This window comes from Nelumbo lutea, chromosome 6 (assembly GCF_056320005.1).
Source record: "Nelumbo lutea isolate HS-2025 chromosome 6, American lotus-T2T, whole genome shotgun sequence".
NCBI lineage: Eukaryota > Viridiplantae > Streptophyta > Magnoliopsida > Proteales > Nelumbonaceae > Nelumbo > Nelumbo lutea.
The window spans coordinates 30516506-30586917 of record NC_142689.1 but is presented as its reverse complement, the minus strand read 5'-3'; the positions used below and the strand labels follow the sequence as shown (position 1 = coordinate 30586917).

At 40.5% G+C, this 70412-nt stretch overlaps 5 protein-coding genes across 18 annotated transcripts; 3 read left to right on the top strand and 2 right to left on the bottom strand.

The window, feature by feature from the left end:
• Window positions 1-13817: 13817 nt before the first annotated feature.
• LOC148848311 (transcription factor MYBS3-like) lies at window positions 13818-17652 on the top strand. 4 transcript variants are annotated; one of them, XM_088949550.1, is made up of 5 exons: window positions 13836-14389; window positions 15642-15850; window positions 16646-16793; window positions 16899-17163; window positions 17354-17652. In XM_088949550.1, the coding sequence occupies exons 1-4, from the start codon at window positions 14104-14106 to the stop codon at window positions 17144-17146; spliced, it is 891 nt and encodes a 296-aa protein (XP_088805676.1). In that variant the 5' UTR covers window positions 13836-14103; the 3' UTR covers window positions 17147-17163; window positions 17354-17652. The 4 variants fall into 4 exon arrangements, with proteins under 4 accessions (XP_088805672.1, XP_088805676.1, XP_088805674.1 ...); XM_088949548.1 differs by having other exon boundaries at window positions 16899-17652; XM_088949547.1 differs by having other exon boundaries at window positions 16646-17163.
• A 6930-nt stretch (window positions 17653-24582) lies between these two features.
• Window positions 24583-26940, top strand: LOC148848310 (O-fucosyltransferase family protein). Of its 2 annotated transcripts, XM_088952168.1 has the most exons (3): window positions 24583-24876; window positions 25027-25269; window positions 25468-26940. In XM_088952168.1, exons 1-3 carry the CDS (start codon window positions 24848-24850, stop codon window positions 26489-26491), a joined length of 1296 nt encoding a protein of 431 aa, XP_088808294.1. In that variant the 5' UTR covers window positions 24583-24847; the 3' UTR covers window positions 26492-26940. The 2 variants fall into 2 exon arrangements, with proteins under 2 accessions (XP_088808294.1, XP_088808293.1); XM_088952167.1 differs by having other exon boundaries at window positions 24595-25269.
• On the top strand, window positions 26674-56881 carry LOC148848308 (protein FAR1-RELATED SEQUENCE 5-like). Of its 10 annotated transcripts, none has more exons than XM_088952164.1 (6): window positions 50520-51676; window positions 53250-53305; window positions 53721-55793; window positions 55956-56057; window positions 56142-56208; window positions 56325-56881. In XM_088952164.1, exons 3-5 carry the CDS (start codon window positions 53724-53726, stop codon window positions 56175-56177), a joined length of 2208 nt encoding a protein of 735 aa, XP_088808290.1. In that variant the 5' UTR covers window positions 50520-51676; window positions 53250-53305; window positions 53721-53723; the 3' UTR covers window positions 56178-56208; window positions 56325-56881. The 10 variants fall into 10 exon arrangements, with proteins under 10 accessions (XP_088808282.1, XP_088808283.1, XP_088808290.1 ...); XM_088952163.1 differs by having other exon boundaries at window positions 53250-53415; XM_088952160.1 differs by having other exon boundaries at window positions 53250-53614.
• On the bottom strand, window positions 46356-49154 carry LOC148848309 (putative disease resistance protein At1g50180). The gene has a single exon (XM_088948959.1). The coding sequence runs from the start codon at window positions 49148-49150 to the stop codon at window positions 46598-46600; it is 2553 nt and encodes an 850-aa protein (XP_088805085.1). The 5' UTR covers window positions 49151-49154; the 3' UTR covers window positions 46356-46597.
• A 2995-nt stretch (window positions 56882-59876) lies between the features above and the next one.
• Window positions 59877-63783, bottom strand: LOC148848307 (uncharacterized). Its single transcript, XM_088948023.1, has 4 exons — window positions 63282-63783; window positions 61151-61309; window positions 60898-61006; window positions 59877-60712 (listed from the first exon to the last, which is right to left on the bottom strand). Exons 1-4 carry the CDS (start codon window positions 63702-63704, stop codon window positions 60507-60509), a joined length of 897 nt encoding a protein of 298 aa, XP_088804149.1. The 5' UTR covers window positions 63705-63783; the 3' UTR covers window positions 59877-60506.
• Between the last annotated feature and the right edge of the window lie 6629 nt (window positions 63784-70412).

Below are 70412 nucleotides of genomic sequence, written 5' to 3'. Positions count from 1 at the left end.
CGGTGAAGGCAAGTCGCCGGGTATGGGCAAAGAGAAACCACGATTTGGGACTCAAAGTCATTCCTTAGGTGGTGTCTATGTGTCAACTAGCTGTTCCAAGATGTCATGTGTCATGATGTCATTAGAGGGCCAAATCTGCCCTCATCAAACAGAAATGAGGTATTTACACTTTTTTTTTTTCAAAATTGTATGGGAGGTTTTTGTTAGGATCAACACGCAAAGGTGGTTTATAGAATTGTTATAAGAGGATTTTTTTTTATAATTTTACCTAAAAATAATAACAAATAGATAAAATTTAAAAATTAATAGAAGCAGTATATTAAGATAAAAAAATAATATAAATTTATTTAGAGTATAGGAAATTGGCCACTCTCACATAACTTGGATTGTGATTGGATAAATAAGGAATAACCTAAAATAATGTTTAAATTGGACTTAGATGATCAATGCTTAATTGGAAACGTCATAAATCTCCTTCCTCAAAATTTCTAAATAAATCCCGTGTATCATATTGGTCCCGATTAGTATGTTTATTTGAGCGAGAAGGTTGAGTGAAAGGAAAAAAATGTTTTAAGGAGTTAGAATCTTGCACATGTAAGTGCATCTTCTTTTTTAGACAGGTGGCACCTCAAAAAATTGTTGGAACACTTGTTGGGAAGGCACATTAGCCCATGTGAACTCTGTTGCGGCTCAGATTGGCCGAGGGCAATGAGGTAAATTCACTTCCAAGTTTCAAAGGCTAGTCGAAGACTTTGAGGACTCTGAAGGGAGGTAAGCCGGGGCCGAGGACTGTAGATCAAGGTGAGTTGCTCCCTTCTGAGTACGATAGGAGCCGACAACTACAGGTCATCGTCTAGGTAACAAGGTTCCTGCAGATCTGAAGTTCTGCAAAACAAGAGGTGTCAGAGGCCTCGGGTGGAGACCTGAGACGGAAGCTCTGACGCTTAAGTTAGTACGAGGTGTGAGGTATGAGGTGCAGACGAGGCCTCAACGGTAGTCATCGGATGCACTGGGTCCCCAAGAGTAAATGCTAAGGAAGCGAGATAGGTGTTGGGAGTAAATGAGAGAGTTGTATCAGAATTATAGGATCTGGATCCCTTGCCAAGGGAGAGTTACCTCATATTTATACTTGAGCGAACTAGAGGCAGGTGGAGATGAATGCATCAAATGAGGAACGTACGAAGTTAGGCGACAGGTCCTTGCAAGTATGCCTAACTACTCTGTGGTTGGCTCCGTACGAAGGCAACAGGGCTTCCCCTTGTTGTGGCTAGCGCTATTAGGCGTTAGTGAGCTAGGCCTCCCAGTCCGTAATGGGTTGGGCTTGGCTAGCCCACATCACTTGCCCCCACTCCCAGGCCGAGGCGAGGTCTTGGCTTCGGCTAATAATGGAGATGATAGTCGGGGTAGGGTCTCGGCTTCGGTCATCGGGAGTAGCAGTCGCTTTGCTTTTGGATTCATCACCCGAGGGGTATCCTGCGATTTCATCGCTTTCACTTCATGTGCGTCTTTCCTCCTCTTCGGTTTGGGGATGCATGTGGCATGGATGCCACTGGTTAGTGGGGATGGTCTATATCACATATGGTCAGGCCACGTCAGCAGTCTACCGTATGGAGGACGATCACCCAAATAGGCATGTTTTGCCAAGTTGAGCAGTCTGCTCGATGGGTAGTGATGGGCAGGCCTTGCGGTTCGCCCTGTGGGTTGTAGCGGGTGAGTCTCACGGTTCACCCAGCATCGTTTTGTCTTTCGAGGGCACACACTGAGAGGTGCAGTATAGCTGGTTCATAGAAGCAGAGGGTTCTCATGACCGTTGGATTCGTAGTGATCCGATCTGTTGCTTAGGCGTTGTTTCATCTTCTAAGGACGAGCACCGGGTGGCGCATCATGGTTGGATGGTGGAAGCAGAGGTGCCTCAGCCGTCGAATCCAGCGAGATCTAGGCCGTCCATTTTCCTTTAAATAGGGGCCTTGGTGGTGACTTTCCCTGTCATTTGAATTTAGACACACTTGTTATCGAGTGAACTCGACTCCCAAGCTCTCGATCCTTCAGTACTTTCCCAGGTTTTCCATCCTTTAGGACCTTCACCTTCTTCACTGTCTAGGTAATTCACTATGTCATTCTCGGACTCCATCCCTTGAATGCCATGAACTTCTGAACACCTCAGGAGGGAGCTCTCCTAAAACCCCTTCCCCCCTCTCCTCCTTAGGATCTTTGGCCATAGCCCCTCTTGAGGTAGCCATGTTGAGAAAGAGGGTAGCCTCAGGGGTGCCGAGGGCTGCCGTCAAGGCAATAACTCTCCCCATGAAAGCACTACTTCGACATCGTTGAGGAAGCCCAAAGGGTCTCCACTCTCCGAGGAGGAAGACGTTGTACAAATCGCCACTAGACCGGTGAGAGTGAGTGCTACCCGAAGGGTAGCTGACGCTGGTGTCCCACGCTCAGAGTTTGACAACTCCTTGGATGTGGGCCAAGTAAAATCTCTGGTCAGGAGATTCCACATGCCCCAATCTTATGATCTTAGGGTCCCCGATATAGGTGATCAGCGGCGGACCCCTGAGGAGGGGGAAATCGGTGTCTACTAGCATTTTTTAGAGTCTGGCCTTAGGTTTCCCCTTCCTTCCTTAATCTCTGAGTTACTGGAGTGGTATGGCATCACTATCAGTCAACTCGTCCCATTGCCCTTAGGACCATTGTAGACATGATAGTGTGGGCTCGACTTCGGGGTATGGAGCTGATGTTGAAGATGTTTTGCACCATGTTCGCGCCGAGGAAGCACTTTTCCACATAAAACATGTATTACTTCCACCCTCAGAGAGGGGAGCTGGTGCACAACCCCTTGTCCATCCATTGGTGGAAGGACAAGTTCTTTTACGTCTCCTACCCCGAAGGTTGGAGTTTCATGTCCAACTTGGGGGAGGCCAGCATAGTCGTCAAGAGATGTCCCCCTCCGCTCCAAGACGAAGAGGTTGTATCCGTAGCTCATCTTCTTGTGATGGGAACATTCCAGGTGAAGCCGTTGGTGGAGGAGGAGGTCTCTCTAGTGTTCGTTGGGATTAGCCCTGCCCCCCTTGGTAGGAGAGGTTTGTAGTTACTTAGCACGCCTTCCACATCTTTGCCTTGTTATACTGACAGATTTCTTTTGTTGTTCGCAGAAGTGACCATGGATGCAAAGCAACGACTTCTCGAGAAGGCTTGGGCGAAGAAAGCTAGGAAGAAGGTCGGAGGACAGACGCCAAAATGGCCTAACGAAGAGGTTGCCTCCTTGTCTCGGTGAAGGGGGGAAACCAGTAGGTCCCCTCCAAGGGGAAGCAACCAATGGTGGCTCCCCAAGAGCTTGCTGGTGGTGTGAAGAGGCCCTCAGAGGGGGCCAAGAAGACATCAGAAGCGCCAAAGAAGCCGACCGAGGTGCCGAAGAGGCCCGTCGAAGATATGCCGAGGGAGGAGCCACCGTGGAAGGTGACCAATGTGGAGCACTAGGCAGAGGAGGTCCATGCCCAGGCAGAGCCCATCCGGGCTTTCTTCAACTCCACCATGAGTGTAGGTGCTCCCCGAGAGAGCCAAGGGGGCCAATAAGATCTTTTGTCCACAATAGCAACTCTGAGAAGGGACTCCATCCAGAACGAGGGGGTCAGTCGAGCCCTGGTGAGTGGGGTGATCTTTTTGAGGGACCACTACCATTTGCTATAGAGTGACCCCAAGGCCATCTACGACGAGGGCCTATGCCACCTGGCCGAGGTAAGACACATACATTTTTGTTTTATGCATTTCCTTCTCTTCCTACTCATTCATTCACTAACCGCTTTTGTTGCAGGCCTGCCTGCACTTCATCGGTTTGGGGGACTGGACAAGGTTTTTGAAGTCCCACATCGATAAGGTGGAGACGAAGGAGAAGCCCACCAAAGTGAAGCTCCAGAAGGAACGAGAAAAGTTCCAGAAGACAGTTTCCACCACCGAGGAAAAATACCAAAAAAGTTTAGGAAGGCATTCTTGGTGAGCAGTCAGTTAGGGAGCACCTCAAAATTCAGCAGAAGGAGGTGTGGCAAGGTCTTTCCAAGGAAAAGGTGGAAAGAGTCCATCTAGAGAGCATTGTCTACAAGGCGGAGAGGCGGGCAGCCGAGGCTGAAGGACAGGTTGCCGAGGCAGAGAAGAAGGCTGTCGAGACCATGGCGTCAGTGGAGCAGTCCAAGAAGGCAGCGGCCAAAGCGGTGGAGGTGCACAAGAAGTCCTCTGACTATCAAGATGTGATGGAGCACGCATTGGCCTCCTACCTCGACGGGATCGAAGACACAAAGAAGGCACTCTTGAAGGTTATGCCAGATTTTGACGTTGAGGGGCTGCAAGTAATCCCAGACACAAAGAAGGTACTCTTGAAGGCCTAGGCTTGGATCCCCCCTTTTTTGTTTAGTTATTGTTCTTGTTTTTTGTTTTTTGTTTTTTGTTTTTTTTGTTTTTTGTGAATGTACAGATACTTGGCCTACGAGGCCTTCAAAAAACTTTTTGTAAAGGCAACACAGGAAATTAATGATGAATGAAGTCATATTTTGCATGCGTTGTGCCTTGTGTATGTTGTGTCTTTCTCCTTCTTTCTCTTTTTTTTTTTTGTTTTCGTCTTCTTTGAGAGGTCCTTTACTCTCCAAACAACGGGACCACAACACACAAAACACGCATGGTTCGCTCATAGTATATGTGGTTTGCTTGCACACTCGCTTTAAGTAATTAGGGCACGCCCGACTCTAGAATTCCTTAAGTGTCAACTTAGGCAAAGTCGAGGTGACCTGGCACCATAGCCAAGGTCATTGGCCGAGGTATATCGCCGAGGTACGTGGAAGGACGAGTCGAGGTGGAGCAGCACTATCAAGGTGCAGTTCACCTGGCTTATTTCTTGCCAAGTGTTTCCTTAGGGGAGGTCGAGGCGTTCCACCGACAAAGTCGGGGGCTTGAGCTGAAGTGAACTGTCGAGGTAGTCAGTGTAGCTATTTTTATTGCGCTAAGTATATGTAGTTGAGGGTGTCACCATACTCTATAGAGGTGACATGGCGTGCAAGGCCTCTTTCGCCCTGGTGTGTCGAGGGGGCCACCGTCCATCAAGGAGATGATGAGGCATAAAAGGCATCGTTCACCCTAACATGTATGCTTTCAACAAGGTGCTCGTCCTAGGGTCGTCACTGTCTTCCGCATCGGTCCGTACCAATGGCTCATCCCTTGGAGGAGGGTTTCACGCATCAACAGGTCGTGAAGCCGTGGGTTTTTAGGACTTAGGACCCACATTCATTTAACATCTAAGGCGAAGAGGAAATTTTTGCTTCATTCATTCATCACTTAGCCATATGCAACTACATTCATTGAAGGTACATTCGGAGGTTCTCTGAGTTCCATGCCCGGGGGATGGGTCTTCATCCAATTGTTCCAAGTAAAATGTTCCGGGGCCAAGGACTCGCTTGACTTTGTAGGGGTCTTCCCAATTGGGGCCTAGCTTTCCTACTTTGGGTTCGGGGACCATGACCTTTCTAAGGATGAGGTCCCCTTCTTGGAAGTGTCTTTCCTTTACTTTCGAGTTGTAGTAGTGGGCCGCGCATTGCTGGTAGGAAGCTACCCTAATCTGCACATGCTCCCAGGCTTCTTCTAACAGATCCAGGTTGGCTTTGAGGGCTTCATTGTTCTCTGCTTCGTTGTAGGGTTTGACTCAGAGTGTCGGTTGGCCGATTTCTGCTGTGATTATCGCTTCTGTATCGTAGGTCAGGCCGAAGGGAGTTTCTCCTGTGGCCATTTGAGGTGTGGTTCGGTATGCCCAAAATATGTTGTTCAATTCATCGGCCCATACGCCTTTACCTCAGTCTAGCCTTGTTTTCAGTCCATCTAGGATGGTTATGTTGGTGACCTCGGATAGGCCATTTGTCTGGGGGTAGCCCACTGAGGTGTACTGCTATTTGATGCCGAGGGAGACACACCATTCTCGAAATATGGTGTCACCAAACTGTTTCCCATTGTTTGTGACTAGAATGTCAGGGAGGCCAAAGTGTCAGATGATGTTTTTCCAGAAGAAATTCTGGATTATCTGAGTTGTGATAGTGGCTAAGGATCAACTTCTACCCACTTTGTTATGTAGTCCACAACAGCGATGAGGTACTTCCTGCTCCCCGTTGCTTGTGGAAAAGGACCGTGGAGGTCCATTCCCCATTTAGCGAAGGGCCAGGGGCTGCCGGGGGCTAAGAGGGTTGTCGTAGGCTGATGACATATGTTGCAGTGCCTCTGAAATTGGTCACATCTTCGCACAAGTTTGGTTGTGTCTTTGTGAAGTGTTGGCCAGAAATACCACTGCTTCAATGTCTTTTGGGCGAGGGCCCTACCATCGAGGTGGTTTCCGTAGATATCTTTGTGAATTTCTCTAAGCACATACTCCCCCTCCTTGGGGTGGACGCATTGAAGGTAAGACAGTGTGAATGACCTTCTATATAATTTTCCTTCAAGCAAGGTATAGTGGGATGCCTGACGTTGGAGTCGTGTAGCCTCATTCCTGTCATTGGGCAGCTATTTCGTAAGAAGGATGTTGATGATAGGGTCCATCCATGATGTCTCAGCCTCTATTGGTAGTACTTGAGCTTCTTCAATGGTCGGCCGAGGTAGCTTCTCCACGTGAACGATGCGGCTGAGGACTATGCCTTAGGTGCTTACTAGCTTGGATAGGGCATCAACCCTTGCATTTTCAGATCGCGGGACTTGTTGCAGGGTAAAGCGCTAGAAATGGCAGGCTAGCTCTTAGACTTTGGTGAGATAGTTGGACATTCTTTGCTCTTTGGCTTCGTATTCGTCATTCACCTGGTTGACCACCAACTGAGAGTCACTAAAGGCTTTGATATGTGAGGAGCCGAAGTCCTTTGCCAGTTGCAATCCGACAATGAGGGTCTCGGACTCGACTTCATTGTTGGATGTTAGGCGATTGTTAAGTTGTCCAGGGTGAGAAGGATAAGGCCAACGCCGCTTGGTTTGGCATTGGACGACCCATCTACAAAAAGCTTCCAAGTAAGGGGGAGCATCTCCAGTTGGGGCGCCCTTCTCCCAATTCATTTTTCGGGGCCCGGGGGAGAGCTCGGTTGAAGATGCACTTGTCATAAAATCTACGAGGGCTTGTGCTTTGATGGCGGGCCTCAGTTGGTACCGTATGTTGAATTCAGAAAGCTCAATGACCCATTTGATCAGATGCCACAAGGTCTCAGGCTTGGGAAGGACAGCTCTGAGGGGCTGATTTGTCAACACCGTGATGGCGTGAGCTTGGAAGTATGGCCTAAGCTTTCTGGCTGAAATCATGAGAGCAAAGGCCAGTTTATCTACTTTGGGGTATCTAGTTTTGGCGCCTTACAGTACCTTGCTAACATTGTATTTTAGTTTCTGTACTCTGTCTTCTTTGATCATGACTAATTTGACTGCTTCGTCCCTGGCTGATAGGTACTGGTATAGGGTCTCTACTAGGATCGGGCAGGCCAGGAGGGGAGGTGAGACGAGATACTCCTTGAGTTCGTCAAAAGCTCGCTAACATTCCTCCGTCCACTGGAAGTCTTGTAGTTTCTTGATAGCTCGAAAGAACGGAAGACATTGGTCAATAGACTTCAACATAAAGCGGTTGAGCACCGCCACTCAGCCAGTAAGCTTCTGGATTTCCTTCACCAACCGAGGAGGTGCCATGTCTAATATGGCCTATATCTTCTTAGGGTTGGCCTCAATGCCCTGCTGAGTGATAATGAAACCTAGAAACTTGCCCGAAGTGACGCCGAAGGCACACTTATTGGAGTTTAACTTCATATCAAATTTTCGCAAAGTGTCGAGGGTCTCGACCAGGTCCAAGGTGTGGGTTTCGGCTTTTAAGCTCTTCACCACCATATCATCTATATAGGCTTCAACATTCCTCCCCATCTGATCCTTGAACACTTAATTAACAAGACGTTGGTAGGTAAATCCTGCGTTTTTAAGCCCAAAGGGAATCACCTTGTAGCAGTATGTACAATCTTCGATGATGAACGAGGTCTTGCATTCGTCTTCGGGGTGCATCTTTATCTGATTGTATCTGGAGAAGGCATCCATAAAGCTAAGTAATTCATATCCTAGAGTGGCATCGACAAGATGGTTTATTATTGGCAAAGGAAAACTGTCATTAGGGTAGGCTCAATTAAGTAAAGTCAATACAGATTCGCCATTTTCCATTAGCTTTCTTAACCAAAACCACATTCGATAGATTAGGATAGTACACCTCTCGAATGAACCCGGCATCGGGTAGCTTGTCAACTTCCTCTCCTATGGCCTTTCATTGTACCGATGCAAAGTTCCTCTTCTTTTGCCGAACCGGCCTATAGCTCGGGTCCATGCTCAGCCAGTGAGTAATGATCGAAGGGTCAATTCCTAGCATGTTAGCGACGAACCAAGTGAAGACGTTGGCGTTAATTTTGAGGAAACTTACTAGTTCAGATATGCTCTTTGGGGGAAGGTTGGACCCGACACGGACTATCTTCTCGGGTTCATCCTCGTCCAAGGGAACCGAGACGAAGTCCTCGACTCGCCAACTCCTCCCTGAGGTCGAGGCCCTCAAGCTGCAATGCTTCTTTATTCTTGCCCTTCAATGCCGCCACATAGCACTGACAGGCGATATGTTGGTCCCCTTGAATGACTCTGACGCCACGCTCGGTTGGGAATTTGAGGGCAAGGTGGTAGGAGGACATGGTGGCTCGTAGCGTGTGAAGGGTCAGTCTCCCCATGATTGCATTGTAGGGGGAGCCAATTCTCACGACAAGGAACTTCGTCATCCTCATCACCAGCCGAGGCTCGATTCCTACCGTGATTGGTAGGGTGATCTTTCCTTCCGACCTAATGAAATTTCCGGAGAAGCCGACCAGTGGGATGTTGATAGGCTGAAGACACTCTGGCACTATCTTCATCTTTTCAAAGGCTTCGTAGAAGAGGATGTCTATCGAGGAGCCACTGTTGACGAGAATCCACTTGACCGGGAAGTTAGTTACTATGGCCGAAATCACCAGCACGTCATCATGGGGGATTGTAATCCCATTAAGGTCCTCGTTCGTAAAGGAGGGGTCCTCATGCTGCTTTGGCTTCTTGGGGGCTGACCCTTTGCTCCACCCAAGGCTGAGCCCCTGACGATGACGTCGATGACTTCGGTGACCTGTTGCTATTGCTATTGTTGTTGTTGCTGGGAGGATGAAGCGTCGACTTTGCCTCCAACGAATTGCTTCAAGTGTCTGTAGTGGATGAGGGACTCTATTTCATTCTTCAACTCATAGTAGTCCTCAGTGTCGTGGCTGACGCCGTGGTGAAACTTGTAGTACTTTTTGGGGTTCCCCCTCTTGGTGTTCCTCTTCATCTTTTCTGGCCACTTCACGAACTTCTCCTCGCCTATTTGCATCAAGATCTGGGTCCAGGTGGAGCTGAGTGGTGTACACTGGCTGTAAGCCGTGGTCGGGGCCGACGACTTCCTGTTATCTTTGCCGCCATCACTGCGGTGATCTTCATTCTTTCTTTTCTTTCCCGAGGGCCCACCGTTGCGTTCGGTCTCCTTCTTCTAGTGCTCCCCAACTGAAGCTTCTTTGGCTACAATGTACTCCTGTGCCTTTTTGAGGAATTCTAGCTTCGTCTTTGGCAGGGCCTCTAAAGTAGGAGCCTTGAAGTGTGGGGGGGAGACTCCAAAATGATTTTCGGGGTGAATGCGTCCATGCGGTCGACGGAGTTGCCGTGACTAGTTAAGGGATCAACCCAGCTCTCCTTGACTTTGCGGAGCTCGTCTTTGACAGCTCCGAGCTTGACTCGCAACTCGGCAAGTCCTAGATCGGTGGGGGCGTGGGCCTCGCTTCTATCTTCACGAACTCGGTGGGTATCAACTTGGATTCCTGAGTACTCCAAAGTCGGGTCGTGCGCTCCTCTGCGAGCGCAATGATCATTCAGAATGTCTCAGAGATTCGAGACAAAAGGTGGAGTGGCGCGATGTCAGATCTCGTCCTGGGAGCAAACTCTAGGGCGGTCGAGGTGCCCGCCATCGTCCCTAGGAACCTCCCTCCAGCAGTAGTGGTGCTGCTCTGAAGGCTGGTGACTGTCTTTGGATCAAGCGGACACTTCTTCTCTTCAAATGGGAGGTCGGACATTCCTTCGAGGTGAACTCGGGGGTCGATTATTGCCCGACTCCGATTGCTCGGCCAACAAGTTGTTGCCCTAGTCAAGGGCTGGGGGCTCAACGTGCTCGTGTTAGCCCTAATCCTTTGACACCCTAGCGGGGTGGTCACCTCGAGAGGGACCTCCTGCTTAGGGGAAGACTTCTTCCACGCGTTGAGTGAGGCGGTCCAAACGATCAAGGATAGCTTGAAATTGCTCGTAGGTGACTAGGTTTTGGTTATTCCTAGTTCTTCGCACCATGGCTTTCGAACTTAGGAGGGCTTAGAAGTTATATATATTTTTTGTTTTTTAAAGAATCATCTTAGCGACTTTCCCATAGATGGTGCCAATTGTTGCAGCTCGGATTGGCCAAGGGCAACGAGGTAAATTGACTCCCAAGTTTCGAAGGCTTTGAGGACTCTGAAGGGAGGTAAGCCGAGGCCGAGGTGAGGTGCTCCCTTTTGAGTACGGTAGGAGCCGAAGACTACAGCTCATCATCTCGATAACGAGGTTCCTGGAGATCCGAAGTTCTGCAAAACAATAGGTGTCAAAGGCCTCGAGTGGAGACCCGAGGCGGAAGTTCCGATGCTTAAGTTAGTACGAGGTGTGAGGTATGAGGAGGTGCAAACAAGGCCTCGATGGTAGTCCTCGGATGCACTAGGTCCCTAGGAGTAAATGCTAAGGAAGTGAGGTAGGTGATGAGAGTAAATGAGAGAGTCATATCAAAATTATGGGATTTGGATCCCTTGTTAATTGGTCTGGTCTCTTATAGCTCGACACTAGTATTTTATTTAGAGGATAGGAGCAGTATATATCCTGTAAGGGGGCCATGTTGGCATATCTGTCGGTAAAAAATTAGGTTGTTGTGGACTTACGCGTTGTTTATGCCTAGATGGTGCAAAAAGGTTGATGACAGGATGACACCTTTTATAAATTATAAAAAAAATTAATAAAGGATAATGCATACATAAATCGGGTGGGTGAAGACCATCGTGATCATGCTTCAAGTCCTCAAAATTGTGAGAGGTGGCAAGCTACGACCCACCAGATTATAGACACGTGTCCTTCTCTCTACCAGAACCTAGCCACTGATTCTCATGAGTCATGAACCACGTTGCCACACTTTTCTTTTTATTTTGTTAATAAAATTATAATTAGATTTTGGGTGAATACAAAAATGGTGACTGCAGTGGAATGACTTGAGCGAGAGCACAACCTACGACCCAAATCATCACTTGAGTAGGTACATGTTTGGAGACACAGGAAAGATAGCGAATTTGCTCCTCACACCTGGCGCCTCACAGACGTTTCACACGCATATCCTACCATAGATTGATTATTCACAGATGTTTTTAATGCACGGTGAATGCGCCTGTGAGGCGCCCATTTGTAAGAGATCCGGCTCCACAGGAACACGCGACACTCATTTTGGTGGGCCAAATCCGATATTAGGTGGGCCCAGATTTTGGATCCACCAGTATAATTGGACGGTGGAGATCAACGAATTGTTAACTTGGTGGTCAATGACGAGGACAAACGAAGGAGACAAGCAAAGTGCTTAATCCGGACTCCACGAGGAGCGGGGCCTCTAGTGAGATCAGACCGAATCAATCCCCTACAAAACTGCCCCCTACAACGCCGTGCCGTGTGCATTAGAAACATTTTCCGATGATAACATCATCAATCCGCATATTATTATGAAAGATGTTTCTAATGGATGGTGGAGATGTGTTGTGAGACGTTGTTAGGACAGTGGGAGCTGATTTGAACTCGAGTGAGATAGACAGCATTTCGGTTTTCCTTATTAGATCAGCCATCCACGTGGCATCCCCTTTGACTTTTATTACTCGGGGCATTTGCCGAGGTGAAACTGTTGCTTTAACTTTTGTCGGTCACGCGGCTTGGGCTGGATAAGATAAGTTGTCTCCTTATGATATCCTGTATTTTTTTCTACCATGGAATATACATCGAGATCCATCCTTACGTTCCACGTGGACTGTCTCGTAAAACTCCCATTCACTACCGTTCATTCCACCCCTAGGGTGGAGTCAAGATTTTTAGGGGTGGACGGTGGACTGAACAGTTAAAACCCCTATCATTAATTGTTAAAAATAAATTTAATTAAATATAATGATGATTATCAAAACAAATATGGCCCACCGTAATTAATCAAATCCGACAATCCGTTTAACTTACCGAACGTCGCTAAATGTTGGTTAAGTTGGAATTTCAGTCGCACGGTCGCACCTTTCGTTAGTCAAACTGATTTTCGATTTTCCATGAAATTAACGGTCCATATTAGAAACTATTTGGATGGGAAAATCACTTAATTTTTGGGTAAATTACAAAATGCCCACATAGATTATCAAAATGGCCACACAAACTTCATTTGCAACAAAGACCTTTTTTAACTTTTAACTTTATGACAAGTAACCTGGTAAATGAATGCATTAAATTATAAATGCCTACATAAACTTTCTTTATTTATTTCTCGCCACCCAAAATACCTTTATTTTTTCCAAACAAAACCAGCTAAACAACAATAATCATTTCATTGACATGGAAAAACAAGTTTGTTTAAATTATTATTTCAATTTTTGGGAAATAGAGAGGGGGGGTAGGTTCTACAAAAAAATAAATAAAACTCGTTTGTTTTTTGATATTAGTGGGTCTCTTGAAAATGACTGATTCCAAAGCAACTCATTTATTTGGAGAAGTAATACTTTCCTCAAACTTTGGTAAATTATTTACTTATGTATATAAAAAATTGCTAATATATGATGAAACAATATTGTCCTTTCAATAACATAAAATTTTTGGATAAATTTGTCATTATACACTTTTACACGAATAAAAGAATGCTGGTTAGTGCTTTTATCCAATTAAGTGTCTCCCTTGCTCGAATAAGTGCATTTATCCAAATAAATCGTTACCAAGACACAAAAGAAACCTCACTAACATTAACATGAATGTCTCTCTTCATTTTAAAATATAAAAATTACCCACTCTTTTTTTAGTAAACAAAGAAAACCCAAACAAAACCTTAAAATTTTATCTAATGTTGTAAGACTCGAACTAGATACAAAACTAGAATGCTTGTTGGTTGGGGTCAAATGATTCGATCGTGATCATATATGTATTTGAGCATGTTAGCTAGATGGTTAGCTTATCAATTTTGGTCCTTCAAATCTCATTTTAAGTTTGCGCAAATGTGCATGTATTAATATTAAATTTTAGTTGAAAAAAATACTTTTTTAGATTGATGTTGGATAATCTTTACATTTTATATCCATTAGAAAGAAACCTTTACCATTGAATATTAAAATAAGTAAAAAATCTATAAGTAACTATTATATCAATTGAGAGAGGACTTTATATTATGTTTAAAAAAATAATGCAATCATAAATTATTCAAATAAATAAGAAAAAGATAATTTAGGGATTTAAAACATTTTAAATGGTTGAATGTGCATCTTTTTTCAAAGTTAATTGACGGAACCATAACGGAAGGGATATTTAAGAGGTCCTTTCTCGGAAACAAAAATTCAGGGGTACTTTCTATCAAAAAAATTCAGGGCTAATTGCCGGTGAACCCATAAGGGGTCTTTGTAATTTATCATATTCTTTTTTTTTCATTAAATATAATAATAATTATAAACTATAAAAAGGCCAAATTTCACGGCTAGTGTTTGCTCCTCTTCTTTTTTGCTCCAATTATTGCTTCATCTTCGATTTCTTTCCTTCTCTGCAAACGCCAATGGAAAGAGATTTCCAGGAGGTCGAAGGAGAAACCCTAATTGTTGAATTTTAAGCAATATCCGATTTATTCGAAGCCCAAACCCTAACCCTAAGTTGTCTGGTGATGTAGTTTCTCTATGTTCTACAAATTCGGATATCGTGTTTCGCGTTAAGAAGAATCGATCTGTCGGAGGGAGGGAAGCAGGAGAGGAGGACGAGATGACGAGGAGGTGTTCGCATTGCAGTCACAATGGGCATAATTCCAGGACTTGCCCCAATAAAGGAGTCAAGATTTTTGGGGTCCGATTAACGGATGGATCGATCCGAAAGAGTGCTAGTATGGGGAATCTAACGCACTACACTGGATCAAGCAACAATAACCATCAGCACAACAATACTCTTGGTTCGCCCGGTGAGACGCCGGAACACGGTGCGTCCGCCGACGGTTATGCTTCTGAGGACTTCGTTCAGGGCTCTTCTTCTAGCTGCCGTGAACGCAAGAAAGGTCGGTTTTTTTTTTTTGCTTCGTATATCTGAAGCTATGATCTGAAACTGTTTAACCGACTTTTAATTTTATTGTTTCTATCGGTTCTTGTGTGAAGTGTGAACTGTGAAGACTAGGCATGCAACCTAAATGATTTCTACCTTAAAAAACGAATAGTGTTTTGTTGTGTATATGAGGAACTGTTGGAATTGATGCTAGTCGCTGTTTGTTCTTTTGCTTCTCCTTAAGTGATAGAAAAGAAAATCATTAATAGTCTTTTTGGAATATAGAAATATTATCTGGTTTGGGTAGTTATTGCTCATTTGGGTGATTGATGCAGATCAACTGTTTTGTTTAGTTGGTTATTAGACTAAAGGAGACAGAAGTAGGAACTTTAGGGAAGCCCTTTTCGTGCCATGAAGGGCGTAGATCGGTCTCATTCATTTCTACTTATGTTGGTTCTTATAGGGTGACACGGTGGTCACAGACGTTGTGAGTTAAAATGAAAATTCTCCAAGGATCAAGCGCCTTATTAGGGGTCCAAATAGTGTCTTGTACTTGAAGAATATTTCTCTACCGAACACATGCCTGTGAAGCCTGGACATACTTGCTTGTCTGATCCGGCAAGGGCTTGTATTTGTAAGTTGCTGGTATTGGGTTCAGGTTAAGTTAGTGTTGGCAATACTAAAAGTTTTGCACATGCGGGCTTGCGGAGTTGTTCGAAATTGTTATTATTGATACCTTCTGTTGTTAGAACTTGTCATGATCCATTAACAGTGAACCTCTATCTTGTTTACTACTTTACTTTTGAAGCATGCAAAATAAAGAAAGTAGAAATGAAAAGCCCAAAAGAGAAATGGAAATTTCTGGACCTTATAATTAGGTTGCATTCTTGCTTTATGTCATTGATTACAAGAGGAGCCAAAAGCACCTTGTACTAATTGGCTATTTTCACATACTGCTTGGGGGCATTGGCACTTGGAAGCTGCCATCCCGGGCATACTGACCAGATAGGATTGCTGATAGACTTCACTTTTCAAGTGATACTTTGAATTCCTGTTGTTCTTCTTCTCCAGACATACGATGTTTCTTGTTTACCTTTTTCAACCTTCCCATACTTCCGGAGAGTACCGAACTTGGGCACTCTATTTCAGTTGTGTGGATGCACATTTATTTAGCATCTGTTGCATGCAAGATGCAATTAGCTTAGGTGTTTATTATCTTCAGAGTATTCCATATTATTAAAAAATAAATGCCATGTGTTTTTTTGTAGGGGTGCCATGGACTGAAGAGGAGCATAGAATGTTCCTTCTTGGTCTGCAGAAGCTTGGTAAAGGTGACTGGCGTGGAATTGCAAGAAATTATGTTATATCGAGGACACCAACTCAGGTGGCAAGCCATGCACAGAAATATTTCATTCGGCAAAGCAATGTTTCCAGAAGAAAGAGACGGTCTAGCCTGTTTGATATCGTCGCTGATGAAGTTAGTATCCCTCTTCCCAACTTCCCTATCATGCATATGGACTCTTACTGGTTTACATTCACGTATATACATCCACTCCATTTTTCTGACATTTGCATGTAAGAATTCATATGCATTACCTATGTTGTAACAAGGGAATTATTTTCTGAAAATTGACTGCTGTATACTATTTTATATTTGCATTCGAGGCATGTTATATGTTCCAAATTGTGATACATGTTCTAGGTTTTCTAATGAGTCTCTATTGGACATCTGTTATCTGTGTTGGCACTGAGCTGCATCTAAGTATTCCTAACAGACATGCAGGGCACATGGGACATTATGTTGGCAAAAATAACCTTATGATGATTCTAATGGTTTCATCTTTTATTAACTATGTAATTATTCATTTATTTGGTTAGCATATCTTTCCTCCTGGGCTGTCTAAATAGGGAAAGATAGGTTCGTTTATTAGGATCACCTTTTCAGGTTAAGTTTTGGTTTAGGAGATCTTTAGGCAGGTTTCCTTTATTCCATGTTTGATGTGTGCATGTTCATGCTTCTTTTGGGTAACATATATAGTCTATGATATGAATTTTATTTCATTTTTTGTTCACTTCCTTTATTGTTCTTTATTATGAAGGAAAATCAAATTCATTTGTTACAGGAATCTATGTCAAAATGCTTTTGTACTGAAAATGTAAGATGCTTTTATATGTTGGTCCAATTGTTATCCAGGGAAAGCTATGGGTTACTTGTATATTTTTTGCTTTCTACTATTACTAAATAAGATCCTTACTTGTCTTATTTATGCAGTCAGTTGACATTCCACCAGTTGTATCACAAGAACTATTCCCCATCAATCATCCACAAGCTGAAACACAGAGAAATACCCCATTGCCGGTTCCTCCAGCTTTGGATGAAGAATGTGAATCAATGGATTCTGCAACAAACTCTAATGATGGTGAAGCTGTCCTTCCAAAGCCAGAGTCTACACAGTCTAGTTATCCAGTTGTATTCCCTGCTTATTTCTCACCATTCTTCCCCTTTTGGCTGGGCTACAATACAGAGGCAATGACAAAAGAGACGTATGAAATTGTCAAGCCAACGGCAATACATTCAAAAAGCCCGATCAATGTTGATGAGCTGGTGGGAATGTCCAAGCTGAGTCTGGGAGAATCCCTTGCTAACTCGGTCCCCTCATCCCTCTCACTTCAATTGGTTGAAGGTTCCACCAGGCAATCTGCATTTCATGCTAGCTCAGCCACAGGTCCCTCAAGCATGGACACAAACAGCAATCCAATTCATGCAGTTTGATAAGCGTGAAACTTGAGGTTAACTCAGCGCTGAAAGATCCTGCAGATTCCTGTTAATACAAGAAAAATAATGTGCATTTCTAGTTTGTATGTCGCAGTAATATATATTTTTTGCTATGAACTTTGCTTAATAAACCCGGTTCATGCAAGTGACCAACTAAACCCTTGTTCTTTTGGGAAGTCTAAGTTTGAATCATTGACCTTGTAGGAGGTGAAGACTGAGAAGTGGGCAGTTCCAATTGTACCAGTATTTTGTCACAAAAAAGGTAGGGTTTCTGAAACAGCACAAAAAAGGTAGAGTTAAATCCCAAGTTGGAGGTAGGGTTTCTGATTTCTGAATTCTTGTCAGCAGTTGACACTGGAGAAACTAATCTGGTTCCAATATGTAATGTGGGAGACCATAATCAACTTTTCTATGTTTGGTAGAACAGTTATCGTCTCCTGCCTTTGTGAATATATACTAATTTGGATGGTAATTCGAATTGCTCATTTAATCAAAGTCAAAAACGTGAAGCACTTGTGTAGGATGCAATTTGATGCCTTACGGTCTTAAACTGGCTTCTTATGATCTATATGAATTGAGATTGAATGCCACGTCTTTTTCCTGCGTCATAATTATTTCTTCTGCTTTCTTTTTCTTTGCTAGACATTTTTTGCCTCGAGTTTGAAAGGTATGGAGATGTGTGATTTTTGTGTCCCTTAATCCTCGGATGATCAGTCTTCAGAATTGTCTTTACAATTTCACGCAACTAGGAGTGGGGGATGGAGGAGGGAATAAGACAAAATACAGGGGTTGAAATGGAAAGTGGAAGGAATTGTTTCTTGTATAATTGTATAAAGGGTCATTTAATAAAGGGTAAATTTCTTAAACTACCCTTATGGTTTAATTAATTGATTATCTATATCTTTACCATTTAGCCATTGTCTTGTACCACCCCTATTGTTTTTAATAATTGGCATGTCATTGTGTTAATAAAAAAACAAAGTGTCAAATTTGACCTCCATTATTCCTTAAATTTTTAAAATAAAATTCAACAAATGAAAATTTTTAGGAAGATTGATGCTCCATTTTCGACTTCCTCTCCATTTCATCTCTATTTCCATCTGTCTCCACCTTTGTCTTCATTATTCGTCTTCGTCTATTCCTTTGTCTCCGTTTTCTGTTGTCTCCATCTCCATCTCTGCCTCTTATGTCCTTCCCAAAGTAGAATCCCTTCTTTCTCACACTCCTCAATCGTCACCTTTCTTGTAGAGATCTCAATACTATTCCTCAAATTACAGAGTTTTAAGAGGAACACAGTTGCCAATCTCATTTGGGATTTGTTTGATTAATCAATTCCCTTTCAAATCTCTGATCGTTAAACAAACAAGCGATGACACTGGTATCAGCTTTATCGGCATGCTTTGCAGCCTTGCAAGGTCGACCATGCCCCAGAGGGGTAATAGGGGAATCGTCCTCAGCAATTTCAACATTGTTGATTGAAAAAATGTGTCAATGGCAGTTAAGGTAGTAGTCCTGGTATCGGCCACTGGTTTCGTAGGTTTAAGACCTTGTCTCCTCTATTGGTCTCCCATATGATATTAGGGCATTTTTTTTTTGTTCTTCTACAACAGGGAACTTTTCTGGTCTGGGGGAATGCTCCCACAGAGACGGAGGATGGATGACCAGTGAGAGCCTTGAAAAAGATCTGCATACCCCCGGGAGACAGAGGACCAGGTGCAGAGAGAGAGAGAGAGAGCGCGCTCTACAACAGATTCATTATTCCTCCTATCTATTTGATGGTGTCAACTCTTTTGGTTTGAGACGAGGAATTAGAAGCTGATCCGTGAGGGGTTGCTTCATCATCTCTATTGTCCAATGGCAATATAAACACTTGATAGTGAAAGGTTCATTAAATAAATAGATTGTAAATTATAGGGGTGTTTCAGTAGAATAAAAAATACAGGATAAAAAGTAAATCCATAAAATTATAGGGGGCTTCTAATAAATGATCTTGTATAAAACGTATAATAGGATATTGGTTGATACCCTCTCTCCTTCAAGGACAAAATTGATAGTTGGTAGTACGACAGAAAGGAAGTCGAGGAATGCAGCAGCTATTATCCCATTGACGCATCAGGTCTTAGTGGGGGAAGTGGGAACAAGACGGTCTCCTCCAAAGCTCCAAATAGATGCAGCACAACCAACCGCTACCGGATAACGGTCATTGGTGGTGTAAACTGTAAAGGCCAGCACATTCTGTCTGTGCAGACCAGCTTCAATTTCAATTTATGGTAAAATACAAAAGCCTCGCCTGAAGTTTCTAACAATAATTAAAATCTCACTATTAGTTCATTTTAACAAATACCTCCCCTTAATTTTTAAAATATCCAACAAAATCCTCCCTTCCTCACTAACAGACGGAAAACGTTAAGGCTGATGTATCAAAACTTCCAAATACCCATTTTGTGTAAATTATTTTACATACAATTTTATTATGACATCAATCTCCCATCCCTAAACCCCATCGACTCAGCTTAAACGTTATGCTCTGGTTGTTTCAGCTTGCTAAGAGAATATTCAGGGTTGGACAAGTAAGGAAAAAGCAATAGCTGATCCGGAATTGTAAGTTACCAGACGAAGAAGAATGTAGTAGTTAGTGGCACAACATGTCATTGAAAATTAACAGAACTCGAAGCAGTAGAGAAGAAGCCAAAAGAGAAGCAGATGAAAGGAGACTAAAGGTTGCATAATCCTGCATCTGATTGTCTGTACAAGAAATAAATCTCATCGAATATCAAAATAAAAGAAAGAAATCTCACTCATCTGATTGTCTGTTTCTGTTCCCCACCTTTTTCTTTGTTCGATTGACGCATTCCAAACCCTAATAAAGGTTGCATAATCCTGCATAGAATATTAGAATCTACTCGCTCTATCAACTGCTTTGGGACGTCGTTGTAGCTGGAAGACGGCACTCTCGGTTCTCTCTCACTTTGGTCTTCTTTCTCTATTATCGTCGTTACCTTAATTTCAGTCATTGAAATCAATTGTTTTTTCTCCACAACACTCCATGGTATACTGAATAAAGAAAATTTCAGTCACTTTGGGACGTCGCTGCAGCTGGAAGACGGCACTCCAGCGGACTACCCTCACTACAGCTACAGTGCTGACTTGTAGCTCCTCAAATATGTTAGAAACACTCCTTTAGTAGTCTCTGTGCCTGTTACGCCGGCCGCCTGAAAATAGGCTTCAACCGCCGAAACCCAATGCCCTCTGGGATCCCCTTATTTACTGCCAAGCTGCTCAGTTCCTTTATCACAGCCATACATTATTTTCTTTTGATTTGAAAAACAATGTAAAAAGTGGTGAGTGTGTTGCTACTCGAATGAGGATAATTTTGATTTTTAAAAATATTTTAGACGACAATTGTCAGGGATAATTTCGTAACTTTGTATATTTTCCGTCTGCGTTAGTGAGAGAAGGGAAGATTTTCTTGGCTTTTTAAAAGTTTAGGGAAGATATTTATTAAAATGAAACTAAAGCGAAGATTTTTCTTATTATCAGAAACTTTAGGAAAAGTTTTTGTATTTTATCCTTCAATTTATGGTTTGGAGCTTTGAGGCTTCGGGGCCACATGACGTAGCAAAGAAAAACTGTTTTTTATATATCTAAAGCGTCAAAGAGCTTGAGTAGGTGAAATGGACCGGGGCCTCTAACGAATGACCCGTGACCCGCTCAAAAAGTGGCCTACTTTTTCTTTTTCATGCCTTCATGTGGCCGAGAAAGAGTATAGTAAAGAAGAGAACCCAAACCACTCCCTCGGTCCCAGTACCATCTACCATGAGAGTGATTTGATTGACTTGTATGATTGTATGAGATGAGATCATAGGTAGGGCTTCAAAGGGATTGGATCCGATTCGGTAAAGGATAATATCCAATCCAATCGGATAAGAAATCAATCGATTGGAATTGTAATAAAAAAATTGTATGATATAATGTACATAAATATATTATATTATTTATATAATTATATAAATAATACATAAAATATATAAATAATTTTTGATATATAATATTTTATAACTAATAGATTGAATCGGATTATAGCGGATTAGATCGGGATATATCTAAATTCTATCCATGAACTAAATGGATCGACTTTTCCAATCTGGTCAGTTTTATTAGGATCAATGGAGATATCCAAATCCGGCTTTTATGGAATAATGTCTGATGCGACTTATTTGCAGCCCTATCTACAAGAAAAATCTCCTTCATAGATCATATTGTTGAACAAAAACTAGAGCAAGCTTATCTAGGCTGGTCTGTTCTTTGAGGCTGTCCACGTGTTCACCCAACTAACACTTATGAGGAATCTCTTGGTGTAAAATTTGGCTTTGTATTTTTTTATTTTTGAAAACCTTTTTTCGTGGTAGCTGCTGCTTGTTGCGTTGGATGTGTCGACTGAAAATGGCTCTAAAGTGTTAAACGTGATAGTATCAAGGTAGGGCTGAAGCAAAGGATTCGCCGCTGCGTTTGAAAATGATGCAACTGGAGTGTGAATCCTGGTTCAGGGTAAATTTGCATTCTGGTTCATTTTTACCTGTGTTTGGCAACATTATAATTATGCATTGACAATTGATAAAAATCATATTTTTCAATGCATATTTACATTGATAATAAGATGTAAAACTACTATAAAAAAGAAATAAATTTGTGTTCAAATAGGCTTTTGATAATATATATATATATATATGTTTTATTGGAATTCATGTTTGCATTTGTAAGTGCAAAACTAACCCAACCTCACAATTTATGTAGACTGTTTTACACTACATATTTACATTCACATTTATTTGCATAATTTCTAAACACATCCCACATTGTTACTTCTGTTGAATTTACACAACTCGTTAAGAGTTTGAGATGGATCACTTTTCAGGATGCCCAAAATATGAAAACATTCCATAACCAAATTCATTTCGTAGATTATGAAAGTTCATCAAATGTCTTTGTCTCAAAGTACTAGTTTGTCTCGTAATTAATTAGTTTTTGCTCATAAGGTTCAAGACTCATTTGGTTTACAGGAATAGGGGTTCGGAATCGGAACTGGAATGGGCTGTTCCGATTGCAATTGTTTGGTTGGGTGGAATCGGAATCTCATTCCCATTTTTGCTTAAATGGCATTCTTCCTTTTGAGGAAAATGGTCATTTCCTGCCCCTCTCTTGAGAATAAAATCCCATTCCTGTTTGAACCAAACAAACTATGGGAATAAACAATTCCGATTCCAATTCCAAAATATTTCAATTCTGACTATGAACCAAACGAACCCTCAGTTTGCAAAGAATATAAATACAAATATGTACAATGCAAATACAGATTTAGAAATATAAAATATGCTTTGTACTCTTACACATTTGCATTTATATTCTTTTCAAAATGAGCCTAAACAACCCATCTAATGCATTTTATTAATTTTTAACCTTTTAATCTCAATTATGTTTGTTGTTCATTTCAGTCCAATGCATGAGAAAATGTCTTTATTTAAACAAGTTCATGGTAAGATAACCATGTGGCTGAGGTTCTGTTTTAAATCTTCCTTATTTCTTAAAACTTAGGCTATGTTTGTTTTGAAGGAAAAATGTGAGGAAAAGAAGGAAAAAGAAAGATAGGAAAATTTATACAAAATTTGTAAAGATTTTCTTAACTTCCCCTTGTTTTCCCTATCTTTACCTTCAAACCAAATACAACTTTAAAGAGTAGCTGATCAAGATATATATATATATGTATATTATAATTGATAAATTTAATATTTAATATTTAATATTTATATATTTTTATATACATGTAAGTTAAAAATAATTAAATTTCTAAAACATTTTCTTATCATTTTAACACAATAATATGATTGCGGATTGAATCTGAATTTGATATGAAATTTGGCATATTAGATTCGGATCAGATGTTTGATAATTGGATGCGAAAGCAACTGCATTCATTCAATTACAGCCCACAGTTGCATAGGCATACATATATGCATACATTTTTGGATTGAAGACCTCAGCTCTAATCCAACCTAAATTTAAATCATATTCATTTTCTGTTTTTTTTTTTTCAACCTAACCCTAACGTCAACTCTAACCCGATCTAACTCAACCTGACTTCCTGGGTTAGGTTTGGGATAAGCCGACGTAGGTTGCACCCCTAGGCCAAAGGGAACTTTGAGAAATTCGTTCCCACATCTATGATCATTACTTAAGTCTGAAGTAGACCTTCGACTTGGTTAATTTCCATGGAAAGACTCATTTGATGGTCTATCGGCATCCTCTTAATAACAGATGATTGTGGAAACATTTGCTCCCCACAGCACATCAACATCTCCCAATCACAAGTAGGGAGATGTTTCCAATGCACACTAAGATATGCATGTGGGGTATTTATCAGAAAAGTACACTATAGTCCATTGCAGAATTCTGAATTCTATTATAGATTTATAATAAATTAAAATGTCAAATACCTCCACCTTAAAAATATTTGACCTGTATTGACATCAATTTTCAACTTGCACTTACCTACCCCCAACTTATGGTGGGGTTAAGAATTCTGGCAGTGGACTGAACAATAATTCTCCCAAGGTTTAAAATGTCAACTTTGACTAAGTCACATTTCTAAGACTAGGGCAGCTCAAGATTTGTTTCGAACTTTCAACAACTTGATTAGTTGATCCTGGCCTAATTGATTATGGACTAACTTCAAAAAGGAGATAAGTCTTTAAAATAAGAAATGTCAAGTGCAGCCTAAGCCTAAAATATTTGGGTGGTGGTCTGAAACCAATTATCTATATCTAATATATATATATATATTAAAAGAAGGCTTTCAGGCTACAACACCCACAATTCAGACATGTGGCTTTTTCAAATTTAGACACATGGCATTTTCTGAGAACTTGCTATTAAAGTCCACATCCCACTTAGGGGTGTAAGTCGGATTTACACTATTTTGGGCTCGGGCTTCAGGTTAGCCCCATTGAAAATTTGACAAAATCCCAACCCTAACCCGAAAAAGTTGCTCCCCTAATCCCATTACCACCATTTAGATAAATGGCATTCTCGTTTTCTAAAAAGCTAGATAAATGGCATTTTCTGAGAAGTTGCTACTAAAGCCCACAACCCACTATCATAATTTTCAATTCATTCCCCAAAAATGCAAAAATGGTTATCCATAACCACATCTGCCTACATTCTATCAATCTTAGTTAATCATTAACCCTCTACATATCACAACAAAAGAAAATTATTCATGTTCTAATAATTATTGAAAAATTATTTTTAAAATTTTTAATAATTATTTAAAATATTAATAAATATAAATTTAACATTATTGATAAATATTAATAAGTATTAATAATTATTCCATAACGTAAAGTTAACATTACTAATTCCCCGTAGTTAGTAGGGGGTCATTTCACCAGTAGAAGTATTGAAGTTGGAATTGGGCTTAAATTGCTTCAGTTCATGTTGGTCCGAGAGGTTCGCTTGTGAAGAACCTGACCTGCCCCGGAGAAAGCCCATTGAAATCTTTGCAGTATAGGGCCTATTTGCCGAACTATCCAGGATTCCCAGAGTTACACCGCGTAGTGCAGTGCATTGTTTACTGAACTCTCTCGTCTTCGAAAAACCACCACCAGCGTCGGAAGAACAGAGAATCAGAGGGAGACAGACACAATGAATGTTCTTAGTTTTCACAGAAGCAGGTGGAAGAAGAAGACCTCAAACAGACCTTTGTTTTTTTCCATTTCTCTCATGATCTTTTTCTTCATCCTCCTCATCTCTTACACTGAGGTACCCAAATCTTTCCTCTTCAATTCACGGAAAGCCCTTAATGCCGGATTCACTCCATGCAGCGGAAGAAACACGGGTGAACGATTTCTATGGTTCGCTCCCCATAGTGGTTTCAGCAATCAACTTTCAGAGCTCAAGAATGCCATCTTAATGGCTGCCATTCTCAATCGAACCCTGATCGTCCCGCCTGTTTTGGATCACCACTCTGTAGTTCTGGGTAGCTGCCCCAAATTTAGGGTTTCGAGTCCAAATGATCTCCGAATGTCCGTCTGGAACCACGTAATTGATCTCCTTCAGAGTCACAGGTATGTATTTTCAATCCCTCTCTATTGAATTTATGGTTTTCTTTTTCCTTTCAAATTTAGAGACTGTAATTAGATTTTCGTCTTGGAGGCTTATATTGTACTCGATATTTGGTGCAATTTAACTATTATACTTTTTACTCTAAAAATAGTCAATAACCCAATTTAAGAATTTCTGGAAATTCGTTGTTCTTTTTGCAGGTATATCTCCATGGCCGACATTGTCGATCTTTCCTCTTTGGTGTCTTCTTCCATGGTTAAAACCATCGATTTTAGGGTCTTTCTTTCGTTATGGTGTGGTGTAGACAGAGACCTAAGTTGCTTTGATGTGTTGGAGATGGGATCTTTGTTCGAGAGATTAAAGCAGTGTGGATCCGTGCTCTCTGGGCTGAATGGTAACATCAATAGCTGTTTGTATGCTTTAGACGAAGATTGCAGGACTACTGTATGGACTTACCTGCAAAGGGATGATGATGGAATCTTGGATTCATTCCAAGCAGACGAACAACTCCGGAAAAGGAAGAAAATTTCCTATATTAGGAAGCGAAGAGATGTATATAAGGCGCTTGGTCCTGGTTCTAAAGCTGAAACAGCCACTGTACTAGCTTTTGGTAGCCTTTTTACTGCACCTTATAAAGGTTCAGAGCTTTATATTGACATTCATGAAGCTCCAAAGGATCATAGGATACATTCATTGCTTCAGAGAATTGAATTCCTTCCCTTTGTCTCTGAAATTCTAACTGCAGGAAAGGAATTTGCGGTTCAGAAGATAAAGGTCCCTTTCCTCTGTGCACAGCTTAGAATGTTAGATGGACAGTTCAAAAATCACTGGAAGGCTACTTTTTTAGGATTGAAAGAAAAAATAGAGTCCCTCCAGAAGAAGGGTCCTCTCCCTATTCACATTTTCGTGATGACTGATCTTCCTGAATCTAATTGGACCGGAACTTATTTGGGGGAATTAGCAAAGGATTCAGCTTTTTACAAGTTATATAATTTAGGAGAGGATGATGAGTTGGTGGTAAGGACCACAGAGAAGCTTGTGGTAAAGACACATAAGCATTGCCATCATAGGATTTTACCTGATATACTTTTGTACGTAGAGGAAACTATATGCAGCTGCGCTTCACTAGGCTTTGTGGGGACTGCTGGTTCAACAATTGCAGAAAGTATACAGATAATGAGAAAAAATGGCATTTGCTTCAATCTGGATGAACCTGAAGTGTGAAAAACTAGCTTTAGATCTCATTCGCCATAAGTTACAAATTTTGTTACACTGCACATGGCTGCAGAATGTGAATTGTTGCTGAGTTTCAGATAACAAGTAATTATTTTTAGAGGCATGTCCTGCATTATAATCTTCACCAACCCCTTGCTTGGAAAATGACTGGCTTATCATGCCTCTACTGAATCCATTTCTGCAAGAATTATTAACAAATTTCCCTGCATACAACAATTTGCAAGACAATAGAATCTTCAAGCTTGTTGAAGGTGATTATTATGTTCTACCAGTCACCATATCACTGTCAACAACTTCACATTTTTGAGGTAACCCTGCAAAGTCGATTGTCTTTTGAGATGATGTTTCACCTAGTGTAAGTTAATTCATTGTTGCCAAGTTATACTAATATTGGGTTGTTGCATGGGTTTTTGAGATAAAAAATACTGTTGTTTTCATGATTTCATCTTTAATTCTTCAATGTATAATATATATATATATATATATATATATATATATATATATATATTTTTAATTGACCAGTGTGGAATAGCTGGCAATAGGATTTCTAGCTAAGTAAAATTTTAGTTCAGAACACATCCCTGTAAGAGGCAAGATAATCTTAGTATCCATTTTAGCTGATATAACCGTTCTTAAGATTGCCTCTTTATTTCGGAACCAGCATATATCTTATGATGCTTATGTACAAGGGATTAGAGTGTGCAGCTTAGAACATTGTTGGTCAAGTAAGTGGAATACTGTGGTTCTGAAATTTTCTTTTAGATATGCAACTATTTAATCAACTTACAAAATCAATAGGTTGGTTAGAAGAAAAGAAGAATAAGCCTAGTGAGCAACATGGTTTACATACAGATTCAATCTTTTGGGGGGAGGGGGTGTAGACAGTTCCTTGTGAACTCAATTTTCCTGAGCATGTCCATGTTCCCAACAGTTGTTGGATCAAAGGGAGATATTCTTTCAGCAAAGAGATTTCATGAAACATCACAAACTACAACAACTGTTGTTGTTTTAGTAGGAGTTCGGGCCTACTGCACCATCAACTTTGGCCCTCAACCATATAATGAAAGTTAATTGATAATTAACATAGTGTTGAATCTGATTGTTAAACACATCATTCTCTTGGAACAAAAAGGGATTGGAACAAGCTAAGGGCATGTGTGCCTGAGGATATTGTGGATATGATCAAAGCAATTCCAATCCCAATTGCTGATCAAGACGATGAAGTATAGTGGGTATTGTGCCGAGGATATAGTTTTTTTTTTGGGTTGACTGGGGATTGACTTTGATGAGTTTTACTGTCTTTTCCACTGTACAGTTTTTCATTGTACAGGAGCCCTATTGCATTTTGGCCTTTTGATATTAATGAAATGCTTTACATTATAGATTCAAAAAAAAAAAAAAAAACAAAGAAAAAGGTGTAGTGGGGAGAAAAGTCCACAGAGGAGTTTACATTCAAATCCACTGCAAACCTTCTTACCACTAACACTTTTAAGAATCCCACTACAGTTATCAAGAAAAATTGGAAAATATAATGCCCTCCCAAAATTATGTTTTATGGTTTCTCATCCAAGGACAACTCCTGACCAAAAACTTTTTGATGAAAAGAAAATGTAGAGTTGATCCTGAATGCAAAGTGTGCGATCAACTATAGAAGATGAGTGGCAAACTTTCTTTAATTGCAGTCTTGCTAAGCAGGTATGCTTAATAGTAGGTCAATGCTGTCCTGATCTATTGATTAAGATAGATCAATTCTAGATTGGTGGAACTGCTTAATACTCTTTAAAGTGGGTTATAGAATAAAAGACGTGGGAGAAAATTGCTTTCCTCCTGTGGACAATGTGGACAAGCAGAAATGAGTTCATATTCCTAGACAAAACCCCTTACCTGGTCATGATTGTAGAAAAAGCTAAACAATGATTACTAGACTACATGATGGAAATGAGTTACTTGTAGATAAAACTTGTTATAGAAAGATTGAGCATACCCAATGGAAAACCACCTGATTGAATCAATGATTAAAGCAAATTCTGAAGCCTAGGTGGATGAAAATGGAAATGCTTCATTTGGATGTATCCTTAGGAATCACTTTGGACGTCATATAGGGAGCAAAGGCCAGTCCATAGATCAAACAAATATCAATGTTGCTGAGGCATGGGGGGGGGGGCAAGAGAAGCGATCCTTATGGCTATTCAATCATCAAAATACATTTGGCTAGAGGGAAACTCGAAGATAGTGATTGGTAGTATCTTAGAGAAGATCGAGCCACCTTTGGAGCATTAAAAATTTAAAACTATACCAAAGACATTATATCTATCATCAATCAAGAAAATGGCCACATCTTTACTCTGCACACTTCGATAACGGAACCAAGAAGATAGCCAAATTGATAGTGAGCTGTTGAGGGTTTTGCTTGAGGACTTTTGGGGTTGAGTGACCCATTGCCTATTGTAATTTTTCTTTCTTTCCCTTGTTGTGACAAAAAAGTTCTAATCAGAAATGAATCAGAAGGCATCTTCTATTCTTAATGCTATGCACTAAATCTTCCATAAGGGATAATTTCATAGTGTTTTTGCAATGAGGATATATATGTAGGTTTGCTTAATTGAAAAGCGAACTAGCAAGGTTAAGTTTAGAAGTAGAAGCAATTCAAAGGGTAGAGTAGACTGATATTGGTTTTTAACCAATATTTTAAAAGGTGGAGGCATGAGGATACACGAGGCAATGAAATATTGCTGACAATAAGGAGATCTCTTATAAAATGAAATCCACTTCAATGTGCTTTGTCCTTTCATGGAAGACTGGATTAGAAGCAATCTTGATTGTACTTAGATTGTCAGCCAATAAAGGAATAGGAGAGGGTTGAACAATATTAAGATCTTGTAGGAATGACTAGAGCCAAATAATCTCACTACACACTGAGGACATGGCTTTATATTCTGCTTCAGTAGATGACTTGGAAATATCTATTGCTTCTTACATTTCCAAGATATGAGAGAATCATCAAGAAATATGCACCACCCAGTGGTGGATCTTTTAGTATCTGGACAACCAGCCCAGTTGGCATCCGCATAAGCAGAGCCAGAGAGTTGAAGTGATGAGGTGGATGAGAAGAACACACCATAGGAAATTGTGAGACAATTTGACTTACAATCTAGACTACATATGAAACGTTTAGGCGTGTCATCATGAGATATATAAGACTTCCCACAAGCTGGCATCTTCTAAAAGGGGATCATCATCCTTGCTTAACTTCAAACTGACTTCCAGGGGATATCAACAACCTTAGTATTAGTGAGATGAGCAAGATGGAGGGGAGAGGGAATTCAGAACTGTAGGAAGATGGAGGGCTGAGGTGTCGATTGAAGCCAAGAACTTCAAGTTTGAAGAGGAACGGATCAGAGGTAAGGAAGCACTGAAGATAAGAGAGAACAACAGGGCGACAGTACTGGTACTAAATGAAGTCATTGTATGGATGAAAGGATTTCTAGATGGGGCTATCAACTCCGGCAAGGTGAATGGATGGAGAAACTCAATACCAGTTCCAGGCAAGAAGTATGTAATAGAACTGAAGAGAAATTGGAAGGGGGTGGTTCATCACGGTGGAGGAGCTCTTCGGAACATCTGGAAAACAGATGCTCTATGTACCGGAAGGGAGAATGCAGAAAGGATGGAAAGTCTTTGTGAAGGTGCTGCAATCCTTTCTTGTAGCATCAGAAACTAGGAAGATGGAAGGAGTGGAGGCAACTGGTCAAAACTTCAAAGACCAGGGGTGGAGTCAGGAGGAGTCAGTGTCAATTGGAACTACTGGAAGTGCAGAAGCTCAAAACCTTCAGACTTCTGATGTGGTGGTGGCTTGTTCTTCTATGCATCGGCGAATTCTGGTGGGAGCAGGGATGGATGCTTGGAAGAAAAGATTGGTTCTGGTGGCTGATAAAGAAGTGACAGACTTGAAGAAGGTCCTGAATGCTGTTGCTGGTGAGATAGGTGTTGGAGCTGAAGCAACACTGTTTCCATTTGCAGAGACGAAAGCTGTGTTGGATGTGGGCGATCAGAAACTAAGCTTTAAAGCTGTAGCCGTCGACGGGGGCCTTATACAGGTCCAGAACTAGAGCCCCATCTGCAATGAAGTTGCAGTCCAAGATGGGTGTGTTCAGTTGAAACTTGTAGGTCTCCCATTCCACCTTTGGTGTGATTCTGTTCTTGAACACATTGTACAGATTCTAGGAGGAGTCTTGGTGGAAGCTGATAAACGGAACTTGGTTGCCGTCGAGGTACAAGTTGCAGGCATCAGACATGAGAATATGCCGAGGTTCTTCGAGGCTCGGATGAAGTTTGGTACAAAGTATGGGTAGCAATGGAAGTTGAACAGGCGTGGTGGGGAAGAGGTTCCACGGTTGAAGATGATGTGTCAGCGGGGTGGTGGACACGTGGAAGGAAGAGAGTGGCGGTGAGAAAGGGGTACAGGTGGATATTAAGGGAAGGATTATTGGGTCGGCTGGGGTAACCCAAACGACAGGCCAACTATTTAAGGAAAATAATTCAAAAAATTTTGAACTAAATAAACTTAAGGCGGTCTCGTTAACTTACGCTGACGTGGCGAGGAACTCGAATGGACCAGGGTGCAATATAGGAGGGTCGGGTGGGTCAGGGTAAGGGAATGGATGTTTGGAAAACCTACCAGCAGCCGCATGCGAACAGGCTAGGGAACCTACAGTGGGTCCCTCTCCAGAATAGGGAAGAGGTGAGTTCTGGGCGGCGATTTTCAGAGAGGCCAAACCCGAGGTATGCTAGGGAGAGAGCTGAAGAGAGAGAGGAGGCGAATGAAGGTTGGGTGATGTGCAGTGGTGACGAAGAAGAATCAAATGAAGGGGTAGATGATGGCACCAGTATTGATAGTGTGAATGATGAAGATGGCTACGGTACAAATGACAAGGGAGAGTGGGACACTGTGAAGCTATTTTGGGGCGACTTAGAGGAGGAAGGGAGGTGTGTAATAGGCGGCGGCCAGGAAGGTCAAACAGAGGAAGCAAGAAGCTTTGGACCCCATGAAACAAGCAAGGCTGAAGGCTTTAAGCGGAAAAACCTATACCCAAGACCTTAGATTGTGCAAGGCACAAACAGAAGGGCAAGTCAGGAGAACTTGAAGCAGAGCTGGAACATACCAATCATGGGTGAATTAGGGTTACAGAGAAGAGATCACCATGTTGACCAAAGGACAGAAGGACTCTCCCACCAACCCAGGGAGATAGATATCGGGAACTAGAAGGGGAGGCCAGGAACAGTCCTAATCCACTTTCCCTCTCACACCCAGGTAATCAAGTGAATTCGGATTATGCTACTAATGCTTTTTTTTATGTTCTTTGTTCTAGATTTTGCTTCCGATCCATGTCTTGAAGCCCATTTATGTGCAGTCAATCAAGAGGGTGGGGTTTCTGAGATTCTGGAAAGGGGTGTGAAGAACAACAGAGAGGAGCGAGAAGGGAGATATAGAAATGAGAAAGTGTGGGAAATTATTGAGAGTATTTAAAGAAGTGGAAGGAAATGTAATATGGAGAAGGGGTGAAGAGGAGAGAAGAGGGGAGGTCTCACTGGAGAGGAGGGAAGAAAGGGAGGGCAGGGAGGGAAAGGATAATGTGGAATGCACAGTGGAGGAGGGAGGAAATGTGATAAGGGTGAAGGATGGAGAGGAGAGAGGAGGGGAGGGATCAGAGGAGAGGAGGATAGGGCCGGAAAGGAATGTGTAGGAAGGTCAATGGGGGAGGAACCTAAACAAGAGGAGTTAATAGGAGATTTTGTGGGGGAGTTGGGATGCGGACTAGAAGATCTGAATGTGCTGAAGGAGGGGCTACAAAAGAGGAGGAGGGAGGTTAGAACAAAAAAGAGAAAGTTGAGTGAAGTTGAGAGATTGAAAAGAGATGTGGAAGGTGACAAGAAGTTTGGGGCAAAAGGGGATAGAAGGAAAGGGGGAAGTAGTGGGTAGGTGTAGAAGGGATTTAAGGAAAAAGTGAGAATGAAGATACTAAGCTGGAATGTGAAGGGAATAGGAAGAGGTATGACCCAGACATTGTACTGTTACAGGAGTCCAAGAGGATGGAGTTTAATGATAGATGGGCAAAGAGTGTATGGAAAGCAAGGGGGATTAGTTGGGTGGCAACTCCTTCTTGGGGTGCTTCAGGGGGGATAGTGACTATCTGGAAGAGGGATGTGGTAGAAGGCTTGGAGTTACTGATTGGAAAATTCTCAGTTTCCATTAAGTTCAAACAACAAGAGGATGGATATGAGTGGGTGCTCACAAATGTTTATAGGCCAAATGATTATAGAGAGAGAAAGGAATTGTGGGAGGAATGGGCTGATGTAAGAGGATTGTGAGATGGGCCTTGGTGTGTGGGTGGAGACTTCAATGTGATTAGATACTCAGAGGAAACAAATAAGACCAATCAGAGGGTGACGGCTAGCATGAGGAAGTTTAACAGGTTTGTGGATGCCTTTGAGCTTAAGGAGATACCTCTAGCCCAGAGGGCATTTACTTGGTCAAATCTCCAATCTAGACCCTAATGCTCTAAGTTGGATAGGTTCTTGTTTTCTTTAGACTGGGAGGAACACTAGGGGAACTTGGCATCTAAAGCCCTACCTAGGGTGACCTCGGATCATTGGCCCATAGTGATTTGCAAGGAAGAGAGAAGGAGTGGAGGACCTGCTCCTTTTAGATTTGAAAGTATGTGGTTACTTCACCCCGGGTTTACAAATAGAGTAAGGGAGTGGTGGAATGGGAGGGGATGAGATTTCATAAGAAGCTACAATTCCTGAAAGCTAAGATCAAGGAGTGGAATTTCTTGGAGTATAGGAGGTTAGAAGAAAGGAAGAGAACTCTGATGGACCAACTTGAAAGCCTCGACTCTAAAGAAGAAAGGGGAGAATTTGGAGAGGGGGACAATGAACTAAGAAGAGGTTTGAGAAGACAGTTAGAGGACTACCTACATAAGGAGGAAGTAAGCTGGAGGCAGAAATCTATGTGTAAATGGTTGCAAGAGGGGGACAGAAATAGCAGGTACTTTCACTCTTTGGCAGATAGGCGGAGAAGGAGAAACTTCATTTCCAACCTGGTTGTGGATGGAATTGAGTTAACTCAATAAGAGGAGATAGTTGGGGCTTGTGTAGAACATTTTAAATCCATTCTAAGAAGGCCTGTAAGTGGAAGGGTGTGGGTGGAAGGATTGGACTGGCCAGATGTAGGGAGGGACAACATGAGAAGTTTGGAGAGGGGGTTTGACTTGGAAGAGATTAAGGAAGCTGTATTTTCTATGGATAGAATAAAAGCTCCAGGGCAAGATGGGTTTACAATGGCTTTCTATCAGGATTGTTGGGTTATTTTGAAGAGGACCTTCTACGAATTTTTGAGGAGTTTCATAGGAGAGGAATTGTTAATCCGGGGGTGAACTCCACTTTTATTGCTCTGATCCCCAAAAAGAAAGAAGCCTCACACCCAAGGGACTTCAGACCAATTAGTCTGGTAAATAGCCTGTACAAGATCATTGCAAAAGTGTAATCTTTGAGATTGAAGAAGGTATTACTAGACACAATTGAACAAAATCAGGGTGTTTTTGTGAGTGGAAGACAAATTACTGATTAAATCCTCATTGCTAATGAGAGTGTGGAGAGTTTTAAGAAGGATAAGAAAAATGGGGTGGTTTGTAAGCTGGATATGGAGAAGGCATATGACATGGTGGATTGGGAATTTTTTAGGAAAGTCATGACTAAATTGGGGTTTGGGGAAGTTGAAAAACAGTCCTCTTGATGTATGGAACTACTTGAGATTAGATGCAAACCAGAAAATAAACAAACAAGAGATGATTAAGAGGAAGGAGAGAGAGAGAGAGAGAGAGAGAGAGAGAGAGAGAGAGCTGGCGGCAATAAGAGTTAGAGAGTGAGAGATTCGAACTAAACCTCCCTCTAACACTCTAAACATTTTATTAAGTTAATCTTTGAAATATTACAGAGAGGCCCTTGAGTGAGCAAGAATTACAAAAAAAAAACAGAACATTACAGAGTATGGGCCCAGAATAAGGCCCATTACAGAGGGAAACATAACATAACATGAAATGACAATCTATGGGCCATTCGACCCATCTCCTCTACACTCCCCCTCAAACTGAGCATAGATGTTAATCATGCCCAGCTTGCCAGTGTCATGTTGAAGCCTTGCCTTGGAAATGCCCTTGGTGAGGAAATCTGCCAATTGTCCTTCAGAAGTAATGAATGGAAGACACACTTCATCGGAGGAGACTCTTTCTCGAATAAAGTGTCTATCAACCTCAATATGTTTGGTTCTATTATGTTGTACCGGGTTGTGAGCAATGTTGATGGCAACCTGATTATCACAGTACAACATCATGGGTTTGTCATTATCAATCCCAAGTTCTTCCATTAAGGACCTTAGCCACAACAATTCCGAGACTCCATGTGCCATGGCTCTATACTCTGCTTCTGCGGAGGATCGGGCCACAACTGACTGTTTCTTACTCCTCCAAGAGACAACATTACCAACCACCAGACTGCAATACCCTGAAGTAGATCTTCTATCATCAATATTTCCAGCCCAATCAGCATCAGTATAGGCTTCAAGTTTCAGATGACCATGCTTGGTAAATAGAATGCCTTTTCCTGGAGAGTCTTTCAGATAGCACAAAATCTGTTCTGTTGTTGCCATATGAGTATCTCTAGGAGCATGCATGAGCTGGCTGATACAATTGACAGCATACGCAATATCTGGCCTAGTCATGCACAGGTACAAAAGCTTCCCAAGAAGTTTTTGAAAGACCTCTTTGTCTTCCAACAAAGTTCCATCCGAAGCTAAAAGTTTGTGACTCATCAATGGGATTTGCAGCTGGTTTTGCACCCATTTTTCCAGTTTCAGACAACAAATCAATGACATATTTCCTGTGGGAAATAAGAATTCCATCCTTGGATCTAGCAACTTCTATGCTAAGGAAGTATCTCAACTCCCCTAGATCCTTAATCTCAAATTCTGTACGGAGGAAAGACTTAAGGGCCAGAATGCCCGAGGCATCATCACCAGTCACTATAATGTCATCAACATACACAATGAGATACACTGCTAGAGATCCACTTTTCTTCATAAAAAGAGTATGATCTGACTGTGTCTGAACATAGCTGAATTTAACAAATGTAGCTCTAAATCTCTCAAACCAGGCTCTAGGAGATTGTTTGAGGCCATAAGTGATTTCTTCAATTTACATACATATCCTTGCATATCTTTCCCATACATTCCTGGAGGGAGACACATGTAGACCTCCTCATGTAAGTCACCATTCAAAAATGCATTCTTTACATCTAACTGATAAAGATCCCAATCAAAGTGAGCTGCCAGAGATAAAAGAACCCTCAAAGATGTCATCTTGGCAACAGGGGCAAAAGTCTCCAGGTAGTCAATCCCATATGTCTGTGTGTAGCCTTTTGCAACAAGTCTGGCCTTGTACCTCTCAATAGTCCCATCAGCCCTGTATTAAATGGTAAAAACCCACTTGCACCCATCTGGATCCTTCCCTTCAGGCAAATCCACCACCTCCCAAGTACCATTTTTGTGTAGAGCATCCATTTCAGACTTCATGGCATCTCTCCATTATGGAATCCCAAGAGCTTTTGATACAGACCTAGGAATGGGGTTAGAAGCAACTGAAGAGAGGTAGGCAAAGTATGAAGGAGAAAGTAGGTCATAAGAAAGGTGTTTGGAAATGCAGTGTGCAGTGCACTTCCGCTTTCCTTTCCTAACAACAATGGGGACATCAAGATCTGGGAAGGATGATTCCAAGGGGGCTGAAGCAGTACTTGTTATCTCATCTGTGATTGGGAATGTATGAGCCTCATCTGTTGTAAGGGAAATTACTTGCTCATTCCTGGATTCTGCCTTTAATACACTTTGGGATTATGGGTAGGACGAGGAGGTAAAGAAATAGGGGCACTAGGACAAGAGGAATGAAGTGGTTGATCCTCCTTTGATTCATTTGGTGAGGATACAAGCTTGTCAAAAGACTCAACTGGGATAGGAAGAGGAAGAGCAAAAACTTGTGACAGACTCTCCCCCTGTTGACAATGTCCTTCCTGAGAGGAACCATAAAAAAGAGAAAGTTCATCAAAGGTAACATCCATAGAGACCTGTCGGGTGCCAGTCTTTGGATCAAAACAACAATAACCCTTTTGTGTGGGGGAGTAACCAAGGAAGATGCATTTGTGGGCTTTTGGTTCAAACTTATGTCTCTGCACACTTGGAATGCGAACATAACAGGTACAACCAAACACACGAAGAGGAATTGGGAAGAGATCCTTGTTTAGATGAAGAAGACTGAAGGGAGATTTAAACCCTAAAACCTTGGATGACATACGGTTTATGAGATAGGTAGCAGTAAGTACAACATCACCCCAAAATCTTGTGGGAACATGTGAGGCAAACAAAAGGCTCCTTGCAACTTCAACAATATGTCTATTTTTCCTCTCAGCAACTCCATTTTGTTCAGGGGTTCTAACACAGGAGCTTTGGTGAATAACCCCATGTTAGAGAGATACAAAGATAAACTCATCTCAAAATACTCTTTTGCATTGTCAGATCTGAAAACCTTAATTCTATTATCAAATTGAGTTAAAACAAGCTCATGAAATTGCCTCGCAAGTCTTGGAACTTCATCCCGGGATTTTATTAAGTATATCTAAGTGAATCTAGAAAAGTCATCAATAAACAGGATAAAATATCTGTAGCCCCCCATAGAGGATAAGTGGTAAGGCCCCCACACATCAGAGTGCACAATATGAAAAGGAAAAGAAGATCTTTTATTGCTCACAGGGTAATTGTTTCTACAATGCTTTAACAACTGACATGACTCACAATTGAGACTGGACACACTAACTCCCTTAAATAGTTTGGGAAGTAAATGACTTAAAGCAGAAAAAATGTAAATGACCCAACCGACAATGACTCAACATAATTTGACTGACAGACTCTGAAGTAGAACCAAAAGCAACATTCTTGGGATGATCAAAGCATTGGCTAGGGGTGTCGAGCAAGTATATTCCATTTGCTTCATAGCCACTCCCAATCACCTTTTGAGACTTTAGGTCCTGAAACACACAGTGAGAAGGGAAAAAGGTTACACAACAATTTAATGACTTGGTCAAGCTACTTACAGATAATATGTTGGTATTTAATTTAGGTACATGAAGAGTGGGAGGTAAGAGTAAGGAGTCTGTAGGCTTGACAGTTCCCTTGCTAGAAATAGGGGCAAGAGAACCATAAGCTAAGGTGATTTTGTCACGACCAGGAAGCAAATCATATGAAACAAATAAAGTGGAAATGTTGGTCATGTGATCAGAAGCACTTGAGTCTATGATCCAAGGGGTCTTGGGATTACCTGAGGTGGATGCATGGTTAGCAGAAGCCCTTATACCTGAGTGAGCAAATGCAGTGGTGGCTGGACTTCCAAAAGGATTGGATGATGAAGTTACACCTTCAAGCTGGCTGATCATCTTTCCAAACTTCTCATATTCAGCTTTCATGGCTGCCAACTGTGCACTGGCAAACTCAACCTCTGTATCTGTACTGGTGGCTGCATGTGCACTTCTTGTCTTTCTACTATCATTCTTCTTCTGGAATTTGATAGGGACAAGACTAGGATGCAATTTCCAGTACTTGTCCTTGGTGTGTTTCGGCTTCTTGCAATATTCACACACCACCTCCTTCTTTCTTGTGCCACTGGGAGCTCCTGTAACCCCTTTGGGTTTATTCCCATATTTGCAAAATGACCATTGATACTGACTCCTTGAACTTGCACTTGCCTCCTACTCTCTTCACTGCTAACCAAAATATATGCTTGAGACAATGAAACATCTTCCTTGGACAAAATGTTTTGCTTTGTGATGTCATATTCAGAATTCAACCTTGTCAAGAACTCAAAGACCATGTTCCTTTCAACTAATTTCCTGTATGTTTCAGCATCATTAGGGGTATCACATGTCATAGCCTCTATCAAATCAATCTCTTGCCATAGAGATTTCAGGGTTGAGAAGTATGCTGCAAGTGACTTCTCCCCCTGCCTTAGATTCTTCACATCACTTTTCAGTTTGTAGGCTCTGGCAACATTCAACTTCTGGGAGTAAGTTTTTGCAACAATATCCTAGGTTTCCTTAGCCGAGTTCATCCAAAGATAATGCTGACTAATCTGTGGCTGCATTGAATTCACAAGCCGCCCAATCACTGTGTAGTTTTCTTGCATCCATCTCTCATAAGATGGATCATCCTCTGGAGGAGCTTTCTTGCTCCCAAAAATAAAACTCCATTTTCCTCTACTACAAATATGGATTTTCACTGATTGTGACCAAACCAAGTAGTTGGTCTCATCAAGTTTAACTGTAGTAACAGCCAACATAGAATCGGCTGGGGTTCCCAAAGTCTGTCCATATTTAGTAGCATTCTTGTTTTCAAGGTTTGAGAAATCCATCATGCAAAGGCTCCAATTAGGATTTTAATAAGTTTTCCAAGGTACTGGGGTTTTTGATGAGCTTAGTTTGAGCTGAATAGGCAACAACAACCAGCTCGCAGAATCAGTTCAACCTTGATAACTGTGACAGTCCAGCTCGGTGGTAGCTCTTTCTATACTGTTTCAGCCTTCAAGGGACAACCAGTAAACCCCCAATCACAAAATATTTCAGGTCCCCAACAACCATTGTCAAAAGAAAAAAAAGTCCATAGTCCTTGAGAGACCTTTTGTCAAATACTCAGTGTGCAGTAGTTAATAGCCTACTGTCAACTAGAAGAAACCACTTCAATAGTGTTCTATATAGGTCCAAGAAGAGGCTGGGCTGAAAATGAGACTAGTACCACTTAGTCCAAATCAGTTTCAGCAGCTTGGCAGTCCAATAACAGTCGAAATGCTCTTCCAAAATAACCCAGAAATTTCTGAGTTGAATCAGTCCAGCAACACTAGGGCAGAATGGAGGAGGGGTTTGAATGCTTTAACAGCCCTCCCAAGCAACAAAAATAACCCAGCAAAAAATTGAGAAAACTTACAGTAAGAGAATCTCTGATTTGAACTTCAAACCAGGTCGAACACCTTGCTCTCTGATTTTTCCTGGTCCTCGAACCCTTCTCCAAGTGTATAGAGACTTGGGCACCCTCCAATGACCTCCAAGAACTAGGCGAATGACTGTAAACTTTCAGCCCTAGAACCTCCTCATGCAGTTGGTTGTACTAGAACCACATGAGGGTCACGCCAAGCAATGGCCTGCTCTGATACTAAGTTGAAAAACAGTCCCCTTGATGTATGGAACTGCTTGAGATTAGATGTTAACCAGAAAATAAACAAACAAGAGATGATTAAGAGGAAGAAGAGAGAGAGCTGGCGGCAATAAGAGTTAGAGAGTGAGAGGTTCGAACTAAACCTCCCTCTAACACTAAACATTTTATTAAGTTAATCTTTGAAATATTACAGAGAGGCCCTTGAGTGGGCAAGAAATTACAAAAAAAACAGAACATTACAAAGTATGGGCCCAGAATAAGGCCCATTACAGAGGGAAACATAACATAACATGAAACGACAATCTATGGGCCATTCGGCCCATCTCCTCTACAGGGGATAGATGGTGCAAATGGATCATGGGGTGTGTTCGGAATTATCATTACTCAATGCTAGTGAATGGGATAGTGGTAGATTTTTTTCTAGCCATTAGGAGTATAAGACAGGGTGACCCCTTATCCCCTTTTCTGTTCTTGTTGTTGATGTGCTGGGAAGATTGATCCACAGAGCAGACTCTAGGGGCCTCATTAGAGGATGGAGGGTTGGAAGGGAGACATCCCACTTACTCACTTACAGTTTGGTGATGATACAATCTTGTTTTGTGAATGAGGTAATTTGAGGTTCATCAGAAATTTGAAACTAGTGATTCAACTCTTTGAGCAAATGTCAACCTTGAAAGTGAACTTCGGGAAAAGTTGTGTAGTGGGTGTGAATATGGAGGGAGAGATCAGGGAGAATGCAGAAGTGCTTGGGTGTGAAGTTTCAGGATGGCCTATGAGCTATTTAGGTTTGTCTCTAGGTCATAATCCCAAGAGAGAAAGTTTTTGGAACCAGGTGGTGGAGAGATTTGAAAAAAGACTTGTTTCTTGGAAAAAGAATTACCTCCCCCTTGGTGGAAGGACTACATTGATCAAGGCCACGCTAGCAAACTTACCCATTTATTTCCTTTCAATGTTCAAAATTCTAGTGAAGGTTTCCAGTAGGTTGGAGAGATTAATGAGAGATTTCCTTTGGGAGCTGGGAGGGGAGAAGAGGGACCATAGAGTTAGCTACAAAGTGGTGACCAGGAGTAAAGCTTGTGGAGGTTTGGGGCTTGGGAACATCGAGAAAAGGAACTCGACCCTCTTGGGAAAGTGGTTGTGGAGGTTTCCTCTGGAGCAGGAGAACCTATGGGCTATAATAGTGGCAAGCATACATGGGATGGAGCAGAATGGATGGGATGCTAGAATCAGAGCAAGGACCACAAGCAATTCATCTTGGAAAGCCATTCGTGATTTGCTTCCAGTTTTCTCCCCACTTGTCAGGTATGATTTGAACTCTGGCAATTGCATAAAATTATGGGAACAAACTTGGGTGGGGAATGTTCCACTTAAGGACTAGTTACCTTCTTTTTATGCTCTCTATGACTTTAAAAATAAGCAAATTTCTTTTTTCATCACCCCTTCCTCTTCCAGTCCTGGGTTTGGGTGGAACCTGGGTTTGAGGAGGGCTGTGAGGAACTCTGACTTCCACAATATTTTGAGCTTCCTTGACCTTCTTGATAATGTTCTCATTGACCCCCCCTAAGGTGGATTCTAGAACTTGGACCCTGACCCCCACAGGCTCTTTTTCTTGTGCTTTCTTCTTCAAAGTCTTATGTCAGTCCACCAGTCCTGCAACTTCCCCTTTCTTGGTTAATGAGGTTTGGTGCAGACCAATTCCTCCTAGGGTTGGTAGTTTTTGTTGGGAAACCTATCTGGAAAGATTCAATACTAGTGATTTGCTTCAAAAGAAGAGATCCAATACATGCTCGTCACCTTATTGGTGTGTTCTATGCAAAGCAGACGGGGAGACTGGTTTTCACTTACTAGTGTCGTGCCAATTTTCCAAGTCAAATTGGGAATGGGCTTTTTCTCTTTTTGGGTGCAGGTGGAACCCTCCATCAGATTTGCAGAGCCTATTTTCCCCCTTTTTTTTTCAGGTGGTGCATGAAAAGGGGAAGGACTATGCGGAGAGGATTGAGGGCTGCAGTATGCTGGTCTTTATGGGAAGAAAGAAATCTTAGGATCTTCTCAGAAGAAGAGAGAGGGGCTGAAGAATTGAGGGTTGTGATCCATGTCAGGGCTGTAATCTTTAGAGATATTCACAGACTACACAGTGGATGACATGTTGAGGAAGTGGGGTGAGATTGCAAACCGCATGAAGACCAAATCAGTTGTGAAGGTGTCTTGGACCCCCCCACCTGCTGGTTTTCTAAAATTGAACTTTGGTGGGAGCTGTAGGGGGAATCCTGGACAATCAGGGATTGAGGGTGTTTTTAGGGATGAGAACGGGGTCATTTCTGCCATGTTCTCAGGTCCAATTGGAGTGGGGGATTCTCTTAGAGCTGAGATCTTGGCAGTTATGGAAGGAGTCAAGAAAGCTAAAGAGATGGATGTCAGAAAACTCATAATTGAAGGGGATTCGGAGGTGGTGATAGGTTGGCTGAGGAAAGACAACTGTGGATTATGGAAATACAGCAATGAGAGGAGGAAATTCAAGTGGCTGGTGCGGGAAATGGAAATCAGGATGAGCTGGGTTAAAAGAACAGCTAACTCTATAGCTGATGGGCTAGCTAAACAGGGGATAGAAAGGGATGTAATGTTTTGGGCTAAGTTGTAACTAAATTGCTTCTTCTTTTCCTTTTTTTTTCTTTGAGGACTTAAGTTGTATTTGGAAGATAAGAGTGTTTGTCTTCCTTTCTGTAACTATTCTTGTGATATTTTAATAAAATTACTGAAGTTGTTATTGATAAAAAATAAAAATAAAAAGATGAGCAAGGTTGACAAGGTTAGTGACATTTATGCTGAAAAATATGTAATTGGTCCCACATCTTTCAACTTAAATGATTGGCTAAGAAGGTGCTTGAGCTGGTGTATACTATCTTGATCATCTCTAGTTATGAGAATATCATCAACATATAAGAGCAACAATGTACTACCTTGAGAATGTTGTGATGTAAGAAGAGAATAATCTGAAAAGCTTTGAATGAATCCAACATCAGTGATCACAGATCTAAACCTCTCAAATCAGGCATGAAGGGCCTGTTTAAGGCCATAAAGGGATTTCTTGAGTTTGCAAATTAGGTGGGACTCATCATAGTAGCCATGGGGGAGGTTTCCTCATAATCTATCCCATATTCTTGCTTGAATCCCTGTGCAATTAGTCTAGCCTTATATCTGTCCAGACTGCCATCAGACTTCAACTTCATAGAGTACACCCATCTGCTCCCTATAATTAAGGCATCAGGAGGAGGGTGAACTAACTCCCAAGTGTCATTCTCGAGACGAGCAGCTATTTCAGCATCCATAGCATCTCTTCAGTGAGCATAAGCTATGGCTTGCTAGTAAGATATCTATAGTGGACAAAACAATAGAGGAGTTACTGATAAAAAAAAAACAATAGAGTTATGGTCTGAAGGAAAACCCTAGTTGTTAGGTGGTCTAGAAATTCTATTGGAGCGGCACAAGGTAGGAAAATTAGTGTGAGCAAGAGGAGATTGTGTACTTACTAGGGTAGGATTGGAGGTGGTACCATGCTCTAGAGGATGAGAGGTTGGGAGCGTAGGGGATAGAGATGCTAGCTGCTTCCTAAAACAAAGCTTGTGCAACAAGCAAGAACAAGGTGATGGCGAAGTACTTGCATGCTCAAAGTGTTGAAGAGCAAAAACTAAAGGGGCAGAGAACTTTGTGATATGTTGAATTTTCAAGAAATATCACATTTTGAGAGATTCTAGTTCGACAAGACTGAGAATCATAACATAAGAATCCCTTATGGTTAGGACTATATCCCAAGAAGGCGCACAAAACAGACTGCGCAGACAGCTTAGTGCGCTCATGTGGGGGAAGATTAATAAAATAGATGCAACCAAACACATAAAGCATGGATAAATTGGGAGGATTCTTAAACAAAGATTGATGTGGGGATATGTTATCAAGAACATATGATGGAAGAAATTTGATAAGATGTACAATAGTGCTAGCCGCCTCCACCCAAAAGGTTGCAAGGGCATGAGAATCAAGGAGGGTTCTAACAACACTCAAGATACGACCATTTTTGCATTCAACAACTCCATTTTGTTGAGTGCCAAGACAGGGCTTTTGAGACTGTATACTATGGTGTTGTAAGTAGGCCCGAAACTCCCCATCAATGTACTCTCCCCCTGAATTTGAATGGAGAGTGCTAATGGTGGCATTAAATTGTATGGTCACTCTGGCATGGAATAGTTTAAGTTATAGCAAATGCATCTGATTTCTTTCGAAGAAAGTATATCCATGTATAATGGGTATGGGCATCAATAAATGTTATAAAATATCTAAAACTCATCCTGGAAATTATTGGAGAGTGCTAATGGTGGCATTAAATTGTGTGGTCACTCTGGCATCTGATTTCTTTCGAAGATAGTATATCCATGTATAATGAGTATGATCGTCAATAAATGTTATAAAATATCTAAAACTTATCTTGGAAATTACTGGAAACGACCAAACATCACTGTGCACTAACTGAAATTGCAGTAGCATGAGTAGAAGAAACAAGAAGATAAAGTTTAACATCCAGATGAAATAAGTAAATCAAGTTTCTTTGCAAAAGGATGGCCTAATCGGTGATACCAAATATTTCAATCATTATTACAAGATAAGAAAGTAGTAGAAAAATAAACAAGAAGAATTAGTTGCCGAAGAAGTAGACCTCTTCTCAAATTCTATAGTGAATAGTCGTCCCAGTCTACGCCCCTTCCCCTTCACCTCCCTAGTGCGCTGGTCATGTATCAAACAACCATCCGGTGAGAAGGTGATAGTATGACCATGTTTAACCAATTGACCAACTGATATTAAATTTGTTGCAAGTCTAGGAACAAATAACGTCTGTGGTAACTTGAAACGGGAAGAGCAAGAGGTAGATAAGGTGAGATCATTACAGCCTACAATGTCAAGTTTCTAACCATTGGCTGTAACAATGTGTTTGCTAGAAAGGAGAGGATAAGATGATTGACCGCATGTAGCACCCATCATATGATTGGAAGAACCAGAATTTATTATCCAGAAACGACTAGGGAAGCACAATAGTAGGCACACTTACCAGACAAGTCGAAAGTAGAAAATGCAGAGGATATTGCCAAGGACATCAACTGTCGAACCTTTTCTTCAATCATGACATTTGTAATGTCATTCTTGGTCTGAAATGTGGAGGATGGTGTATCATCTGATCCCTCAACCGAAGTATGATATGCCTTGTGATGACTCTTTTACCCACCAGATTGGTTTCCTTAGGTGGTCTTTTGGGGCATTTAGTAATAATGTGACTAACTTTCTTGCAGTAAGTGCATGTATTTTTCTTCCTACAATGGGATATCACATGACCAAATTCATTGCACTCGTAACACGATACCCTGGATAAGTCCTTTGGTTTGGACTTCTGCTGCTAGAAATACAACCTTACTGTATCATTTGTGGCATTCATGACTGACTGAGTGGTTATCCTAGTTTCCTGTCTGAGTAATTCACCTAAAATAGTATCAAGTGATGGTACAATGTCCCGACATAAAATGTTTGTTCTTATTACCTCATACTCAGGTTGGAGATGCATAAAAAAGTGTATTACTTTCCTCTGTCAAAATGTTCCTTCAAAGTTTTGATACAACAAGCAAAGGACATTTCACCCATATGAATAAGCTCATACTCTTTCCAAAGATTGATGAACCCTGCATAGTATTCTTGAATTTTCCTTTCACCTTGGCAAGACAATATCTCAGTTTCAATATGATACTGCTGTGAGATTTTGGACTGCTGATAAACCTTTTCTAGATATTCATACGTCTCCTTGGCTGTCCGGAGATCCCTTATAGGGATAGCAACACCAATATTGACTGTACTCAGAATCCAGGATGCAATCTGGGCATTATTAATCTTCCAAGTCTATAGTCCTTTTGCATCAGTCACTTCAGGCACAGTGGTGGATCCATCAATATAGCCCCATAAACCCTTGCCTTCAACATAAAACTGAAAATGGAACTGCCGTAAGGCATAGTTAGTTCCATCGAACTTAATAGGAAGAACATCACCCCTTTCAGATGTCATAGTAAGGGAAAAGATGAAGAAAATGATCTCTAACAGGCTGAAAACAGCAGGGAAATATGTTTACAGTCCAAAAATGGAAGGTTCACAGACAAACTGAACAAAGGGAGGGATCAAAACCCAAGAAAACCAACTCCAATTTTCACCAAATTTCTAGGGCTGTAGGAACAGGCTAGGGTGACACCAGATCTAAATTTTTAGAGCAAACTGATCAGTAATATGAAAAAAAACCCTAAAAAACTGACCTGAGTGGCATCCCAGTCCAGAAAATCCAGATTTCTTGTCTTGATTAGAACTGTCCAAGAAAGAGAGAGATGCCAGTCTGAATAGGTTGAGAAATAAAGTCAACTTGATGCTGAACATAAAAGAACAAAGTCTGAAATCAAAGCTAAGCAGAACGAATCCTCTTTGATACCATGTCAGTGCAGTTTGTACAAGAGAGAAACACAGCAGATTTGGGGTGTGTCTAATGTATCAACCACACCAAGAAGAGGCTATTTATATTAAAGAATGTAAAATGACACTTCCGTCCTTATAATACAATATGTACAAGGTGAATGGTACAACAAGAAAGAAAAATTACAATTCAGCCCTCACTGTCTCTACAGAGGGAAGGTAAAAACAAAACGAAAATGAAAGGAATTGTTTGTGTTATTCATTCTTATGGAAGGGAAAGCCTTGCATGGCTATGGCCTGATTCATCCAACAATGGTAAGAGAGGGAATGTGTCTGATCTTGTGCCAATCCACTCCATCTGCTCCAAGTCCGACCTTGAATTCATCTGGCATATATCGTACCTCCAATTCTTGGAGGGCAGTCAGGTGTTGCAGACCATCTGGCAGCATCTTGAGTTGTATGCATCCATCAATTTCTAAATGTCTAAGACTCAGCATTGCTCCTTCTTCCACCCTCCACTCCTCTAGCATATCCAAGTATCTAAGTTCCAAGAACTGGAGTTGAGGAAAGCCTCTTCTACTGCACACCATTTTAGCTCCTATATAAGATTCCTTTAACAGTTTCAGGATCCTTAAGTTGGGTAGCTTTTCTAGTGTTGTTATCAAGTCTTGATATAATTTGGAGTATCTCAGGGATAGTTTGGTAAGATTGGGTGGAAAATCTTGAGGGTGGGGTAGTTCCTCAATGAGTCCATTCAAATAGAGCTTATGAAGATGAAAATTATGTGGAAAAGACATCAAGGAAGGGATTTTGTTTTTGTGCCCTCCACCTAACCACAAAGATTGAAGATCCTTGAGGTGTTGGGGCCTTCGATGTCTGCCAATTTTTCCATAATCAACATATAGATGTCTCAGTTGGCGCATGTTCCAAATTGCATTGGGTAGATGAATGATCCTAGTGTATCTTAGATCAAGCGTTTGTAGATTACAAAGATTGCCTATTGATGACGGAAGAGTTGGTATGTTAGTCAATCTTAAGCTCAAGTACCTCAGATGTATCAGTTCTCCTACTTCCTTTGGTAATCTTGAAATGATTACATTCTCCAAATCCATCACCTTTAGCAATTTGAGACCTCCGAAAACGATTCTCCATTGTTGCTTTTCAAGGCTTTCTGTGAAGCACAGGAATGACCGTAGGGACCTTGTGGAAGTGTTTTGAGCACTGTAATCATCAGCTTTCCGATGTATGGCAAGGCGACGAACAATGCTTGGTGATGCCTTGCCATCGATGTCAAAAAATTTGTCTCTCTTTGCTTCAGAAATAGCAAAGTTTCGGAGAAGGTCATGGACGCAGCATGCTCTAATTCCTCCATCTGACCTCCTTTCCGCCACTTGGATCATGCTTCTGTGTACCAGTTCCTCTAAGTAGTCTTCTGCAATGTCTTCTAGTGTCTCTTCCCCTCTCTGCTGTATGAATCCCTCTGCAATCCACAATTGAATCAGTTTGCTTGCACGGATTTCCAAGTCCGGGGGAAAGAGTCCACAATACAGGAAGCAAGACTTCAAGTAATATGGCAAATCATGATAACTCAAGGCTAATATCTCAGAACACTGCTTCAATTCTTCTGTCAAATGCCAGTTTGCACTCTCAAGCACTTTCGACCATGCACTGGGTGTCCTGTCCTTCCGTGACAAAAGACCGCCTAACACCACGATGGCAAGAGGTAAGCCACTGCATTTCTCCACTATCTGCTTCCCCAGTTTCTCTAGCTCTGGAGGGCAACTAAGTGGCATGTTAATCGTGTGCTCATCAAATTCAAGGAATACCTTCTTCAGGAACAGTTGCCAACTCTCTTCATTGTTCAAGAGAGGCAATTCATAGGGACTGCCAGGTGGGTTGGCATGCAAAGCTACATCTCTGTTACGGGTGGTAAGCAATATCTTGCTTCCTTTCTTCCCTTCAGGTAAGGCAACTTTCAATTTCTCCCAATCTTCTATAGTCCATAGATCATCAACTACAATCAAGTACCTCTTCTGTTTCAAGTGATCAGATAGCATTGTTCCCAAGTCTTCTTCATTCATCTTCTCCACATTCTCCTTGTCATCTTTACTGAGAACCATAATACATTTTATAACACCCTGCAATAGCTCTCTCATTCGGTAGTCTTGAGAAACATAAATCCAAGCATGGCAATTGAAATGCTCTTTAATGGTTTTGCTGTTAAAAGCTTTCTTAGCGAGAGTTGTCTTACCAAGACCACCCATCCCAACAACGGAGACCACAGTACGCCGAGCATTTCCTTCTGTCAATAGCTTCACAACCGTTTTTTTATGATCTTTGAGTCCCACCACCATGTCAGCGTCCTCTACAAGGGCCGGCCGCTTCTCTTTCCACAGTAAAAGATCTTCATTCAAGGAACCTGAAGACTCTCCTGGTTGAATGTATTCCAAGCCATACTTGGCTTTGCTAGCTGAGACCTTCTCAACCCTTCTGTTGATTTCCTCGATTTGCTTCCCGACCTTGTGAATGGCAGTAAGCTGATTTGCACAGAGAAGGTACCTTCTAATGAAGCCAATAAGCCCCAAATTCTTTTGTCGTTGCTGCTCCACTTTGAGGACAAAGGCATCTATGATGTCCTCAGCATCGTAAGCCAAATCCCTTATTTGGCTTACCCAAACCTTCACTCTTTCGTATTTCTTCCTCTTCTGATCAGCATCTCTGAGGAAGGAACGGATCCATTCTAGCTCGTCATGGAGCGATCGGATTTGCTCATCCACCCCAAGAAGAAGATTTGCCTCTCGTGTTAGTAGAGAACTCAAGTTCTCTAAGAAGAAAGTGACTGCCCCTTCAGCCATTCTGGTGACCTCTTATTTTCTAAAGACATTCGAATTATATAGGAACATACATTCTCTATCAATTAATCTCCCTGGGCTTCTCAATAATCATGGGAAATGTCCACACTTTTTCCTGGTTGTTGCTCTATGCGAGAGGTCAAGAGGAGAATCTTTTAGTTTGGTTGTTATTACTTTCCAGCCACGCTTCTTTAGGGAAGGAAAATTACTTGGAAGCCTCTGATTTAATGTTTGTTATACACGGCGGCTGGAGCTGGTAAATGGGTTCAAATGGTTGTCCACATCATCTGTCTTCCACATAACAAAACAATAAAACGGATTCAGGCTTTTGAGCAAAACAAATTTGTTCAAGTGAGGAGCTAGATGCCTGCTTGCCAAGCGTTGTTTATCAACTAATCTCTCTGGATTTATCAATATTCATTGAAAATGACCACGCCTTTTCTAGCTTGTTACTCTATGCCAGAAGTCAATAGGAGAATCTTTTAATTTGGCTGCTAAACTTTCCAGCCACCCTTCCTTGGTGAAGGAAAATGGCTTGGAAGCCTCTGATTTATATTATTATACACCATACACGGCAGCTAGAGCTGATATTGAAATGGGTTGTCCGTGTCAACATCATCTAATTTCTTGGTGGCATGCATAAAAGCGCAATGTCTGTGTTTTCCACATGGCAAAACAATAAAGTAAGTTCAGGCTTTTGAGGCAAAACAAATTTTGTTTCAAGTGAGGAACCAGATGCCTGCTTAAATGATTACTTCAACTGCGAATCTCTCCATACTTCGATTCTCAATATCTATCTCATTTACAGTTTTTACATCAAGAGCTGGTATCGCCTATTCGCCTTTTATCTCTTACCATGAGAGCATCCTCATTAAAAAACCGCTTTACTAATGTTTCTAAAATTTACAGAGCTAATTTGGCCTATTCTTAGGGTCTGTTTGGTTCAAACAATAATTGGAATCAGCTAGAATGGGATATCATTCCTAAAGAAAGGGGAGGGAATGGCCATTCTTTGAAATGGGAGAATGCCATTCCACCAAGAATGAGAATGGGTTTCCAATTCCACTCAACCAAACAGTAGGAACCGGATATTCATGCGAACCAAAGGGGCCCTCAGTTTGTATCTATCAAATAGAGAGTGTTAAAAGATCTTGGGTGGTCAATGTGTATGGTTTTGTTTTTTCAAAACAAAGAAAAAAACACTTGTCGCATCAGAAAAACCAAAGTCTTTCCTGACGTGTCAAGTTGTTATAAATAGTTATATATTATTAAAAAAAATCATATACATCACAGCAACAATTATACAACGGAAGACTCGATATAACTATAAGGGCCATGTCACGAGAGAGAAACATATGTATAGCCATAAAACAAGTGCAGGGGGACTTCTTCATTGGATTGAAATCATAACTAATCATAATTATGATGTGGTTTCGTTCCACACTATCAAAAAAAAATCATAGTTAAATTATAACTATAATCAACAGATAAATTTATTTACTAATAATAGTTTAGATTGAGAATTAACCCACTAATCCAATCTTCATTTTGGGCCAAGCTAGGAGTAGAATGTCCTTCCAGCATTCTCTCTTCTCTCTTCCTGTGAATGAATTTGGCATTTGGCAAAAATAAAATTGATCAGAGGCATGTCATCAACTGAGGTTCGATCTTCGATGCGATTAAAACCAGAACCAAAAAGAAAAGACAGTCAGCAGCTCAAGATCCTGTTGTCGTTGCCTGTTTGGAGTGTAGGGTTCAAGAATGGAAGCGAAGTCATGATTGCGAAGCGCTCACATGGAAAAGCCCCAAGTGATGCCAGGGGGAAGGCCGGAAGCCCCCCTGGCATTTTTTTTTTTTTTTTGAGTGATGATCACGCGGGGTCACCGTAATCTACACGCGTTCTGCTTTTGTTGGCTGTACCAAAAAAAATTGAAATGATAGCGATGATTGAGCCTGAGCCTGAGAGCCTTTTCCTCTGCACAAACCGTGGAAGCCCTAGCGCCTCTTGGACAATTTTAATAAAATATTGTGTCTCAATTTTCGAGCCAATCAGTTGTCAACACGTTAGGGATCACACAGTTTACTGGATGTGAGCTCGTGTGGATCTTCATCATTGTTCAAGAAAATAGATTTCATGTGAAACTCCTCGGACCAATCAGAGCTCGGCACGACGGCTCACACATCACACCATGGGTTCATCCCGCGTGATCATTCACTCAAAAACAATTTTTTTTGTTCCTTTCCAACCCTTCTGGCCAATAAGAGCTTAACAAGAGGGAATCCCACTATGGGAGCGTTCTCATCCGATCATCCTCTTCGTGACTGAAGGAAACTCTCGCTCTGCATCTTCTACTCCTCTCTCTCTCTCTCTCTCTCTCTCTCTCTCTCTCTCTCCGGCAAAAACCTTAATTGCACGAACAGCACGAGCTGCCGCGGAAAAAGGCGAACCACAGTTCCATTTTTTGCTCGCTCTGGAAAATAGGCAAGAAGACAAGGATGATCTGTTTACTTCCCTGATTTGCGATCTCTGTGAGTCGATTCTTTTGTTATCTTCTGTTTTAAATAATGTCTTCTTTACTTCTTTACATTTCTTACAATGGTTCCAACTTTACCCGTGCATCCCGAACTATATTGACAACAAATATCTGCTGTACAAAGAAAAGCTGCAACCACAGTTTAAATTTCTTATATGAATCTCATCTGCTTAACCGCTAACCCTCCTCATGGATGCAATTACACCCCAACCAAATGCTAAGTGATCCTTTTTTTCTTCCATTAATGTGAAAAGAAGGAGATTACTGGAACCCGTACTGCCATTTAAAACTTCCAGTATAAGAACTGTCAATTATTGGTGATAAATTACATGAAGTTATTGAAAATAATCTTGTTTTCTCAGAAGACGAAATTTCTGCTGGCTATTACAAGAACCCAATTGTCTCTTGAGATATACTAACTTTTTCTTCTTCTTCTTCTTGCCCTCGAATGAATCTATAGAAAGCTGGAAAGTCCACGTTGTTACAAGATAAACAAGATAATAGATTAACAATAAAGACCATCTAAAATTTATACTTATTTGATTGTAGTATTACCCATCTTTTCTTTCTTTTTTTACTTTTTTTTTGTGGTGATGGTACACTGCATTCTGCACAGATACTAATGATAAGGACAATATATTGACAATCTTGGTGTAAAAGGGATTCCTTCTACATAGGAGAGGGTTCTCCCCCAATTCCTTACCCTCTTATTAAATATAATATATTATATTAATGAAAGAAAACAAAGAAAAAGAATGGCGGAAAAAAACAAAATTGAATATGTTTTCAGAACCTCCACTTACTCAACTTCGTTTATAAACTAGATTTTCTAATTCTCATTAAACCAGCTTCCCAACAAGGAAAAAAATTTAAAAAGTAATATGTACTAGTATGCTAATATTTCATAAAAATGAACAAGTGACAAATAACAGTTAATTGAGACTGCCATTAACTAGCAGGTAACATAGTGAACCTCCAAATCCTCAAACATAATTATCGAGGCAATTATGTATTTATGTACTGACCATAGAGTTTGAACATATATCTATTTATGTACTGACCATAGAGTATTTATGTACTGACCATAGAGGCAATTATGACAAATAACCTCTGTCTATCTCTGTAATTTATCTATTTATGTACTGACCATAGAGTTTGAACATATATCATATAACAAAAGACATGAATTTTTGGTCCCCTTTTAACTTAAATAGTTGACTTCAGAACTGGATTCCCGAAAGTCGACATTGTACAAAATTAGTAATCCTTCCTAATGGCAATACTATGTTCCAATACATATATTCCATTTGTCAATAAAGGTTGGAACTTGACAACTCAAAGCATTATTAGGCTGAAAACAAAATGATGTTAGACAAAATTGTTACACAAATATTATATGCATTGGAGACACAAAGAAAGTTAAATGCCATTATTGATTAAGAAACCATGATAATCTTGTTGTTGTTTTTGATGGTGCTTTTACTGAAAAATGGCACTTAAAATGAACTTATATCCATTTTTTGCAGAAGATTACATGATATGGATTTCATTGTAGTGACTATTTTCAGGTGTGTGAAGAGCATCTAAAGGCTTTATTTGAATCCTGCAAGATCCATAACATAAGGTCCCTTTTCCAATTGTAAAGCTACTGAGAATTACTCTTTCCCTGTTCTTGCGGTAGAAAGAAGCAATGGTGTAAATGGGAAGAACTAGAAGAGAACTTGGGGACATTATGTAACTATCTGTTTGAAATGTTTCTGGCCTACTCTCTCTCTCTCTCTCTCTCTCTCTCTCTCTCTCTCTCTAAATGTTTCTATCCTGTTCTTGACCTTTATATGCACAAGCTTCATTTATAGTTGTGGTGTTCAATCTAGAATTGCAGTTACTGGCATGGCACTGGCTGCTGCTTAAAGGCTTGTAATGAAATATTTAGGTGAAAGGGATAAGTTGGTAGATTGTTCTACTTCTGGTTTTAAAATACAATCTTGATTGAAGCAATGCTGCCAATGTAATTCAGTAATCTCTTCTATACTTCACAGGCAATGGAAAACACTAGTCAGAGGATGAATTGGATTTCACAGCCACAGGAAGACAATGAATCCATCTACGACATGGAAGAATTTGAAATTGAAGTTGATGGTTTAGATGAGGAATCTAGCGAAGAAATAGATACACATGATGAAGATGAGGATGGAGATGAAATAGAATGCCCTGAAGGACAGGAAAAAAAGAATGAAGTTGATGATGGAAAACCTCGTGTTGGCATGGTTTTTGAGTCTGAAGAGCATGCTTTTCAATATTATTGCAATTATGCAAGAGAGATGGGATTTAAAGTGAGGAAAGGTGGGGTGCGCAAGTCCAAAAAGAACGATGATGTCATTGGTCGTCGGCTATACTGTTCCAAGGAAGGGTTTCGAGAGGAAAGATTCAAAAAACTTGAAGCTTGCAGGAAAAGGCATAATCCCGAAACGAGAACAGGTTGCCAAGCAAAACTGTTGGTAAATAGAGCTGAGAATGGAACATGGGTTGTCTCTATGTTTGTAGAGAAGCATAATCACAAATTTGAGAGTCCGACTAAACTGAAGGGGGGAGGAAAAGTGGAATTTTTTATGCAATCCTTTTCTGAAGATGCTAGAGGGAGAAAAGATCTTTGCCCTACAGGGAAAGATGCAAGAAACTACTTGGGCACAAAAAGAACGAAAGATTTTGAAATAGGAGATGTGCAAGCTTTGTTGAATTACTTAAGTGATATGCAGTTGGAAAATCCATATTGCTGGTATGCGGTTCAACTTGACTTAAATGGTCAAATAACCAACTTTATTTGGGCTGATGCTAGGTCAAGGATTGATTATGGCTATTTTGGGGATGTGGTATGTTTTGATACATCTTATGGGACAAGTGCATATTCTATTCCCTTTGTTCCAATTTTTGGTGTTAATCATCATCTACAAACTATACTCTTTGGATGTGTATTAGTGTTGGATGAAACTGAAGATTCTCTGGTGTGGGCATTGGAAACATGGATGAAGGCAATGAAGGGATGTCATCCAAAGGTAATTTTCACAAATGAGGATTCAGCTGTTACAAGTGCAATTGTACATGTGCTACCCCATAGCCAACATCGTTTTTGCTTATGGAATATATTTAGAAATGCCAAGAAGCGCTTGAATCATTTGTTTGGATCAGGATGTGATTTTGGCAAAGATTTCTCCTATTGTGTTAGAGGTTGTGAAACAATTGAGGAGTTTGAATTGGGTTGGAAATTCTTACTTACCAAGTATAATCTTCAAGATAATGAATGGATGAAGAAACTATATTTTAAGCGTCAACAATGGGTGCCGGTTTTCTCATGTGATTTATTTTGTGGGGATATGTTGACAACTCAACGCAGTAAAAGAGTAAGGAAGTTTTTCAAAGGACATCTTAGCCGAGATATGTCATTAGAAGACTTTGCCAGGGGTGTTGAAAAGGCAGTCATTAGTTGGCGTAAAAAGGAAACTGAGGTTGATTCTCACATGAATCAAGTACATCCATCTTTTGTAGTACGCATGTATATTGGGGAAGAAGCGGCTAAGATCTACACAGCAGCAGTGTTTTTAGAGTTCCAAAAAGAGTTAATTAGTAGTTTACGCTACATGTGTGAAAAAATTGAAGATGATGGAACCGTGTCCATATACAAGTTGTGGATGTTAGAAAGAAAAAATAGGCAATACATTGTCAAATTTAGTTCACGTAACATCTGTGCAAACTGTAGTTGCCAAAAGTTTGAATCTATGGGCTTTTTATGTAGGCACATCTTAAAGGTATTCTTTGTAACTAATGTTCACTATATTCCACCACAATACATTTTAAATCGGTGGACAAAAGATGCAAAATGTGGAGCAGTAGTCTATCAAAAGGGAGAACAACTGCAAGTGGGCAGCCAGGTGCGCTACAGTAATCTTTGTCATCAAGCAATTAATGTTGCAATCAAGGGAGCTTCATCCAAAGAAATCTATAAAGTTGCAAAGTTCTCTCTACAAAGAGCCCAAAGTGAGGTGGAAAATGCAATGAGAAGGCAGGCCACTGAAAGCATTGGAAGTAATAAAAATGATAATGTAACAACAGAGAAGGTAGTAGACCCTTTTGCTTTTCTTTTTCATTCTTTTAAGGTTGTAAGCTCCATTTTTAGATTTCACTTCAATAATGAGAATATTAAGTTCCACATAGGGAATTTTGTTTACTGTCGTTTTCCGGTTCATCCATGTTCTATTTTGATGATGCCTTTATTACAGGAAACCCATACACGAGGAGAGTGCCTATCTTTGTTACCTTACACATTTTGTCAACAACAACCTCCTAGCAGCATCAATGTTGATCTTAATGACCTTACTCAGGTAAGGGCTTGAATTAATTTTCCTGATTATGTGAATATAAGTAAATAACTAATAAACTGAATGGGGTGCTATTTATTTTAAAAGCATGATGCATTGGCACCACTAAGCGAACAATCATGAAGAAGTTTTGGAGTTTATAACATCTATTTAGGTATGTAATGTATGGTAAGGATGAAATTCTCTTAATTAGGATTTATCTCTGACTTCTCTGTTGCAATGTTTAATTCATTTGACTCCATACTTTCCTTTTTTTTCTTGGGGATTTAGGTGGGCATTCTTAACACTTCCCTAGCATCAATAAGCTGTAAAAATAAAAAAGGAGCTGAGAGACTAGAACACTACTCATGAAACTTGAGGAAATGAAGTATCCATTGATCTCTTGTTAGATGTGAAGAATCCGCTCCTAACTTTCTCATCATATTATGAGTGTCTTTAAGAAAGGGATGGGAAGGATATAGGAGCTCTAGAAGACTAGAACCAAATGCTGGCCTGCTGATCTGTTTGGCAAAGTTCATTGTGTTTTTCACCCTAAGTTCCTTACAGATTTGTTCCTTTCTATTTAAATCTGTACAAGTCCTAAGAGTGTTAATATTAGAGAAGGTGCCCAAGGTTTGGAAGATTTGAAGTTTTTCCCCCACAACATTAGTTAAACAAGCCAAAATTATTGATGTACCAAAAGGTCTTGAAAAGCAAAGAGAACTTCTATGGCGAGCTCATATGTTGCCCCATCATGTTGTTCTCTCGGTGGCAGGTATGATTTTGTATGTAAACATATGAATCATGTAGACAGATTCTTCAGATAGATATATTATTCCATTTCCATATGCAGGGGCCTGAAACTGTCTTGCTTGAAGACAAATCAATATGTGCCTCCATAATAAGAAGGGCTAGAGATCAGAAAGCAAAGTATAAATTTCCCTTCGATCTGGCAATCATTATAACTCATTACAATTGGAAAATTTGCAATGGATTGGGCTAAGACGATCCCATATTTGTCAAGTGGGGAAGTGAGACAAGGTGTCAACATAACATTGTGCCACCTCTACTAAACTCTGTTGCCCGGCTATTGCTAATCATAACATGGAACATGTTTCTAGCCTGGTGATAACATTTATTGAAAAAATAATGACAAAATGAACTTTTATAGGGAAATCTGAAAATTGAAAAGATTGTATGTAATAAACTAATGAAATACAGTATGAAGATTTCTCATTATATTTCATTCAACATTTAGGCCATGTTTGGTTTGAAGGAAAAAGTAGGAAAAGGAAGGGAAATACAGGGAAATTAGTACAAGATTTGTAAAGGTTTCCCTACTTTTCCCTTCCTTTCTCTACATTCTCCTTCAAACCAAACATGGCCTTAATGATGCTAACAAATGCATTTGGGAACAATTGCTTTGAGAAGTCTGAGAAGACCCAGTAAGCTTATAAGACCCACAAGTTCCTCTGTTCACCCTCTGTTTATGTGGAAAGTTCAAGCCCAAAAACCCTTGCCAAGTGTCAAGAATATAAGCCCATTTTTGAGCATTCATCAGACTGAATAACAAAAGTTTTTGTTTTTTTAGGTGACTAGAGCCATTCATCAAAACTCCGAATATCCTCCAATACACGGTGAAGCATAGGGGTGACAGAGATTGGGTGACCAACTGACCAAATGGCAAATCTAGATAGGTTAGTTACTTTCTTCCAAACCAAAACATATTTAACGTGACACTTTTTTTAAATTGCAATCAACAAAAATAGCATTACACTTTCTGAAATTTTAAATGATTACCAAGAACATCTCTACTCAAAATTCCTTCTAACACGGCCAGTGGTAAAGAAGAAGCTTGAAGCTGAGATTGGCACTAGGCATTTGTAAATACCTTCTCACGAGTAGTTGATCAACCCATTTCCTTCCAACATAAGTGACTTTCCCTTCCTTTTCTTTCAAACCAAACACAATCTAAGGGAGCCATCAGATTTGTGGGGTCCAGTGACCATTCATTAGCAGCATCTACCATCTAGTAAGAATTTAAGATGATGACATGAAGGAACATGATGCCATAAAACGGGTTTAACACTTAACAGCATATCATGGTACGCAGCTGAGTTCTGATGTAGAAGCCTGTTGTGTGTTACCATTTTATCACTCCCTAAACAGGCTAGAGCAATAATATTTAATTTTTCTTTCAAGTGCATCAAACAGAAACACCACACGTGTTGAACATTTTTCTCATTGTACGCATTGTCTTACCCTAGATGCTTGTATCCTCTTTTTCTTAGGGAGACCAGATTTGATTTAGAGAGAAGCTTTATTTTTAAGAGGAATTTTCCCTTCTTACATTTTATTTTCTGCAAACTAATGGCTATTTCCCGCCGTTTTAAGCTGCAATTCATTAACCTATCATCAATCAGCTAATTCCATTTTCTTTCGTCCCACCTGGATATTGGGATCAGCAAGATGATAGTAAAAGTATCGAATGATAGATGTGCGTGAAAACTGAAAACGTCACATGCCCTCTTAAAGTTTGATGCCAGAACAGATAAAATTCCAGATGACCAAATATTCTTTTATTTTGGCAACCCAGTGCAGAGGGGCTTCATGCGCTCTCCCCTCCAATGGCGAGTTTCATCCTAACATATCATGTCATGTGACTTAAGCCATTTTCATGGTTTTTTTTTCCTTTTCTTTTAAATCAAAGAATAAAATGCTTTCAATTGCCTAACGTTACTTAGGCAATGATCCATTTAATTGTAAGTTTGTAACAATGGAGGTCAGCATTTTTCCTGTCCTAAGCTTTCGCCATTACCAATGGCAAGTTCTAACTTTTTCATTGACATTATGGTTCTCATTTATCCTCTACAAATTTTCACTGCCAGATAGTTCTAAGTTCCTAATCTTTTTAGGCCATGTTTGGGAGTGCTTAAAAATGAGTACTTATTTGGGCGTGAATCACACCGTTAAGCACTTATTAGTGTTTGGAAAATAAGGGCTTATATTTTTAATTGTTCATACAACAAGGGTTTATATTTTAAAAATAAGGGCTTCCCTATATTTTAAGCCAAAATTTCTAGTTTTTTTTTTTTTTAATTGCTCATACAATAAACACTTATTCAATTTTTTTCTCCCATAATTGTCCCCAGTGAATTTTAGAATACCATTTATAATCCTTTTACAAAAACAAGTTTACAAAGGCACTTTTATAAATGTAATTTTATGAAAATTACTTTTGCAAAAGCAAAGTATTTTACAAAAGTACTTTAATGAAAGAATTTCTATAAAATTGCTTTTATAAAAGTAATTTTATGAAAGCACTTCTACAAAAATATTTTTACGAAAACACTTCCATAAAAGCACTTTTACGAAAGTACTTTTATAAAAACATTTTTTATAAAAACACTTTTATAAAAGCACTCTTACAAAAACACTTATAAAATATTTTATAAAAGTGCTTTTATCAAAATACTTTTATGAAAGCACTTTTGTAAAAGTACTTTTATAAAATCACTTGTCTCATAGTAATTTTATTCATTCACTTTGGATTGGATGCCTTAAAATTTTGAAAGAAAATGAAGGACAAAAAAGTCACAATTGCTTATTTAAGTGCTTATTGGAATAAAAGACAACCAAACAACTAATATAAAATAAGTGCTTATTTTTTAAAATAAACACTTGAAAAAGTTGGGTGCCAAATACAAATAAGTGCTTATTCGAATAGGCACTTGTTTTTAAGCACATTTTTAACATAATCACTCCCAAACATGGCCTTAGATCATCAATTTGTAGAATCAATAACTCTACACGAGCAACATTGAGTATGGTCACATAAGTGGATGAAGCCATTAACTCATCTTAAATTTTGTTAACTAAAATAGAAAGCAATAAGCCATTCGGCTCAGCCACTTCAGCTGTTAAACATAAGTGGATGAAGCAAGTCTTGTTCCTATTGCTGTTTTAATTTTACATGGACAAATCCAGCAGCAATAGTTGATATATTACAAGGAAAAAACGAAACAAAGTGCAAAGAAAGCGCAGATCTCTTCCATCACTCCCACTCCTCCCCATTTTAAGCAATGAAAACAACAAGAAAACTTCGGCTCAGCCACTTCAGCTGTTGAACATAAGTGGATGAAGCAAGTCTTGTTCCTATTGCTGTTTTAATTTTACATGGACAAATCCAGCAGCAATAGTTGATATATTACAAGGAAAAAACGAAACAAAGTGCAAAGAAAGCGCAGATCTCTTCCATCACTCCCACTCCTCCCCATTTTAAGCAATGAAAACAACAAGAAAACTTTCAAAACAAATTATTAAAAAGAAACAAAATCATGTTTATTGACACAAAGATCGTCTTAATCACCCTTGGACATAAATTCCCACCTTATGAAATCTAATTTGATTTGTTAGTAGAAGCACTCAGATCAGGCCCAAGGCAGCCTAGCCTCGCAATCTGCTTGGATTGGATCAGACATCAGGAGCCAAGGTGTTCATGGGGCAATAACGTATTCCAGATTCACTGTTCTTTGTGAATACCTCAAAGCTTCCTGCAGTGAAGGTCTGGTTAGGGTTAAATGAGATTAATCTCTGTGAGTGTGAATATGCACAGTACTCTACTTCATATACAGCTGTGTTCTCCAGGAATGCTGAAATTGAAACCCCAACTCCTTCACCTGTATCCATCCGTGAAAAGCTTCAGTATTTGTTACAAATCCAAAAACCAACATGTATCTAGGCATCTTGCACTAGAATAGCATTTTTCAATCCGTTGAATGATTGCAAGCTTATGGTGCGTTTATGATCAAAATGTAATTGAAATTGAAATTCAATAAACTCAAGGTTAGAACATAAGGCTCACCGTGTGTGACAAGCAACAAATTTTCAGTAGGAAATTTGTCAGCAAGTGCACGAATAACATTTTCATATCTGAACCTCGCATCCGTCACTGACTCCTCCCATTTTGGCAACTGCAACTCCTCATTCACATCTTATGTTAACACTTAGTACAAAGAACAGTCATGCATAAACACACAGAAAGTGTGTTTGCATCTATCCTTCTACATGCAAGAAATTCATGCTAAAAAACGAAATGAACAAAATGAAGTAAATACCTGTTGGTACACACGCTCTACTGAGCGATCCACCGTCCCGGTCGGTAACATCTCTTCAAGCTCTGGTATGTTAAAACCAAAATCTCCATCTTTAGGAGCAAAGGCAGGTCTTATAGCAGCCTTACCTATGATTTCACACAACCCGTACTCAATTGAGACCTACAGAACGCAAGAAAAGTTTAAGTTCTCAATGGAGCATATTTCAAAATATGTTAGTTAGTGTGGTAAAAGCCATATATAATTGATGTGCAAAACTGAACTCTGCTAGGCAGGTACCAAGTGCCACATTGTGATGAAGGTCCACAAGTTTTTTCAAGATCGGATCATATTCTTCCAACTAAGGATGGTGCAATGCAAAAGTACAATCTCCTTATCTATATCTATATTAGAAAGAGGAAAAAGGGGAGGTGAAGGGCCCTCTCACCACAGAACTCACATGGACCTCCTTCTCCCCTCATTTCTCACACATGTGGTTATTTATTGTTAAATTAAATTATTAAAAGGAACTCTCTCTCTCTCTCTCTCTCTCTCTCTCTCTCTCCAATAGTAATGTTCGTAACATATCTTCTCTCCCATTAATTCCTTCTCTTCTTAAATATCTCTTAAACCTTTGGCTCTCGCTAATAAAGTAAGAGTACACATTTAATAGATTAGGCTAGGTTAAGGGTCAAACCAAGACCAACCCTAAATATGGACCTAAACTGATGTTAAAATTTAAAACCCAAATTTGTCAACCGGGATAACTAAAACTAAGGCTGCCTTGGATTGGGAGTTTGACAAATTTTCAACGGACCAGAACCCTAATCCAAATCCAATGTAGCTGAATTTTTTCCAATTGGGCAACCCTGACTTGCAGCCCAAAGATGACTACAACTTGGGCTGTGAGTTTAACAAATTTCTGTTGAGCCTAACCTTGATCCAACCCTGATATAGTTGAAAATTTTCAAATGGGCAACCTTGACTTGCAACCCTAAACCCAAAACTAACAAAATTTTTATTTAACCCCATGCATTGCACGGGTTTACTTGCTAGTTATCTGTTACAGAAGGTACTTGGTGCAGTGGGAAAAAAAATCAGGCTAACAAAAGCATGAGAAATGGATTGTCCTTATCCAGTTCACCCCTCCCAAGAACTTGGAGGAAATATTGGCTCCTACCATCAGACTTAGGAGGACATTTGTCTGATCAAATGCATTTTACACTTAAATTTTAGTATTTAAGGGTTTAGGGCTTAGGGTTTAAGGTTTAAGATTTAGGATCTACATATAAAAATCAAGAGGTTGTTGGACGCTTTCATCCAACCATGGTAGAGACGAACTAAATCCCAAGACCTTGTATGGTTGGGACTTGGGACCATCATTGGGTAATTTCCCTTTATATATCATCTGCTGCAATAATGGCAACCCATGAGCCAAGCTCCAGCTTGCAGACTTGATCCATTGATAACCAAAGAATTCAGCAGAAACTACAGATAGGGTCAATTTCAAAGCCAGAAATAAGATCCAAGCGTTGAGTCATGAAGAACAACTAATATTTTATTCATAATCAGGTTGCCAATTCTATGCTACCAATAATGTTTCCTAGAAGCTAAAATCACATAAAACCAAATAATGAGTGAACAAGCCATGTCTTTTGTCTAGCTGCTTGACAAGTGAAACTACACTGCCATCTCCCTCTGCCAATGCACTTCTTCTGGTTGATTGAACTAAAGGAATTGCTGATTTTACTTCCAATTAGGACCCTTGAATCAAATTAGAAGATATTGAGATCAGAACGGCATGAGTGAATGCACTGTTCACAGTGCACACATAATATTGTGAAGTAAAATCTTTCATTATAGATACTTGATGCCTCTACTCAAAGGATATCCTCTTCTCTCTATGCATCTGACCTCTCCATGAGGAGTATAAGAAAGTTGAATCAAATTCTACTTAGTGTTCTACTAATTCTTCACTATCTGCTAATAATAGTGTGTCTATTCAAATAGCAAAAAATGAGATCATTCAATTTACAGAGAAACACACAGACCCACTAATCAGTATTACGCAGATTTAGTCGACTACCAACAAATGATTCAATTAGGAAGAAAACGAAAAAAAAAAAAAAAAAGAATGAGATGATGCTGATCTGACCTTGAGCTTGGAGGGATTTATAGCTACTTTTTCGGAGTTCATATTGGTGGGGTCATCCTGAACGGCGCAGAGAGCAGAGACGACCTGCGAAGCGGTTTGGATGCAGCGGAGGAAAGGCGAAACGAACACTCTGTGAATCCGGAAACCAAGCTTGTCACGAAGCTCCCTCCCGGTGCAGAAAGCTCGGACTTTGCCGGCTACCGTGAGTGGTGGGTCCCAGGGGCGCGCCGCCGTGGTGACCCACAAGGGCTCTGCGTTGTCAATCCGGTCACCGTGCCGCATCACGATCACGCTTTGTCGAAACCGTTGATGGGCATGGTCTATGCTTTCCGAGGATTGATGCATCAAGGATGTGGAACGTTTCAGGGCGAGGGCGAGACGGCGAGAGAATGAGACAGAGAGCGACGCTAGACGATTATTCATGGGACGACAGCGGATTCATGGAGAGAGAGGGGCGACGTGTGCCGTGGTTTTTATACGCGGAAAGTTGTGAGATTTCGTTGTTTCAGGTATCAGTCAACTCGGCTGACAAGGAACAAGGTTCGCTCCGACTCGGAATCATTTCGGACTTTTCCAAGTCAATGGTCAATACGACGTGTTAAAGGAACAAACGTGAAGTGGATTTTTGGACGACATGCTATGGCTTATTGTGATGGCTCCACTTGGATTACTGGGGAAAACACAATACACCACGTCAGCTCCAGGTCCCACATTTTTGGTCGACATGGCTTATCGTGATTGACCCGTTGTCATCTCTTCTCATAGAGCTTCGGACTCGCTCACAGATGGGCTCGTTATGTTCTGGGTTCCTGCTGAGAGAGAAAATGACAGAATTGTGTGTTATGTTAGGACAACTTGGGTCTTGGGGTGCAAGTCGGACCGTGTTAGATCGGGTTGAAGTTAATCCTATTTTAATTTTGTTTGTTTTCGGTTGGGTTCGGCTCCGGTTGTTAGGGGTGTAAACGGATTGAATTTGAATTGAATCACATGATATCTGAATTTGAATATATATCTGAATTTAACGTCAATGTTAGAATTCAAGATCGATTGAATATTTGAATATTCGATTCAATTTAATTTGAATTTTATGGACTAATTATTTTTGATAATTAACAAATATATAAAATAGATGTTTTATTTATATAAAATATATAAGTTATTTATATAATTTAATTATTATATCAATTAATTATATAAAATATTTAAATATTTTATATATTATTATATATAAAAATTACATAATTGATTGAATTTGAATATTTGTCGAATCAAATCAGATCATATTTGTATTTGATTCAATTGCTTAAATGATATGAATAAGATATCAAAATTCAGCCAATTATAACATTGGAATTATCTGAATTTGATTTAATTATGTGGAATCTAGAATTCAAAATAGGCTTTTCAAATACAATTGACACTCTCATTAGTTAATTGTCAACAAATTGACTTTAGGGTAGGGCCCAACTAATCTAGACCACCTACCAACATCATCTGACACCACACATCTATAAATGGTGAGTCCCACTTTTTTGTGTGGTGTCAGATCAAGTGGGTAGTGTATTGGAACGTGTTTTGTTGGGAGAAGACCTCGACTCAAGTGGTGTACATTGTACCATGTACACCAGGATATGCCAATCCACGATGTAACAAGTGTTCCGAGATTTCAAACACGTGTGATTAACCAATCAGTCTCGAAAGGTGGGGACCCTCCTTATAAATGGATATGCATTTACTCATTTACCCCAAAGCATTTTATTTCATTATTCACCTTTCACACCTTAAACTCACTTATTCACCTCATCCTGAGTTGACATTTGGAGTGCTCACCCCATGTAATGTTTTAAAAAACGACCTGAAACCGGAATTGTTATAGCTACCGGTTTATAGGTTTGACGGTTCAACCATTCACACCGAATGGATGATTCATTCTAACAAAATATATTAAAAAATAAAAAATAATTAAAATTTAAAAATGGTCAAAATTGTTGAATAAGTTGAACGGGTTGACATTTTGACTGCCCGAGTCAATAGTTCATTAACCGATTCAACGGTTTTTGGCCAAGGATTGGGTTTGGGATAAAATAGAACTAATTGTCTAGACGATTCTCGGGCGTAACGGTCCGATTGTTGGGTCAATAACAGTTTAAAAACCATGACCCCAAGGACTCTAACAAAGTGTTTGTGATTATAACAAGGTGTACACGGGAGATCTTTCTCATTGGTGAATTTAAATGCCATCAAAAAGGTTAGAGGCTAGTTAGGCATTAGTTAAGTATAAAAATATTTTGAGCTCAGCAATGAAAAATTGCTTTTCTAATTTGAGCTTTGGCATTAATGAAGTTGCTCGATAGTCTAATGTTGCATTCTCTGCTTCTTCGACAAGTTGGGAGGAGGTCATGTGGGTCTTGCGACTCATGGTAAATATAAATGTATTTTTCATTAGTTATCATTTACTCAAGAAAGTAATACCTTTCTTCGTAGTGGATAAATTACTTTTCCACCTAAGATGGAAAAATGTTAAAACACCAAGAACAAATAGAATACTTTGCTCCTTATAAAAATAGAATATATGAATAAAATGATAAATTGCGCAACTTATTTGGATATATTTGATGATTAAAAAACACAAGTAAATGCATTTACCTAGAAGGTTAGAAAACCCTTACCCATACAAGTAATTTACTGAAAAACGAACGAGGCCTAAATGATGTAAGTTGTAATATTCCATGTGTCTAAATCTACTCAATTAATCTAAATTTGCTAGCATTTGAGAAATGTCTATAATATTTATTTATTATTTAATAGTTGTTATTAATAAATTATAAATTTATTCTTAATCTTCACATTTTTGTACCTAAAATAGATTTTAATAATTTTAAGTTTCATTCTTTATTGTTTACAATTATTTAATTGTATCGATCATTCTCTCTCTCTCTCTCTCTCCCTTTGTTTTGTTACCTTATCTCTCCTCTTGCATACTTGCACGAGCCAATCAACTACTACTTCATTGCATTCTCTATTTGGGAAGGCTAGATCTAGCATTAACTTGATAATACTATAACTGTTGTATTTATGAGTTTTGCAAGAAGAATCAATTTTACAAACCCTACGTTGCACGGTGAGGTGATTGAATGGTTCTATGGCCTGGTAGCATTGCCTAGTTCTTTTGCAATTAAGATGGAAGAGGTGATTGCAGTGATGTTTGTGGTGAAGAAGAAGGTGCTTCTCCACCAACCTTTGGCTCTTTGGTGTGTTGTTTTGTAGATACGTACTACCTTCTCATGGATGAAGGGATGAGAGATTCATCATATGGATAGCCGAACCTTGCAGGTAGGTTGGGCGAATTTTCAAAAATTTCTCTCTCTCCCATGTAAGAATCACATTCCTTATTTTAGAAAACTACATTTTCAATGATCAATCTTGAACCCAAACCAAAACAGATCTGAAACTGAAATATATGAGAGGGATATACCTGATACGGAGTAGTAGTAACCCCCAACGAAGGTGTTCACGCCCAAAGAGAATACCAAAGACTGCTCCCACTGAAGATGACACAGCGTAGGGTGGAGCAGAATCAGTAGGATGGTTCTGTAGCAAGAACTCGACGGAGGGCAGGTGAGAACGACTTCTGATTATCTTTTCTCCCAAAGGATAAACTCTTCTTGATCGCTCTTACAAGTGGAGATCGAACTAGCAGAGACGACATGTGCAGGAAAGGGTAGAAATCTAAAGTAGTCGAATTGCAAGATTTCTTTCTTGTGATTTGCGAACCTGAAGATCTCTCTTCTTTTCTGTGTGTCTTTGGTTCGCCCCTTGCTGGTCTATTTATTGCTTTTAAAGAGAGCATCTCCTAATCCCATTAAGAGTTTCCTAATCCAAATATTGTATTTGGATCTGGACTCTCTTTAAGAGATAAGGATAATCCCTTATATTATCTGCAGATAAAGATCAGCCCTCCTAATCTGATTAGGAGTTTCCTGATCCAAATCTCTATTTGGATCTGGACTCTCTAAGTGGATAGAGACAATCCCTTATCCTATATGTTCATCTAAATCTCAGAACCGCCCCTTTTTAATTAATCTTATTAAGCCAATTTGAATTTGGCTTTAGGCCCATTAAGTTTGTTTGCTCACTTACCCTCCTATCTGCTGCCTAGTTGGATATCCTTGTGTGGTGTGGGACCCAAACATTGATCTACACATCAGCTACATGGGTTCAGCCTAGCCTCTGTTACAAGGCCTGGCCTAATTCACTGTAGGAGATAGTGAACCCCTGAGTCCATCACCATGGGCTTTTATTGGGCCCAACACTTACACTAAATGGTCATTGGGTCAAGCCACCTTATAAAAACCCAAGGACAGTGGGCAGATGCAAAATTAGCCAATCAGGTATTACCCTCAATGTCTTACACTTAACCTCTCAGCCCATAATGATCAAACACTGCCCGACAAGAGATGACATCTCCCTCGGTTGCAAAGTACAGTGTTGCACTCTCTACTCACATGGATCCCGGGAATTAAAACATTTTGCAAACATTTTGAAACCATAATGTATATATGTATATCTCTATATAAATATATTTTGCAAAACAAATTGCAATGGTTGAAATCGACTATCGGCAGTTTTGGTTTCCATAAGAGAGAGTGCACCCCTGATCATTCACTTTGTCCGACAAAGGGGTTGATCCTGTCATGATCACCCACTCAGATGAATTCTCGGACTGTCCCAACATACCCAGGTTTTGACCCCCTCTAAGGATCTCACTAATAGGAACATCAAAGACACCTAGTGCAGTACCATAATCGAGTCTAGGGGTTAGGTGTAATATTCCAGTTTTATCCATCTATCTCCAAGGTCCAGAGCAATACTGGAATTCTGGTCCAGCTCAGGGTTTCAAGAAAACCCACACTGCGTGTACCTCAGGTCTCACCCTGGCAACTGAGACAAGCCACCCCAACCAACTTGGCGACACATCAATGTCAGCCTTGGCAGGATAAATCTCCCCAGATCTATCCAACGGCTGTGAAGATTCTAAACTAACACGAGTCTCATATGTGTCTAGTTTAAGGGTATTACACATAAACACACCATAATAGCACGAATCAAATATGTACTTTATTCAATTACATTAAATGTCATAATGTACGGCATTCTGATTGGAGCTAAGGGCATACACTGTCTAATAATGGAACCAGTTGATTGTAGCCATTACTAATGTTGCACAGGATGATTTTTCTAGTGAACACCTATATGGCATTTGTAACCCTCTTACTTTCTTTGTAGTTCTTGGTTATGTCATGGTTTTGTTTGGGGCAAGGTTCGAAGTTTTAATATGTATCGAGCCGTATTGGCTGATATGTATTGTATCGAGGGTGATGCCGCTAGAAATTGTCCAGGTCCTTGGAACATCTCGATGTCAATCTGCAAAGAAAGGAAGAAGGTTAGAGAGCTCAGGGTGATATCCCAGGCTTGTAACTCCGATAATTAAGTTAGTACACCAAGCTATCTAGGAGGTTAGGTGAGAATTCAATGAAAACAACCTATCCAATTGAATGTTGTTCTTACCTTTATATAGGTTTCAGCTACACATTTAAGATTACACGTGTTGGTCAAGCATGGGGCATCTATCACACCTTGAGACACTTGGTATTTGGCCTTGAACACTTGTGGCCTAGTCAGGGCCACCTATTAGGCAACCTGGCCATGTGGTGCTCAATGTGGCATGTTTGGGTAAGTGGCATGACACGTTACAAATGCATGGTGTAGGCCTAGGGCTCATTGATGTCTTATGTGTCAATTACTTTGCCACATAGGTTGCTATGCAGTCACTCTTTGGACACATGGGGATGTTCTATGCTTGCCTCTGACGGTAATCCGTCTCAGTAGGAACTACCTTGGACTTCGCTTCAAAAGTCATCTCGCTTGTCTATTGTCAGGGACCTCATGAGAGCTTAGGGCGGTCTGTCCCTCAGGTCGCATATCTCCCAACGAGACGGGCTAACAAATTTGAGGTGACTGATCTCGGACCGAAATCAAGCTAGGTCTCCGATGTTCGGCTCTCAGGTTGGTCGACAGCTCTCCTATGCATGCCACGTGTCTAGTTGACAAGGAGTCAGTTTTACTGCCATCACATGCCGCCCCCCACTTTCGAACTTGAGGTGGCTCGACTCGAGTAAAGGAAGTCTTTTTTCTAGTAGTGGCTCTCTTTGGATGTTTGGTCATCTATTTGTCTTTAATCCCATTTGGTATGTTTGGAAACGTCGCTTGGGAGGATTCTAACAGATGCTTCGATCTTACACACGGACTTGACGTTGTTTATCAATCCAATTCAAATTTCAAAAACACGCTCAATTGATTTAGTCCCTCGAGGAGTCCAACCGTTGGTTTCATTTGATCTCAGTCATCCATCGTCCGCTTCCTTTGCCTATAAATAGGGACCCCATGGGGTGTCCATTCTCACATTCACCTTTGGAATGGTCCCTATTTGAGGTTGGAGAGTCCATTTCCAAGGTCTGTTTTGCTTCTCATTTCGCTCCATCTTTGTCCTCCGGTCTGTCTTGGGTGAGACTTTTTCTCCCAAGTTCTTTTTCCTTTTCATTTCTTCTTTTAGTTGTTTCATGTCAAACTCCACGAAAAACGATTTTGCCGAGATGGAGAGGGCGGAGAGAGCAGAGTGGGAGGTCACGGAGTCAGCAGCCTCCTGAGCTCGTAGGGATTCTGGGCAGCTCGCCTCGGTACCTAATGAGCTTGTGATTTGCCTTGACGAACCCTTTATTCTGACTCAGTGTACTTTGGTCGATCTGCAAAGGACCCGCCTTCTCTATGGGGGTCCCCGATGAGTTCCATTTTAGGCTTCCTACCCCAAACGAGGCCCCTTGGAATCATAACGCCAACGAGGTGTATGTATATGAGCAACACTTTGTGGTGGGGTTAAGATTTCCCCTTCCTCATCTGGTCACCGACCTTTTAAATATCTACCTAATCACCTTAGGACAGATCACCCCTAATGCCATTAGGCTTATAGTCAGCGCTGCTTCGGTGGGTCATGCACACAGTGTTCCCATTAATACGAGGACTATTATGGCCTCGTGTGTTATCAAGCACACCCCGACTTCTGCCTTCATCTTG

What these genes read in the sequence shown, in the direction of transcription:
- LOC148848311 (XM_088949546.1), top strand. Translation starts at nt 14,104, where the DNA reads ATGACGAGGAGGTGTTCGCATTGCAGTCACAATGGGCATAATTCCAGG. An exon ending in CTGCCGTGAACGCAAGAAAG is followed by an intron (nt 14,390 to 15,641) that starts GTCGGTTTTTTT and finishes GTTTTTTTGTAG; the next exon opens with GGGTGCCATGGACTGAAGAG. An exon ending in TTGATATCGTCGCTGATGAA is followed by an intron (nt 15,851 to 16,645) that starts GTTAGTATCCCT and finishes TTATTTATGCAG; the next exon opens with TCAGTTGACATTCCACCAGT.
- LOC148848310 (XM_088952167.1), top strand. Translation starts at nt 24,848, where the DNA reads ATGAATGTTCTTAGTTTTCACAGAAGCAGGTGGAAGAAGAAGACCTCA. An exon ending in GATCTCCTTCAGAGTCACAG is followed by an intron (nt 25,270 to 25,467) that starts GTATGTATTTTC and finishes TTCTTTTTGCAG; the next exon opens with GTATATCTCCATGGCCGACA.
- LOC148848309 (XM_088948959.1), bottom strand. Translation starts at nt 49,150, where the DNA reads ATGGCTGAAGGGGCAGTCACTTTCTTCTTAGAGAACTTGAGTTCTCTA.
- LOC148848308 (XM_088952156.1), top strand. Translation starts at nt 26,764, where the DNA reads ATGTTCTACCAGTCACCATATCACTGTCAACAACTTCACATTTTTGAG. An exon ending in AACAACTTCACATTTTTGAG is followed by an intron (nt 26,812 to 53,720) that starts GTAACCCTGCAA and finishes TATACTTCACAG; the next exon opens with GCAATGGAAAACACTAGTCA. An exon ending in ATCTTAATGACCTTACTCAG is followed by an intron (nt 56,058 to 56,141) that starts GTAAGGGCTTGA and finishes TTATTTTAAAAG; the next exon opens with CATGATGCATTGGCACCACT.
- LOC148848307 (XM_088948023.1), bottom strand. Translation starts at nt 63,704, where the DNA reads ATGAATAATCGTCTAGCGTCGCTCTCTGTCTCATTCTCTCGCCGTCTC. An exon ending in TAAATCCCTCCAAGCTCAAG is followed by an intron (nt 61,310 to 63,281) that starts GTCAGATCAGCA and finishes TGCGTTCTGTAG; the next exon opens with GTCTCAATTGAGTACGGGTT. An exon ending in TTTGTTGCTTGTCACACACG is followed by an intron (nt 60,713 to 60,897) that starts GTGAGCCTTATG and finishes GGATGGATACAG; the next exon opens with GTGAAGGAGTTGGGGTTTCA.